The 58,189-nt window shown below is 53.3% G+C and overlaps 5 protein-coding genes across 16 annotated transcripts; 3 read left to right on the top strand and 2 right to left on the bottom strand.

The window, feature by feature from the left end:
- Window positions 1-245: 245 nt before the first annotated feature.
- Window positions 246-14,893, bottom strand: FKBP8 (FKBP prolyl isomerase 8). Of its 8 annotated transcripts, XM_036240038.1 has the most exons (10): window positions 8,879-8,914; window positions 7,617-7,681; window positions 7,183-7,493; window positions 5,230-5,399; window positions 4,996-5,084; window positions 4,548-4,768; window positions 3,864-4,036; window positions 1,714-1,791; window positions 1,183-1,314; window positions 578-770 (listed from the first exon to the last, which is right to left on the bottom strand). In XM_036240038.1, exons 2-10 carry the CDS (start codon window positions 7,673-7,675, stop codon window positions 684-686), a joined length of 1,320 nt encoding a protein of 439 aa, XP_036095931.1. In that variant the 5' UTR covers window positions 7,676-7,681; window positions 8,879-8,914; the 3' UTR covers window positions 578-683. The 8 variants fall into 8 exon arrangements, with proteins under 8 accessions (XP_036095929.1, XP_036095931.1, XP_036095933.1 ...); XM_036240040.1 differs by lacking the exons at window positions 7,617-7,681; window positions 8,879-8,914 and adding an exon at window positions 14,776-14,893; XM_036240039.1 differs by lacking the exon at window positions 7,617-7,681 and having other exon boundaries at window positions 8,879-8,956.
- Window positions 14,894-14,970: 77 nt separating this feature from the next.
- On the top strand, window positions 14,971-26,578 carry KXD1 (KxDL motif containing 1). Of its 3 annotated transcripts, none has more exons than XM_036281987.1 (9): window positions 17,652-17,767; window positions 18,755-18,907; window positions 19,724-19,770; window positions 20,992-21,067; window positions 22,855-23,180; window positions 24,018-24,140; window positions 24,323-24,409; window positions 26,209-26,311; window positions 26,395-26,578. In XM_036281987.1, exons 1-9 carry the CDS (start codon window positions 17,667-17,669, stop codon window positions 26,486-26,488), a joined length of 1,110 nt encoding a protein of 369 aa, XP_036137880.1. In that variant the 5' UTR covers window positions 17,652-17,666; the 3' UTR covers window positions 26,489-26,578. The 3 variants fall into 3 exon arrangements, with proteins under 3 accessions (XP_036137881.1, XP_036137880.1, XP_036137879.1); XM_036281986.1 differs by having other exon boundaries at window positions 22,855-23,198; XM_036281988.1 differs by lacking the exons at window positions 22,855-23,180; window positions 24,018-24,140; window positions 24,323-24,409; window positions 26,209-26,311; window positions 26,395-26,578 and adding an exon at window positions 14,971-15,067 and having other exon boundaries at window positions 17,646-17,767; window positions 20,556-21,106.
- Window positions 26,579-27,630: 1,052 nt separating this feature from the next.
- REX1BD (required for excision 1-B domain containing) lies at window positions 27,631-30,233 on the top strand. Its single transcript, XM_036281989.1, has 5 exons — window positions 27,631-27,798; window positions 27,891-27,973; window positions 28,319-28,523; window positions 29,378-29,457; window positions 30,046-30,233. The coding sequence occupies exons 1-5, from the start codon at window positions 27,697-27,699 to the stop codon at window positions 30,116-30,118; spliced, it is 543 nt and encodes a 180-aa protein (XP_036137882.1). The 5' UTR covers window positions 27,631-27,696; the 3' UTR covers window positions 30,119-30,233.
- Window positions 30,234-30,499: 266 nt separating this feature from the next.
- On the bottom strand, window positions 30,500-40,589 carry CRLF1 (cytokine receptor like factor 1). Its single transcript, XM_036281984.1, has 9 exons — window positions 40,313-40,589; window positions 35,653-35,934; window positions 35,197-35,326; window positions 34,857-35,026; window positions 33,747-33,904; window positions 33,495-33,663; window positions 31,518-31,705; window positions 31,378-31,420; window positions 30,500-30,836 (listed from the first exon to the last, which is right to left on the bottom strand). Exons 1-9 carry the CDS (start codon window positions 40,422-40,424, stop codon window positions 30,823-30,825), a joined length of 1,266 nt encoding a protein of 421 aa, XP_036137877.1. The 5' UTR covers window positions 40,425-40,589; the 3' UTR covers window positions 30,500-30,822.
- Window positions 40,590-46,430: 5,841 nt separating this feature from the next.
- On the top strand, window positions 46,431-51,614 carry TMEM59L (transmembrane protein 59 like). Of its 3 annotated transcripts, none has more exons than XM_036240980.1 (8): window positions 46,431-46,652; window positions 47,538-47,688; window positions 47,770-47,873; window positions 49,241-49,393; window positions 49,963-50,065; window positions 50,415-50,523; window positions 50,612-50,729; window positions 50,991-51,614. In XM_036240980.1, the coding sequence occupies exons 1-8, from the start codon at window positions 46,491-46,493 to the stop codon at window positions 51,117-51,119; spliced, it is 1,029 nt and encodes a 342-aa protein (XP_036096873.1). In that variant the 5' UTR covers window positions 46,431-46,490; the 3' UTR covers window positions 51,120-51,614. The 3 variants fall into 3 exon arrangements, with proteins under 3 accessions (XP_036096873.1, XP_036096872.1, XP_036096874.1); XM_036240979.1 differs by having other exon boundaries at window positions 47,535-47,688; XM_036240981.1 differs by lacking the exon at window positions 49,241-49,393 and having other exon boundaries at window positions 47,535-47,688.
- The last annotated feature ends 6,575 nt before the right edge of the window (window positions 51,615-58,189 follow it).

Below are 58,189 nucleotides of genomic sequence, written 5' to 3'. Positions count from 1 at the left end.
GCTACAGACCTCTGTAATTGTTGGTCTCAGAGAAGTCCCCAGTTAGGTCCCATCAGGGTCCCCATTTTCAGTTAACAGAAACAAGACAGGATGGGGTAAGAGGCACAGGGGGTGTGAAAGAGTTCACTGCTGGGCCCTCTAGGCACATTACCCCAGTAACACAGGTCTGCTGTGGCCCAAGAGGAGACCATCCCCCTGCTCTGACCCAGCCCTAGGTGGCAGTGAAAGCAGGCTCAAGCCAGCAGAACGCGGGATGGGAGGCTTTATTTCACTTGGGGGTAGTGGGGAGGGAGTCTGGACAGAGGGCAGCTAGGTAGGAGGGGCTGACAATTGGACAGGGACTGGATGAGGGAAGGGCTGCCCTCAGGCCTTGGAAAGGAGAAACAGAGGCAGGCCCCAGTTGAGACCTAACCCAAGGGGAGTAGGGGGTAGGAATTGGGTCTGGAGGAATAAGGGCCCCCCCCTTCCCAGCTGGACATGGGGCCTGGGGCCTGCTTCATTTTTCTCCTATAGGGCCTCAGTCCCTCCTGCTCATTGGGCCACAGGACCCTCAAACCTCACTGTCCCTGCCCCAGAGAAGGAGACTGGGTCAGAAAGGGTAGTGGACAGGGAGGAGCTTGGGAGATTAGGGAGCTTGGGGTGGGGTCCACGGTGCTTAGAAGGGGTAGCGGCCACCTGGGCAGTCAGTTCCTGGCAGCGATGACCACAGAGAGAGCCACGCCCCCCAGGGCAACAGCAGTTGCTCCAAACAGCCACTTCCATGGGATGGACTGTAGATAAAGGGGAGGGAGGAGGCTGGAGGGCAGTCAAGACTGGTATCTTGGGCCTCAGGTACCAACACAGCCCACACGGGCCTTGTAGCAAGCCACTGGCTAAGCATGCATTTCCTGCTTCCTGACAAACTCCTACACGTGCATCAAAACTTAAGCCAAATCTCCCCTCCTCTGGGATACCTCCCCTTCCCCTCTGGAACAGCCATCACTCCCCACCCTAAACACTACAGATGATGTTCTGCCTTCTGCTTTGACCCTGGTCACACAGGGCTAGGGCCTGTGTCCCCAGCATGGTCCAGCACAGGCCAAGGGACAAGGACATCAGTGTTTACAAAATGAAGACACTGCCTTTACATAGCCTACCCTACTCCTCTGAAAAGAGCCTCCCTGCCCACTGACCCCAGCTCACCCAGGCACCCTTGCCAGGACACTTGGCAGGCAGCCGGGTAGGGTTGCCTAGCATTTTCCGGTACAGGGCAGTCTCCGTGCTCCGCTGGGCCGCGTGCTTTTTCACTAGCTTCGAGAGCTCCGCGTGGATCGTCTGGGAGAAGTGGGTGGCAGTTGGGCTAAGAACATGCTGAGGCAGCAGCCAACATGACCACCATCACTGGTGCTCTGCCTTTCTGGTGCCCTGGATCACTCTGGGACTGGGACCACTGGAACATGAGGGTTCCATCTGCCCTTCTTTGGGCATCATCAAAGTGGGGACTGTCATCTCCATGCCTCTAGGGAGCCCATGAATGGAGCAGAGCACAAGGTTCTGGAAGGAAAGCTCAGGACATTGGCACTGGCTAAGCTGGCTGGGGCCCTTCAGCCACCTACCCCTGCCCAAGTAGAAACACAACAGGGAAAGCCACAGCAAGGACAAAGGGCAGATGATAGGAGGGACTTCTCAGACAAGCCGTAGGGTAAGTCCCCAAAGCACCTCCATTCTGCTCACCTTGTTGGACGGTTCCAGCTTCAGGGCCGCCCTCAGGATAGGGATGGCCTCGCTGTACTCCCCTTGCTGGGCCAGCACCTGTGAGAGGAAGTAGGTGACATCACTCTGGACCCACACTAGGCCATGCTTTCTTTCATGAAACCCAGCCCACCAGGCACCTAGCCACTGAGACAAGTCTCAAATCTATCCTTAAGGAAACAGTCATCCCATGCTGCTCCCCTGAGCCCTCAGACTGTAAGAGTGTCCCACTGTATTCAGTGTTGTTCCCCCAACCTCTCCTTCCCTAAGTGTCTGTCTCGGTCTATATAAGAGACCTGTTCACCCTCTTCATCTACTCCTCCCTCACCACCTTAACTGGACATTTCCAAAGTGAATGATTCAGAACCAGCATGTGACTCAAGCCAGCTAATGAGATCCAGCCTAAAATATGCTGATGCCATTGGGAAGCCAGTTAACTAGCAAGGATGTAAGCCTGGAGCTTTTGGGGGGCAGGAGGGAGCATCTTGGTTACTCCCAAGAGAAGAGCCTGCCTGAGGGGAACTCACAGCAGACAGACAGCATTCCCACAACATTGCTATTGCCTAGATCCAGCCCTGCCTGAACCCAGCCACCCCAGACTTGGCAGTGTTATAAACCATCAATTCCTCCTTTTGCTCAAATCTGTTTGAGTGGGTTCCTGTCACCTCCAACCAGCAAATCCAAACGTGTGAGCTACACAAGCACAGTCCTATGCCCCACAAGAGGATTATAAACCCTTGAAAAATAGGAATAACATTGTCTTCCTCTCCACATTTCTGGGCAGAACTCTACACACAGCAAGTGCTTAAAAAATGCTACTTAGAGAGAGGACCTGCTCAGGTCTCTCACAAACACACTAGGTGACCCAGTGCTTGTTTGAACCTCAGTTTTCTCAGTTTACTGCTAAAAGGCGCTGAAAAATCTCCCTGTTATTCCCCATCCAGGGTTGCTGTCAGGATGAACAGATGGAGACAAAAACAATTAAGGTCAAGTCCACGCTGGCCAAATTCTCTCCTATATTCCACCAGCACCTACAATGTGCCCGACCCTCTTTGCACAGTTAGGGATTTGTCAGTGAGTGAGACGAAATCCCCACCTCCTAGCAGAGGATATGGACAAGAGTTCTGACACCTTCAAGTGCAACATGAGAAATATGAAGATGGGAGGGAGTTGGCGGGGGGCGGGGAAGCAGCAGGGAGGGCTGCCCAAAGAGATAACATGAGAGCAAAGATCTTAAGAAGGCAAGGAAAAGCCCAGCTGGTGCGGCTTAGTGGATTGAGCATTGTCCTATGGACTGAGAGGTCCCGGATCAATTCCCAGTCAAGGCACATGCCCCGGTTGCAGGCTTGAGTCCCAGTAGGGAACATGCAGGAGGAAGCCAATCAATGTTTCAATCTCTCTCTCTTTAAAAAATCAATAAAAAACATATTAAAAAAAAAAAAGCCCTGGCCAGTTTGGTTCAGCGGTTAGAGCGTCAGCCTGCGGTCCGAAGAGACCCGGGTTCGGTTCCCGCTAAGGGCACATACCTTGGTTGCAGTTTGTCCCCGGCCCTGGTTGGGTCGTGCAGGTGGCAACCACTCAATGTGTCCCTTTCACGTTGATGTTTCTCTCTCTCTCTCTCCCTCCCACTCTATCTGAACAAAATATCAACAACAACAACAAAAAAAAGGCAAGGAAAGAACCCATGGGGGTACCTAGGGTATGAATGTCTCAGGCAGAGGGAAATGCCTATGCAAAAGCATTGGGGGTAAGGAGGCTGAACAGGATGGAGAGAAGCAAGATGTGGGGTGTAAGGTGATGACTCAGATGGCTCAAAGTTGCAAGGACTGCAATGAAAACTTGGCTTTTATTCTGGAGATGGGAGCCATGGAGGTCTGTATATAATGGGCAGTCACCATTGGGCAACAGGGAGCCTAAGGCTTGGGTTCATGTCTGGCTTAGTCAATGAATTGCTCATTCAGTCACACCTCTGCACCTGTCTGGGCCTTAGTTTCTCTATCTGTACCCCAGAGAGCTTAGCTGAATAAGGCGTATGCTCTTTTCAAAACCTGGATTCAGGACCAGTCCCACTGCTCTGGGCTGGGAAAGCCAGCCTGCCACCTGTGCCTGTGGCCCACCCACCCATGGCCCACCTTGCCCTTGCGGAAGAGTGCCTTGATGTTGTCAGGTTGGTGCTCAAGCACGAGGCTACAGGAGCGCAGTGCAGCCCGGTAGTGGTCTAGCTTCAGCTGCGAGGCTGCCAGGTTGTTCAGACACTTCACCTTCAGCTGCAGGAGCTGCTCCTCCTCCTCAAATGTCATGTCCACTGTGGGAGGACAGTGTTCAACCATGGCAGCCGTTACCACCTACAAGCCCCACAATCACCTGCCCACCACACGACCTGGGCCAAGGCCCAGCCCTCTGCACCTGGTGGAAGAGGAGACTAGGGAAGGGTCCCAGTCATGAGAAGCTGTTCCTCAGGGGACCTGAGGCCTCCTCCCTGGCTTCAGTCTCCCCATCTCTAACACAGGCCAAGACTGCTCCGTCCTCACGGAACTGCCAAGGAGTCTACAAAACGGAGCCTAAGTGAAGCAGAGGCTTAACCACAGGCACGTGGAGTGACACCATCTGCAGTCACCCACACCCCCACATATACCTGTGTCTTGTGACATCCCACAGGGCTGGAATGGGCCCTAGCCTAAAGGTTAGGAACAGCATCTACCCATATTCTGGAATATTCTACAATACTCTGGGTCTCAGGCCCTCTGTGACTTGAGGTTTCTGGCACTAGTAGACACCTTTACAGGGAGGGTGGGGGTATTTCACCAGGTGATCACCTTTGGCGCTGGAGGTGATGGCCTTGATGGCAAGGTCATAGGAGTTGGCAGCCAACACGAAGTCAGCCCGCTGGTAGTGAGCATTGCCGCACTCCCGCTTCCGGTTGGCCAGTGCCACACGTTCCTGTCCTGTGAGCATCTCCAGGTCAGGTCCATCAACAGCTGTCTTCAGGGTTACCTCCAGGCACAGGGCTGCATGAGGGGGGATGTATGGGCTCCTGCTGGGGGGAGCGGGGGCAGTACTCAGACCTGGCAGCCACCATGATGGCATCCCAGATACATTGGGCAAGCTTAGGAGCAGGCAGGAAAGGACTCAAGTCCTGGAGCTGGCCCTACTCAGTAAAACACAAGGCAAGTTACTCTTGCCACCCTTGAGCTATGACTTGGTGAGTCCCTTACCTACTTCCTCCCTACCCAAATAGGGACTCCTGCAGTGGCAGGTTCTCACCTGCCCTGGGGGCCATAGCAGTACTTGGAATCAGCAGTGACCATGGCCGTCTCCCCCACATCCATGAGTGGGACGCTGAGATCCAGGGCCTGGGTGTGCAAAGGTTTGAGAGTCAGCTGGGTCTAGATGTAGCCTGCCCCCCACCCACCCAGCCCTCAACACCTCCACCTCTATCACTTCCTCCATTCCACCTCTGCCCCACCCCACCCTGCCCGGACCCTAACCCACTCCCACCTGGATGACATCACAGTCACCCAGGGTGAACACCAGTTCTGGTTCCTCCTGCACTCGTGTGCCATTCTCCAGTGACGTCTGCAGTTGCACTGTGACCACCTGGCCCTTGGCTGGACGGCTTGAGCCAGGTGGGCCTGGGACCAGCGTCTTCTTCCTCAACAGCCCATTCCCTGCCAGGGACCAGGGACAAGCAGCCTGTCACCAGGTGGCTCAGATGGGCACCTCTCTCCAAGCCCCTTTCCCCCCAACCCTCATCAGCTCCACCCATCCTGGGAATGGCCCAGCACAAGGCATTAGCTGAGCTTCGAGAGGCTACTCTGCCACTTATTGGGCAGGTGACCCCACACCTCTGGGCTTCAATGTCCCAGTAGTCTGTAATATATCATTAGTCTGAAATATACTATAAGTCTGAGTAGATCCTAGTCTAAAGATTAGGGACGGGGAAATATCTATTCATATTCTGGAATATTCTCTAATGTCCCAAATTTGTGTGCTGCTCCCCAACTTGCACATCTGGCCTAAGAACCACTGATCTAGTAGATCTTAGGGAAGTCGGTGTCTTTTAAGTTTTCAGAGTACTAATGGTGGATGTGCTGACAGTGTCACAATAAAGCACTGCATCTCATTGGGGGAACTTTGGGCAAATCACATCCCCTCTCAAGGCCTTAGTTTCTTTGTCTAGAAGCCTGAATTCTAACCTCAGAACGAAGCTGATTGTGAATATAAATGAACAGAGCCAGCCTCCTGCTCAGAGGAGGAGTAGTGCAGCTCCTAGTATCAGTAGAGAGAAGCTTCCCAGACGCTAATGTAGCCAAGGAGGTTGTGTAACCTTGGGAAAGTACCCTCACCTGAGCCTCGGTTTCCCCATCTGTAAAATGTGGGAATGGTAAAAATTACATCACAGAGTTGTTGTGAGGATAAAGTAAGATGTTGCACTGGCACAGAACCAGTGGGCAGTCAGTATTACCTGGTATTATTTTTAGAAGTAGTAACGTTTTTATCAGCAGTAAAAGTAACATTAATAACAAAGCTGTTCTATCAGTATTATTATTTTTTTAATCTTCAGATAGAGTGGGAGGGTGAGAGAGAGAGAGAGAAAGAGAAATATCAATGTGAGAGAGACACATCACTTGGTTGCCTCCCGCACACCCAGACCAGGGCCAGGGAACGACCTGCAACCAAGGTATGTGCCTTTGACCAGAATCAAACCTGCAACTCTTTGGTCTGCTGGCCGATGCTCTAACTGGCTGAGCCACACCGGCCAGAGCAGTATTAGTATTGTTTTACACTATTGTTTTGGTATCAATATAAATGATAGTAGTAACAATAATGTTTTACTATTATTTGTGTGGTACTGGCATTATTTAATATATCGAATAGCAATACTAGTAGCAATACATTTCTCTGGCTTCCAGAGTTGCTGTGATGGGGTCCATGGTGGGAACAGGATTCCCCAAGTCCTTTCTTGTAGGACTTCTCTAAGCAATTAGAACATTAATTAATACCATGAACCAGAAAGAGGAATAAACAACAAACTGGGATGTTCCCAAAGTCTATGTGATCTCGGGACACATGTTCCAGGGAATGGGCACTTGTCAGACAAATGCCAAGAAAAGAAGCAGTGGAGATTGGGAGCTGCTGGCGCCTGGCATGCTGGCTGTGTGGCTCCTGAACGAGTGATTCAGCCTCTCTGAACTGGGGTGTGTGTGTGTGTGTGTGTGTGTGTGTGTGAAAGAGAGAGAAAATATGAAAGAGCTTCATAGGTATGAAACATTTCAAGCAGTTGCCTGTGTCTGGCAATCACCGTGGTTACCACATGTTTTACTTCCAACCTACTTCATGGCAGAGGTGGGGAAATGAGGCTCAGGGGAGGAGAAGGCTTGGGCCAAGGTCATTCCTGAACTGTAGCTGTCTGTACCCTGTGGGTCAACCCAAGCCACCCCTGCACCTTACCCAGGATATCCAGCCACTCGTCCGGGACAGGAACAGGCTCGGGCTCAGGCTCCATGGCAGCCAGGAACTCTCGGGCCAGAGCCCCTGGCTGTTCGGTTTCCTCCAGTGGGGGTTGTCCTATGTCCTCTAGTGGTCGCACCTCGCTCAGGTTCTCCTCCTCTTCCTCCTCGCCCTCTGCATCTTCCACCCCATCCAGCACTTCGAAGTCCTCAAGCGGTGGGATCCCAGCAAGTGGTGGGGCCGCGGGCTCAGGGCCCATGGCAGAGGGCTCAGCACAGGATGCCATGCTGCTGGGGGGATGGGAACTGGCCCTGGTGGGGGGAATAAATGGGGATAAGAATCCCACCCAGCCCCTCAAATCCTCCTGTACATCCATTCTCCACACTGTGGGTCACTTGCTACGTGATTCAGGGGCTCCAGGCCAGTTTCCTCACCTGTACAGGGGGTAGAGCAACAACCCTGGCTTGTCCAGAGACTTTAAGGACCCAAGCATCAAGCCCTGAGCATCAGGTTGAAATAGTTTGCTATTATTAGAGCTAAACAATATTTAATACTTATGAACACCCCAAAAAGTACAAAACATCCCCCACATTTTGCAGAAAAGGAAATTGAAGCCCAAAGAAGCAGAGCTATTTACCCAAGGTCACAGAGCAAGCCAACTGCAGGGACAGGTTTTGAACCTGGGGCTTTATCTGATTAAATGCCCAGAGGAGATGATGGGTGGTTTTTAGGTGGACAATCCCTGAGATCTTGGGGAGACTATTTTTAAAGCCCAGGAGGAGAACTGAATCTTTACCAGGACTCCCCATCTCCAGCTGCACCTTCTCCTAAGTGGAGCCCTTGCTAAATTCCCACCACCCAGAAACCCCAAGCCTTTTTCTTCCATACACTGAACCTAAACCATACCAGAGGCCCCGGCTGAAACTCTTCCTGGGAGCTGTTTCTCCTCTCCTGAGACTTCCTGACTACCCTCCCAAAGTAGCCTTCTTCACAGGAGTGGTGCTCCCCACCGAACTCCACAACCTCTTCCTTAGGCCATCAAGGACTGCTCCCCTCCTCCAGGCCCCAAGCTTGGAGGTGGTAAGCCGTCATTCTAACCCACAGCATCCTTTATCCCTCCCCAACCCTGACCTGCCTGCTTCGTCCGTGCATGGGCCCCCCTTTTCTGAGACCCTTCCAGCCCCTACCCCCACAATCCACTATGCTCGCACAGATCTCTAACCCTACCCCAACCACCGCTTCCAGCCCGGGCCACCTGCCCCAACAGCCGTCCTATCATCCCGCAAACATCCTGATGTTCCCAGATGCATCCCCTCCTGATCCCATAACACCCTACGCCCTCCAAACGCCCCCCGCCCGGGCCTGGCCCTCCGTCAGCCCCTCACCCAGGCCCCCAACGCCCCACGCTTGTTTGACGCCACCAGGCTGAGTCCTCGACCCCCCGAACCCCTCAAGTGCTCCGGGCCCTGCATGTCTCTGCCAGCAGAGCCCCCCTCGCACTCTACGGACCTTCTGGGCCCCCACCACCGCTGCCCCCGCCTGGCCGCGCCCCCTCGGGCACTCCGACCCCCAGCACACCCCGGCTCGCCTCCCCCGCGGCCCTTCGCCCCGCCCATCGGCTGCAGCCCCCGCTGTGCCGGTCCCGACTGGCCTGGGCCCGGCCAGCGAGGCCCTGCCAGCACCCCGGGACACGTGCCTCCGGCTCCGGGACCCCCGCTTGGGGTCCTGCGCCCCCCTCCCCGCCCCCAGCCGCGGCCGCCTCGCCTCGGGAACTAGGCTCCGGCGCCCGGCCCCGCCCCTACCGCGCCTATTGGCCACCGTTGCCGAGACTACAGCGCCCATTGGCCCAAGCGCACGTCCGTCTCGCTTGCAGACACCGCCCCCTTCCTGCTTGTATCTACGAAGCGTTCTTAAAGGGGCAGAGGCCACTGCGCGACCGGGCGGGGGCGGAGGCACCTGGCTCTAAACTAGTCCATTCGCGGGTCAGCGCCGTGTGCTGCTTGCGCGATTCACTGCTCGGGTCTGAGCTTCATACCGTCCAACTGCGAAATGGGGATGAATACCCTAATCCATGTACTTTCACCTTGGGGGCTGTTGGGAGGACAACATTAAATGGCATTTCCTTAAGGAGTTCTGGAAAACACACCCTTAAGTCCTCGTTACGGATGTAGACACGAAGTCCCGACGGGGAGAGACGTGCCCAAGGGTACAGAGAACCTGCACTACCCTGCGTGATCTAATACCCGGAAGGCTGCCTGGTGCATACCCGAGTTGCTCAGAAATGTCTAGGTGAGCGACTGAGTGAACAGGACACCTAGGGGTAGTTCCTCCTCCCTGCACCCTCTGCCATTTGGTGATAAGGTGCCCACTGCCCCGGTAGAAGGTGGCTGCCTCGATTAGAAGGGTTTTTATGGATCTTGTTTTGAAAGGAGGGGCACTTACTCCTCCTTCCTCTATTTTTTTTTCCTTTCCTTACCCCCTTTCAGAATGACCTTGTTTGTTCTTTTGTTTCTGACCCCCTCACCCATATCTGCTCCTTCCTGTAAAGAATTTTGCTTATTTGGTCCCAATCTCCTTTAAAAATGACTAGCACCGTTAACGAATAATTAAATAAATGAGACACTGGCTTTGGGTGGTAATAAACTTGTTAGATCAGAGCTTGGAGGTCACCTCCTACAGGAAACCCTCCCAGACCTCCCAAAGACAAGGCCAGATGCCGCAACTGGCTGTTCTTCTAGCATGCTGAACCTCCACTTTATAACTGACTTCTGTGTGTGCCATCATTTGGCCTTAGGACCTTTGCCTCACCACTAGTTGGATGACCCCCAAAGTCTGGGAAGGGCCTGTGGTTTCTCATTTTTTTAGTCCTGAGACCTACACAGTGCCTGATACAAAAGGTTGGGGGTGAGGGGACTTAGGGAAAAATCACTGTGGAAGGAAAGAAGCAGGCTGGACAGCCAGAAGAGGTGGGAGGGCAGCAGGGATATGTGAGAAACTGCCTGGAAAGAATATAAAATAAACACTGGGCCAGTCACAGCCCTGTCCATCTCTGAACCTCAATGTTTTTATCTGTAAGGTGGAATCACCCATCCAGCCCCACCTCTGTCACAGGGACTGGAGGAACTGTAGCAAACAATACTAATACATGAACAACTAAAATAAATACAAACTAATAACACCAACTATTATAATAATGACTGACACTCAGGTATCACGGGTGTATGCAAACACTCAACATGTATTTAATCCTCATATTAGCCTTATGAAACAAATACTCTGATATTTGGAATCCACGTCATTGGCTGCACGGAGTTGCAATCTTCATATTTTTTTTCTTTATTAGTTTTTAGAGAGAGAGGAAGGGAGAGGGAGAGAGAAAAACATCAATGAGAGAGAGCATCAATTGGCCGCCTCCTGCATACCCCCCACTGGGGATTGGGCCCACAACCTGGGCATGTTCCCTGACTGGGAATCAAACCAGTGACCTCCTGGTGCATAGGTCAATGCTCAACCACACCAGCCGGGTGCAATTTCTTATTTTCCTGGTGAAAATAACTTGTGATTATTGTGATGTGTCCTTGCTAACTCCATGTTTCTTGCCTTTGAGTGGATTTTGTCTGATATTAAGATTGTACACCTGGCCCTGGCCAGTTTGGCTCAGCGGTTAGAGCATCAGCCTGTGGTCCAGAGAGACCCGGGTTCGGTTCCCGCTAAGGACACGTACCTCAGTTGCAGTTTGTCCCTGGCCCTGGTTGGGTTGTACGGGTGGCAACCATTCAACGTGTCCCTTTCACATCGATGTTTCTCTCTCTCTCTCTCTCCCCCTCCCACTCTATCTGAACAAAATAATGGAAAAATGTCTTCGGGTGAGGATAAAAAAAAAAAAGATTGCACACCTGTTCTCTTGGTTCATGTTTTAAATGCTCCATCCTTTTCTACCTCTTCCATTTTTCTGTATCCTTATGTTGTGCATGTGTATTTTGTAAGCAGTATAGCACCAGGTTTTGTTCTTTAATCCAGTCTGCCCATCTTTATCTTTCAATTGGGGTATTTGGTCTCTTTACATTTAATATAGTTACGGACGTATTTGGACTTAATCTGCCTTCTCATGTGCTTCTTCTCTGTCACACCTTTTTTTCTTTTCCTACTTTATTGATTTTAGAAAGAGAAGGGAGAAGGAGAGAGAGAAACATCTGAGAGAGAACATACATTGGCAGCCTCCTGCATACCCCCCACTGGGGATTTGGCTCACAACCTGGGTATGTGCCCTGACCAGGAATCAAACCAGCGACCTCTTGGTGCATGGGTCGACGCTCAACCACTGAGCCACACCGGCCGGGCAGTCATACTTTCTTTATGCTCCTTTTCTTTCTCTTGCCTTCTTCAGGATTGGGTACATGTATTTTGGTAAGACTCATTATTCTCATTCTACAAGTGGAGAAACTAAGGCACAGAGAACTTAATTACTTTTCAAGATAACAGTAATGAAGAGCACAATGGGCCAAGTCTCTTCCCCGACTGGCTTTCTATTCCAGCCAGAGAGCTGAATACTGCACAAGCAATAGTGTAAATAAATATCTCACTTCAGCGGTGATGAGTGCTACATAGGAAATAAAACTGAAAAAAGTGGCCAAGAAAGGCTTCTAGTACCCAGACTTAGGCCTTCCCACCACCAATGTCCCCATCACTGGGCTGTTTCATTCACTTCCCACCTTCTCCCTCAAATGCACAAAGAAGGAAAATATTTTTGTTCCCATTCCACTGTTCACAAAACATTTGGGACTGGCCAACTCCCCTTTGGCTTCAATGTACAGTCCCATCCCCTTCCAGGACCCTCATAAATGTTTCCTGGCCTCTAACAGAGACCAACAGACCCAATGAAAAGCTTGATGTATCCAGTGGGTCTCTTCTGTTATAGCCTGCTCTCACTGGCTGCTGACTGGCTCACTAAGTTCCACAAATCTTACAAAGATCAAGTCCTTTGTGCTTTCCCACCATGGTGCCCTTTGCTCCTGTGATTCCCTTGGCCCTGAATGAATGTCAGCACCTAGAAAATTCCTAATCCTATCTCAAAATCCCATCCAGATATACTTGCTTCCTTGTATCCAAAATGGACCCCACTCTTCTGATTCCTCCAACCTTGAGTCTCTCCTCCCTCTAGCCCAGAACTGTGGCATTCAGGAATGGGAGTCTGTGTCAGACTCTGTCTCCCTTTGTCCTCCAGGGCTAGGCAAGGACTGAGTGAGTACTCTGGATCTCCAGAATATGGGCCACATGGAGAGGGGGTGGCTAGCAGGTTCACTGAACAATTTTTAAAACAGTTTGTTAAACTAAATATGTAAGAGTCCTGGTCATCATTAACTTTTCAGTGAATGAAGGCAGCAGAGTGTGGGGGTAATAATATTGTTTACAGAGGGCTTACAGTGAGTGGGCCAAGCTCGTTGTAAGGAACTTATGTGCATGATTTCATAAGGTTAAGCCACCTGCCCAAGGCCATCCAACTAAGATGTGACAGAATTGGAAATCAGATCTCAGATATATCTAATTCCAGGCTCTTAAAGAGTCACCTATGTCACCTATGTGTCTATCTCCAAAGCTTTCAACAACCTTAAGAGGCAGATGCTATAATCACCCAGTTCACAGTTAACAAACTGAGAATGAGAAACATTATAACATACACACATTGTAAGTCCTCAGTTAATGATAACGAATTGGGTTTGTTGGTTTTTTTTTTGTTTTTTTTTGCAAGTTTCAGCAAATGCTTATGTAACAAGCAACTTCTTTTTTAATCCTCACCCGAGGACATTTTTCGATATTTTGTTCAGATAGAGTGGGAGGGAGAGAGAGAAAGAAAGGGCACATCAAGTGGTTGCCAGCCACACAACCCAACCAGGGCTAGGGACAAACTGCAACCGAGGTACGTGCCCTTAGCGGGAACCGAACCAGGGTCTCTGCAGACCACAGGCCAACACTCTAACCGCTGAGCCAAACCAGCCAGGGCTGATAACGAATTGTTAACATTTATTGAACAATTACTATTTGCCCCATCTTGCTCATGATTGTCAGTATATATACAAGGGAACAGATATAGTAGTAAATGCCGCAGTAGATATACAAATCTAACTGACAGCTGAGAGGGTCTCTCTAAGCAGTGAGCACACCCAGCACTCAGGGCTTGGTTTCTAAATACCAGTCTCCAAGAAAAAGAACTAGGTTGTCCTGACTGGTTTGGTTCAGCAGTTAGAGAGTCGGCCCAATAACCAGAGTCCTGGGTCATGTCAAGGACACGTACCTCAATTGCAGTTCGGTCCCCGGCCCCGATCGGGGGTCCTGTGGGAGGCAATCAATCGATATGTCTCTCTCACATCGATGTTTGTCTCTCTCCCTCCCAGTCTGTCTGAAAATAAATGGAAAAATATCCTCGGGTGAGGATTTAAAAAAAGAAAAAAGGAACCGGGGTCCTTAGAGAAATGGCTGATTCCAAGGATATTCCAAAGCAAGCAAGGAAGAAGTAAGAAAGTGCTCAGAGAAAGATGGACATATTAAAAGGACATAGGAGCTAACTTAAAGGAGCAGCAAAATAAATAATGTAGAAATTAATTATAACATGTAGAATAAAAAACATTCATTAGTTCATAGTGATATAAATATGTGACTAAATACATAACTGGGGAATGGACAGCTCTTATTTACAATAAAATTCAAATTAAAAAAAAAAAAACAGAAAAATCACCATTACACAAACATCATAGTAATAATAGTTGCCAGCAAGAGCCACGGACAGATGCTATAACTAGTAGGTGAAAAATGTCTTATAAAATGTTTTTTTAAAAAGCAATCTAGGGGCCCAGCTGATGTGGCTAGTGGGTTGAGCACCATCCGGTGGACTGAGAGGTCCCAGATGGACTGAGAGGTCCCGGTTCCATTCCCAGTCAGGGCACATGTCCAGGTTGTGGGCTCCATCTCCAGTAAGGAGCATGCAGGAGGCACCCATCTCTCTCACATTGATGTTTCTCTCTCTCTTGACTTCCACTCTCTAAAAAAATCAATAAAAATATATTAAAACTAAATAAATAAAATAAAAAAGCAACCTAGGGTATTTGCATGATCTCTTAGTATCTCTCTATAAGATACTTACTAATTGCAAAGGCTAAAACAGTAACTTGAGAGTTGAGAAACTGTCAAGGCACTGCAAGTAATCAGTCAAAATGCCGTACCTCCTGACATGATGTATCCAGGACACAACGTCACTTGTATGAGATCCTGCCCAAACTCCTTAACTTCAGTCTAATCCTGAGGAAACAATGGATAAACCTATATTGATAGGTACTCTACAAAAACCTCTTCAGAAGTATTAAGGTCATGAAAGATAAGGAAAGACTGAGGAACTGGCAGAGTGGAGGAGTATAAAAAGATGTAACTAAATGGGATCCTGGACCAGAAAAATGTCAGCAAAAGCAAAGCAGAGATTTTTGAACCCAGATGAGTCTGGTTCCCAGCCTGGAAAGCAGGATACCTAGGTCTGGGTCGACCACAAGCCACTTGAACATTGTGACCTTGAGGGATTGCCTGCCGCTCCCAGATCTGTCTTACCATCTATAAAATGCAATGTCTTCCAGGCTCCTCCACCCCCTTCCGCTCTGCCTTGGAGCTCGGGCTTGGAAGCTACTTCAGGGTGGTAAGGACTGCTTGATTGGCTATGCGTTGTGACGCACAAGCTAACAGGAGCTGCGTATAGGCCACACCCCTTCCTGCCGCGCCTCCACGTACGCAAGTCGGTCCGGGGCTTGTCACCGCCTTGCGAGCTCGTACGCATGGTGCGTGGTGACGTCACGAAGACGCGGGCGCCATCCCGGAAGCGCGAGCAAGGCCGCCAGATGTGCAGGTGCCGCTGCCACCGACGCCGGGGCCGAGTTCGGGGTGGGGCCGGGGCCGCCGGGACCGCTGGGGAGCCAGGCCAGGTTGGGCGCGGCCCCTGGGCAGTCGCGGGGTGGGGCGTGCCATTGGACACATCTAGGCACCCCTCCTGTACACAGGCCTCAGTTTCTCTGTCTGTTCAATGGTTCCGGGTCCGGGGTGCGGGAGCTGGGGCCGCCTGTGTTCAGACTGTGCAGTGTCACCCGGAATCGGGCGTTGCCCTGCCTGGGCCTCAGTTTCCCCGCTTTGCAGGGGTGGGGCGCGAGGGGATATGCGGTCCTCGCCCCCACTCCGGGGTTTTGCTAAGCATGGGCTGCCAACTTATTTTGTTAAATGGCCTGGGTGCAATTAGGGCACCTCTACTTCTGGCCTTTGACCTTGGGCGACGGAGCCCTCTCCTGTGAGCCTTAGCTGCCCTCGGGGAGGAATGATAGTGTCTGTCTTGTAGGGGTAATTGGGGTTAAGTTTACTAAAAATTTTGGAAGCACTGGGGAGGCCCTCCTCAAAATCGTAATTCCCACACCCGTCCTAGGACTTCTTTACACTCCCCTTGAAGAAACAGCCTGCTCAGAGTTCAGCTTATCAATGTTGGTTTCCGCCCCCAGAGACAGCACTGGGAGATTCTGATTCTTTGTTATTACCGTTTTCTGGATAAGAAAACTGATTCAGGGAGGTTAGTTCACACTCCCAAGATCACACAGTCTCCCTCTCTGCATGTTTTCCTCATAAATATATTTGGAGCAGGGCCCAGGGCCCTTGTTGGGTTATTTCTACCCTTATGGGGCCCAGACTAACTGTTAGTCAGGGAAGCCTTCCTGAGAGAGGCAGCTGGGAATGGAAGGGTATGCCTTGAATCCCTCACATCTGGGAGCCAGAGACAGGAAAGAACCCTACTTTGAAGCAGAACCATTTCCTGTAGGTCCAAATCCTGTGCCTGCCAGACTTTAGCTATGGACTTCCCACTACATGGCTTTGCCCTTTGAGCCCAACTATCTTCTTCATACATGATCATGTTTTTGAAATGTGGAAATTGTGGATGCCTATACCTGGCACATAGTGGGAGCTCAATAAACAATGATTATTGGCAGGGAGGCAGGATTTCACCAGGTGTGGTAGCTTATTTCCAGAGGCAGGTAAGGGCTGCAACCTGCTAGCCAGATTCAAGGCACAGATACTCTTGGCCTCCATGGAATTGGGGGGGGGGCGGGTATTATTTGATAAGATTTGTAATTCACAAGGGGGAGATCCCTATTTCCATTTTTTTTTCCTGGAAAAAATCAGAAGTCTGGCAGGAAGCAGCTGCTGTAAGAAGCCGCTATGCTGTCATGAGTAGATACTGAACACCTGCGCAGTTTTATGCCTTTGTAGATCCTTTGGACTGTGAGCATCTGAGTTGTGACTCAGGTTCACTGGCTGTGTGACAATGGCCGAGTGCCTTAATCTCTGAGCTTCAGCTTTCTCACATATAAATAAGGGTAACAGCTCCCATGTGTAAAGTTGGTACCTTGTTTTGCTTAAAGTTAGTGCTCAGTAAAGAAGAAGATGGAGTAAGTGGGATCTGAAAGCCCTCCCTGATCCTGTGTGTGAATTTTTACCAATAGCAAGTGGACCTTTCTGTTGGCCATTAAATGTGTGGGCCCCAGAACCAAGCTATTTCATGATTCTGGGTTCTTCCTGAAGCTCCCCCACCAGGAGAATCAGTGTTAAAGCTGTGGCCTTTTCTGCCCTGGCCTGATCCAGGAAGCCCCCACCCACTCATATAGTTATCTGTGTGCCAGGGAAGCTGAAAGCCACAAAGCCATCTGGGTTTCTGGGGCCCACAGCCTGGCTGCAAGTGCCGGAAATTCTTGGCTTTAATTTGCTGTTAAAATTCTAGCGTCAGAACAGTTTGAAAGGTCTCATTTGCCTCTGCTAGATGAAGTTCTGGTGATCCCTTGCTGTGAGCCAGGTTCTAGCTGCACTCTGGAGAGAGACATGCCTTGACTCTCTTGGAGCTGATATCACTGTGGGATGACAGGCAAACAGGTCAGCTAACTAAAATAATTTCAGGCAGAGATGAACCAGTGAAGCAATAGAAACAAACTGAAGTGATGAGAGTGACCAGAGTAGGGGTAGTTATAAAGGACTTCCTGGGAGAGAAGATCCTGGAGGTGTAATGATATGAGGGGGCAGCCATGCATGTTCTGCCAGTAGGGACAGCAGAAGCAAAGGCCCTGAAGTGAAAATAGGCAAAGGTGGGGAAGGGCAGCGGAATTTGGTGGTAGGAGGCGGGCAGATCTTTGCAGATGGAAGGTGCCAGTGGCCTTGGGCACATCAAGAGTGGGTTCTGGAGAGTGGAGATGGGATTCTGATGTACTTGCATGCAAGTTATAAATATGATCTCCTGGAGTTCTCAAAAACCCCAAATTCCCAGGATGACAACGCTAAGGCTCAGGTGGCATGGCCAACTCACTTTCAAGCAGCATGTGGAGTTTCCAGCCCCTTCTCACTGTCCCATCTTCCCCAGTGCCTGGTGCAGACTGAAGACTTTCTTCTGCCTGTTTTAGACAGCGGAGGAGGAGGAAGAGATGGACGCCCCGGACTCGGCCTCGAGGGTTTTCTGCAGCCGCATCCTGAGCATGGTGAACGTGGATGACGTCAATGCCATCATCCTGGCCCAGAAGAACATGTGAGTGGTGGTCAAGAGCCCTGGGTCCAGGCATGGGAAAGAATCTACTTTGCAGGCCAGCATTCTTGCCCTGCCCACCACTACCCCCACCCCCACTGGTGACAAAGTGAAGGAAATGAGCAAATCTGCTGGCTGACTCCAAAGTAAATTTTTTCATGACTTGGAGGTAAGGCCTTGGCACAGGAAACGGGTTTGGATGGTTTTGTAGCTGCTGGTGGCTTGGCAGCTCCTGTAGCAGCTCCTGTCCCAAGGCCTGGGGTGGGAAGAGTTGGGAGGATAGGAAGGGGCTGCTGGGGGATATAAGGGAGCTGGTGGGCTGACTTCCTGTTGGGAGCCTGGTGTCTCAGAGCTAAGGCTGTCTACAGAGCACCTGGGGTCCCTTGGAGGGGCATGAATGCCCTTTTGCTCTCGGGGCTTGGCACCATGGCCACTACAGCCCCATTCTAATTCTCATCTGACCTGTGAAGGGCTGACACAATCTGGGGTGAAAGCAAAGCCTCCTGGGGCTTCATTTTTGTGTTTTTAAGCCAAAGGTTTTTCCTGCCATTTATGAAACAACATGGACCTGACACCCTTATCTTCTTGCCCTGTGACAGGGTATATCTGGGTATCAGCAATACTCATCTTTCAAGTAGTTCTTTATGTCAGATTCAGACCTGGCCCTAGGGAATTCCTAGCATGAGGAGAGACAAAACCAGACACAAATCTTCCTGGCCCCGTGGTGTCAGGGCTAGGCCAGAGAAACAACCTGGGGCTAGGGAAGTCAGGGGTCTGAGAGGGAGGGTGAAGGCTACATGAGAAGGGCACACTTGAGTAGGGTTTTGAAGGTTGAAGACTAGTTTGCTAGGTGATTCAATCATGAAGTAGAGCTTTGTAGGATAAGGAAACGGCACATGCAAAGATCATGGAACAGGAAAGGGGTTAGCATGCTCAGTTGCAGAGCCCTGGAGGCTGACCAGAGGCGTTGGCACCTCTCTCTGCCACCAGGCTGGACCGCTTTGAGAAGACCAATGAGATGCTGGTGAACTTCAACAACCTATCAAGCACCCGCCTGCAGCAGATGAGCGAGCGCTTCCTGCACCACACGAGGACCCTGATGGAGATGAAGCGGGACCTGGACAGCATCTTCCGCAGGATCAGGTAGGTACTCAGGCCAACTGGCCTCTGCCTCTCTCTCCAAGCCTCAGGTCCTCCCTTCTTTACTTTTTTTTTCCTTTATTGATTTTGGGAAGAGGGAGAGAGAGAGATAGAAACATTGATGAGAGAGAACATCAATTGGCCGCCTCCTGCATGCCCCCCACTGGGGATTTGGCCCACAACCTGGGCATGTGCCCTGACCAGGCAATCTCTTGGTGCATGGGTCGACACTCAACCAGTGAGCCACACCAGCCAGGCAGGTCTTGCCCTCTTTAATAGGGCTCCCAGCTCCACATAACAGACTATCGGGGAGATCCAGCTCACTTGTTTTATAAGGCTTCATCACGCACTTAGCATCCAGGAAACTCTGGGATAAAAATCCTGAAGTTACTGTATTTAAATTTTATTTATCTTTTGAAAAATGCAACATAGCACTAGACACATAATGCAAAGAGCCAACAGTGAAATGCCAGCTTCCTGCCCACCCCTACCCTGGCCCAGGTCTTCCTTCAAGAGGCAAAACAGATTGCTGGGTTTTAGGGTGTGGGTAGCCAGTACTTTCCATCTCCCCCAACCTGCTCACTGGGCCTCATTCTGGCCCCCACACAGACTCACAGAGGGTGCCCACACCAAAGGTAGGGTTTCTATAGGGCTGAGTGCCTGGGTCTCCCTCCAGCCTGGGAACACAGTATGACAAGCAGTGAAGGGGTGGTTCCCACCACCAACTACCCAGAGCTGACAGCAAGGGTTGCTAGCCTGCATGGTGCCCAGCCTATCTATTCAAAGAGTTCAGCCTATGTGCCTTCCCTTCCCCCGCAGGACGCTGAAAGGGAAGCTGGCCAGGCAGTACCCAGAGGCCTTCAACCGTAAGTGTTACCCAGGGTTACTGTACTCCTCTGGTCTCTGCAACCCTTGGATGCCACCATCTTCAGCCCTGGGCTGGCTTTCAGAAGGTCACCTTAGGGGCTGGTGGGCAGTGGGCCCAGAGAGACCTAGGGTAGGGGTGAGGGTGCTAAACTGGCCTTCTCAGCAGCCTTTGGAGTGGTGCTGGGAGCAGGGTCCCCTCTCTTGGGGGAGGTCACAGGATGGAAAATGGACAAGAACAATATCAATCCGTGTCTCAGTGAGTGCCACATACACTTATGACCAGGCTGTTACCCATAACCACCTGTGAAGTGGGGACTGTGAGTATCCCCATTGCATACAGTGAAACTGAAGCCCCGAAGGGCACCGACTTATCCGAGGAAGCACAATGTTCCCTTACATGTTCAGTTTACCCCATGTGCTGAATGGGCCAATAGTTCCCCACCCTGTGGCTTCTGAAAAGCAGAGGTACAGGCAGTGCCACTGTCATCAGCCCCAGTTATTGAGCAAGGAGCTGAGGCAAGGGCAAGTGAAGGGCCTGGCTCAGGTGACAGTTGAGGGCAGAGCCAGGCTCAGGCTTGCCCCCAGGATCCATGTCAGCCTGACTCAGAAAAGCTGAGTGCCTACCTCACCTCATTTTGAAGGGAGGTCTCTCACCTGCCTGGGCCTCAGTTGCCTCTTCTGTAAAATGAGTGAAGTCATGCCCCATGGGGGTGTTGCTAGTAGAAGATCACAGTTAATCCCTCATCATAGTGACTAAGCCAACTCCTGGACCACCTTCCCCCAGATGTCCCAGAGGCATCCCTCCTAGAGGATGACGATGAAGACCCCATCCCACCCAGCATCACGACCACCATTGCCACCTCGGAACAGAGCACAGGCTCCTGTGACACCAGCCCAGACACCATCTCGCCCTCCCTCAGCCCTGGCTTCGAGGACCTGTCCCATGTCCGGCCCGACTCCCCTGCCATCAATGGCCACAGCCAGACAGATGAAAAGGAGATGCTGAGCCAGTAGCCCTCTTTCTGGGTCCTCTGAGGGCTCACAGGGCTCTCCAGGTGTCTGAGGTGGCAGTGGATAACCCTGCCTAGAGACATTTAGCTTTGCCAACTTATTCTGTCATCCAGGGCACCCTGGGGGACAAGGCTCCTTCCCAGGGTTGTGGAATTCGGGAAATCTATCATTCTCACTCCTTCCTCACTGAAAGTATCTCTCTCCTGAAGACCCTCTGTCAGGCCAGGAGACGAGCTGCCAGCTGGAGTTCTTGGACTGGGCACAAGGAATCTTTTCCAGAGCCAGGTCTGATGTCTACTCTGAACACTTAAAGGTTTCTAAAGACAAAAGCCAGATGTCTCCTGTCTTAGCACCCCAGTCAGGACCTCCTCAAGGTGGATAAGCATTATCATGTCTGAGTTCACCCCACCCCACCCTACTCCTGCAACTACTAATTCTGGTCTCCCTGTCCCTTTCTCCAATGAAAGTATTAAATACTTTCTCCAATCAGTATCTGAAGGAGGTTTCTGAAACAGCTGTAGAAAGCTCAAGACCATCCACTCAGCCCCAAGTGTGATGAGGCCCACATTTCTCTGACCAGAGGTGTGAACCCTGAGGGCCCTGCAGACTTCTCCTAGGGCCTCCATGAAACCGAGCCACCTTGGAAAACAGAATTTAACAGAATATTTTTGTATCCGATGTTTACAGATGCTGTTGGGAAGTTATCAATAAAAAGACTAAAAAGAAAAGGGTGTACCCGGCAGTAGCTTCTTTGCATCCTTGGGTCCATCAGCTCAGGATGGAGATAAGTTGGGATAGGATAGGATGCAGACAGCCAGGCACCACTGAGCTCAGCTGGAAGAAAGATGTGGCTGCCCTTTTTGGGAGCCTCGGATGGTGGCAGCCCTAAATAACCCAAGATCCTAGAACCACTGCTCACAACACTGTTCCTTTTTTTTTTTTATCCTCACCTGAGGACATTTTTGCATTTATCTTTAGATAGAGCAGGAGGAAGAGAGAGAGAAACATCGACTGGTTGCCACCTGCACGACCCCAACAGGGGCCAGGGACCAACCACCAACTGAGGTACGTGCCCTTAGCAGGAACCAAAACTGGAACTCTCAGTCTGCGGATGGACGCGCTAACTGCTGAGCCAAACCAGTCAGGGCACAACACTGTTCCTTTACCTCAGCAATTTTTAACCTTTTTTCATCTCATGATACAAACTAATTACTAAAATTCTGTGGCACGACAAAAAATAGGTATAATTTTGACTCATTTAACGGGGTGGCTATTGTCATTTTTTAATTTGACAGTCTAAGGGAAATGAGGTCAGTGCCCCTGATTAAACAATCAGGAATTGCATGTTTTAAAAATTCTTGCAGGTTGAAAATCACTGCCTTACCTCCTTGAATAACTCCTTCTCCAGATCTCAGGCAAGGGTAGGCTCCTCAGGGAAATGGGCTGGGTCCCCTTCCCCATTAAAAACTCACAGAGTCCCTTAATCTTTGAAGCACTTACAAATTATGTTATTAAATGCATCTTCCCAGACCTTAAAAGTGTCTACTTTTGTCTGGTCCATAGGCGCACTGGAAATAGAGAGGAACACTGGCAAACCCACAAGTAACTTCTAGGTCCTCACCTTTCACGCGCCCGTCACTTTTTAGCTATCCAGGAGTCTCCTGGGTCCCACCCCACTTTCTTTCATATATATATATATGATATATATAAACATAACCTTTTAAAAATTGATTTTAGAGAGACAAGGAGAGAGGGAGAAACATCAATCGGTTGCCTCCCTACAGGCCCTTACCAGATTGAAGGGGTGACTTCCTTGCACAGCACAGTGCTCAATCAATTGAGCCACACCGGCATTTTCCTTAGTGGATGCACCAGTCCCACCTGTTCTCCCTGCTCCCCTGCACACCTTCCCGAAATCCATTAGCGCACAGGCGCCAGGAAGTTTTAGAATAACTGCCTCTGGGTGTTAGGTACCTAGGTGGCTCCCAGGGGTCCTGCTCCTCCTTTTACTTTCCCTGCCACACCCCCTCTTCCTGGACCCGCAGACTCTCTGCTTAATGCCTTTGATTTAGCACAAAGAGTACTCCATCCAATAATTATTCAAGCGCCGGCAAGATCCAGTCTTCAGCCGACCCTGAGACGGTGGGTGGAAACACCTGGTCAAGTGTGACAGTCTATTCAAGTGACCCGGGGGCGGAAGCACACTCCCGGAAGCAGGGGAGCGTCGCTTGCCCTCAGACGCCGGGGCTTCGTTCGCCAGCACGCAACATGGCGGCAGGGCGGGGCATGATGCGCTGCACGAATTGTGACGCGTGCGTGCAGCGTGCTCGGTGCGCAGGCGCTCTCGGCGGTTTCCGGTTCCGACGACCTCTTTCTTTTCAACGAGGCAGCAGAGCAGGTCGGTGGTGGCGTCTGTGTGAGTTCGTGTCGGGTGGGGGTCGAGCAGGAGGCAGCGGAGGGGGTGGCTCGAATCTGTTAGTGCAGGCCAGGCTATACGGGTCGGCGTAGCAGGGTGTATTGGGCTGAGATTCTAGACATCGACTAGGCCCTGAGAAGCGAACCGGCCTTTGGAGAATGGCTTGCCCGCGCCGCCGGCCTCAGCTATCCGACGGGGCCTCGGGGTGGGGATGGGACCTTAGGGGCAGATCCGAGTTAATGGGTGGGATATTAAGCATGTGACTTTTCTCCGTGCTAGGCACTGTGTGTACATTCAAAGTGTTAAATCTTTCCCACCCTCCCGGTCAAGGTCTTCACCTATTACTTCCGATTTCTACATGTGTAAGGAGAGGCTAGTAGTGTCTATCTTGTAGATTTTTGTTTGTTTTTGTTTGTTTTTGCTTTTAATGAAAAAGAAAAGTCTGAATAAGTTTGTGGCACGCGGTTGGCAGATATGGGTTGGAGCAGAGGCAAGAGGTGTGGTCTGAAAAATTTTGGGGTAACTGAGAAGGAAGTCACAGTCTGAGCTTGGACTTGGAGAGGAGAACTGTCTGGGGTTGGCTACTAAGATGGGATTCCCACCCAAGCGGCAGGAAGGGTACTTTGTGCAAGTGTGGCTAAGGGCTGGTGAAGGGGAGGGAGGGAGGATGTATTGATGGGACCTCCAGATCACACTTGGGGGAAATGTGTCTGGCAAGTGGTGCCCTGGTCCTGTACTTCTCATTGTATCTGCAGGCTTGGAGGGATGGAAGGAAACAGACACTGGGGTGGGCCTGCATTACTCACTACTTTGTTCCAGCCTCCCCAGCAGACGCAGAGATGCAGATCTTTGTGAAGACCCTGACTGGCAAGACCATCACCCTTGAGGTTGAGCCCAGTGACACCATTGAGAATGTCAAGGCTAAAATCCAAGACAAGGAGGGTAAGTTGGAGTAGGTTTGGGTGCTGAGGCCTTGCCAGTGTTTCCTGTGCATAATTTCAGGAAGGCATCTTATTATCTCTACCTGGGCTTCCCTTTCAACAGATTGTGGTTAATGGTGGGAAAGGCCTGTAGGGGAAGGGCTGCTTACCAGAGCCTCAATAACTGAGTTTCTCAATCCCCAGGCATCCCGCCTGACCAACAGCGTCTGATTTTTGCGGGCAAACAGCTAGAGGATGGCCGTACTCTCTCAGACTACAATATTCAGAAAGGTATTGAGTGTGTGTTGGCTGAACAGGACCCCATGGAGCCTGAGACCTTAGATGGGGCATCCATGGCCTCATTGGCACCTTGAGGGTGGGGTTTTTGTTGTTTTGTTAATCCTCACCTGAGGGTATTTTTCCCATTGATTTTTTTTTTTTTTTTTTTTTTAAGAGAGAGTGGAGGAGGGGAGGGAGGGCATCAGTGTGAGAGAAACACATTGATTGGTTGCCTGTACACACTCCCAAAGGAGGCTGGGGACCAAACCTTCAGAATGAACCTGCAACCCAGGTATCAGGAATTGAACCCGATACCCTTCGATCCAATGAGAATTTCTGCTGGCCAGGGTTTGTTTTGTTTTTCTGATCCTCACCTGATGACATGCTTATTGGTTTTATTTTTAAATATAGTCTTAAGTTGATTTGAGAGAAACAATGATTGGCCGCCTCTCGAATGCCCCCTACTGGGGATTGAGCCCACAACCCAGGCATGTGCCCTGACCTAGAAACCAACTGAGTCACACTGGCCAGGCACTTAATGATTTTAGAGAGAGGGAAAGGGGGGAGAGAGAAACATTGAATGGTTGTCTTCACATACACCCCAATTGGGAATCAAACCCATAGCCTTTTGGTGTACGGGATGGTGCTCCAACCAATTGAGCCGCACCAGTCAGGGCAGAGAAGGGTGGTTCTTAAGGTGAGGAACAGAGTAGGTGGGGGAAACTTGCTTTACAAGATACTATTTAAGACATATTTTGTGCCCCAGCCGGTTTTTCTCAGTGGTTAGAGCATCAGCCTGTGGTCCAGAGAGACCTGGGTTTGGTTCCCGTTAGGGGCACGTACCTCGGTTGCAGATTGTCCCCAGCCCTGGTTGGTCGTGCGGGTGGCGGCCACTCGATGTGTCCCTTTCGCATCGATGTTTCTCTCTCTCCCTCCCACTCAGTCTGAATAAAAAATGGAAAAGTGTCCTCAGGTGAGGATTAAAAAAAAGACACATTTTGTTTAAAAATGTAACTACTGCCCTGGCCAGTTTGGCTCAGCGGTTAGAGCGTCGGCCTGTGGTCTGGAGAGACCCGGGTTCGGTTCCCGCTAAGGGCACGTACTTCAGTTGCAGTTTGTCCCCGGCCCTGGTTGGTCGTGCGGGTGGCAGCCACTCGATGTGTCCCTTCACGTCGATGTTTCTGTCTCTCTCTCCCTTCCTCTCTCTCCCTCCTACTCTATAAAAATAAATAAATAAATAAATAAATAAATAAATAAAATAAAAAATAAAAATGTAACTACTGCCCTGGCCGGTTTGGCTCAGCGGTTGGTTGGTTGGAGCGTCGTCCTGCGGTACAGAGAGACCCGGGTTCGGTTCCCGCTAAGGGCACGTACCTCGGTTGCAGTTTGTCCCCGGCCCTGGTTGGTCATGCAGATGGCAGCCACTCGATGTGTCCCTTCACATCGATGTTTCTCTCTCTCTTCCTCTCTCTCCCTCCCAATCTATCTGAACAGAAAATGGAAAAATGTCCTCGGGTGAGGATAAAAAAATAAATAAAAATGTAACTACTGTAAGGGAAATCGGTGTCACTCTTCGCAGCAACAAGCTTTAACTGTCCTGCCAAGCAAAAATAAAAGGTCAGCTTCACACTACTTAGAAATCACCTTAACTGTTGGGAAGCCAGTTGGATACCACTGTTTGTATTTATTAGCCTTAGACTCCCCAGAGGTTGATGTGGTCATCACCCAGAGGCTTTACCTTCATCTGTGGACCAAGTGGTAGGCCCAGGATGAGTCACTGTCTCTCCCCAACCTTTATTTTTTATATATAGAGTCCACCCTGCACTTGGTGCTTCGTCTGAGGGGTGGCATCATTGAGCCCTCCCTCCGCCAGCTCGCCCAGAAGTACAACTGCGACAAGATGATCTGCCGCAAGTAAGTATGGTTGGGGGTGGGGCGGGCTGACCCTTATAGGGAAGGGTCAGGTGCCCTGACCAGTCCCTCCTGTCTATGCCCAGGTGTTATGCCCGCCTGCACCCCCGTGCTGTCAACTGCCGCAAGAAGAAGTGCGGCCACACCAACAACCTTCGCCCCAAGAAGAAGGTTAAATAAGACTCCTCCAACTCCTCAGGCCCACAGGGCAGCCTTCTGCCTGAACCCTGCGACTGGGACCTCAATAAAGTTTCTGTTTTGTTGACTGGAGCAGTAACTGGTGTCCATGTGGCTGATCTGTCCAGTGGGGAAGGTGGCCCATTACATGACTTCAGAGCCTTTGGTGGTGCTGTCCTTTTGGGTTCCTCATCTGTTAAATGGACTAATCCTGACCCTCTGCCACAGAGCCTAGGGAGCCTGCCTATCTTGGTTTTGTCATCTATAACAAGGGATTGAAGGCCCCAGGCCAGGGACTGGTGGAACTGTGGTTTGGCTGGGCCCTTGTAAAACTGTTCTCAATTTTGAATCTTAGAAACACATGGGCCCCTCCTGAGACCAGTGATTTTGAAAAGGTAGGTCTTTGTGGTTTAAGACTTTGATGCTTCTGCAAATCAGGTGAGGGTTATGCATAGGATGCCCTGCGAAGGCTATGCTTGCTTGGGACAAGTGGGGCCTGGAAAATGTCTAAGAATAGCTGACACCTGTAGTGCCAGCTAAAGGCTAGAATCTGCCGCTCCAAACCAAATCCCTGTCAAACTACACCCCCTCCTCCCTAGACCAGGCCACCACCATTTAACAATCTTCCCCATTTCCAGCTCAGGAGAAGGAAGCTGCTCAGCTCAAACTAAGTGGTGAATTTCCAGCAGAAAGCTTAGAAGCCACCTCAGGTTTATATGAGGCCCTATTTGGCCTCACCCCTGCTCCCAGGCTCCTCCCTTCAGATCATTTATGAGGTGTTGACACAGCCAGAGTCTGCTAGTCACCTGGAACAACTTGAGTCTATTGTCAAACTGCGTTAAAATCCCACTCTTGTCACAGCCTTGTGGCACTATGTGACGCATATCGGTTTCCTTGTGAGGACGTTACATGGATGGAAGAAGTCCGTGTTGACATAAGCACATAAACCTATAAACCGAGGGATAACCTTGCTATACTCGGAGATGTACACTAAAATTAAAATGAAAGAAGAAAGGTGCTGGGCGAGAGCTAGTAGAAGGGTGGGGTTGGTAGTTGTCAGGGCTGAGAAGCCCCTAGTCTCCCCTCCCTATTCTGGGTCTCCAGGTTTCCCGTTTGGCCAGTCACCAGCCGGGGCCCCGAGGCCTCCGGGCCTACAGGGGGCGCATACCGCAGCAGAGCAACCCCCCGGGTGTGGCCAGGACTGCGCAGTCATGATCACTGCTGAGACCGTGGATGAGTCTGCCGTCCCCACCGTGTCCGAAGCTGCGGCAGCCAGAGGAGACCCAGAGCTCGAGGAACCGACGTGGCCTTGGGTGAGCCCAGAACCGAGTAGGACCAGTCGCCGGGGGGGGGGGGGGGGGGGGTGATACAGAATTCATGCCCAGCCTTGTTTTCTGCTCCGTAGAAAGATGCCCCGATCCGGGCGCTGGTGCAGCGCATCCACCAGTTGCAGGCTGAACGTGCGCAGGCCTTCCGCCGCCTGGAAGAGTAAGTGCCAGCACAGAGGACCAGCAGGGGTCTCAGGTTTCAGTCCCCTGCCTGCTCCGGAGGTGGGTGTGCTGGGGGCAGAGCTGTCTTCTGGTGTAGCAGCATTGGCCGAGGCTGGGCGTTTACGAGAGGACCCAGAGTACCTTCCCACTTCCAGACGTCCCACTCTGCGGGATGTCTCTCTCTTCCCCAAGCACAGCAGAGGGGCTGTCTCTGGTTCTTCTGCAGGAATCAGCGTCCTCCACACCGGTCCAGGGACGCTTAATGGGGAGGGGCGGGGGCTTTCAGGTGGCCGATGTGGGTGCAGAGCCTGAGAGTGTAGCCTCAGGGCGCCCCCTGCCGCAGAGGCCACCGCCAGTACCTGCGCAGCGGCCCGCCATACGACTTCCCGCGCTACCAGATCACAGTGCACGAGGTGACCCAGGCCTTCGACGCCACCTCGCGGGAGGTGCTGGCGGTGGAGGCTGAGTTGGCTGGCCCCAGAGCACAACCGCTGCTCGCGAACCACGTGCGCAGCCTACAGCAGCTGGAGCAGACACGCCTGGCAACGGTGAGGCCCTGCCCCCTACTCCAAACCTAGACTCTCTTTCGGTGGCCTGCTGGGTCTACTCCGCACCACGTGGGTGAAGGGCCAGAAGATTCCAGTCCCCCAAAACCTCGCTCCCAGAACCCCAGACCCCACCACTTTCTACCCCACTTCAATCTTCCATTAAGGCTTCATTTGTGATTCTTCGGCCTCCTGGTCTCTACCTGTCCACCAGGTTTCATTCCAGGCTTTTAGTCCCCAAACTTGTCTAGTCCATCCATCCTAGTCCCTGCCCCCAGTGTATCGTGTCCTGCTCCCACCTCTGTCCCCACAACGGTGCCTCCCCTCAGGCTCTTCTTAATGCTTCAGGTCCTGTCCTCAACTCCTTGCTTCTGGAAGGGGAGGGGTTCAGTCGGGTCCCCTAGCCTCAGTTCTGGACCTATTCCTTCCCTAAAGTTACAAGACTCCACATACTCTGCCTCTACAGCCAGTCCTGGCTGAGATACACCATTCCCAGGCTTAGTCCATGCGAAGCCATACCCATATCACATTCTAGACTGGGATTTCCAAGCCACCCACACTTCCTATATCCCAATCTAGGTTTTTGGCCTACTACTACCCTAGAATTATAGCGTCCTGTCTCCCCCCCCCCCCCCCCCCGAGACTGTGAGGCCCCACCTACTGTGCCCCTGCAGCCTATACCTGGCTGCTATTCCCCCGCAAAGCAGCACCCTGCCTACTCCCCACCATGGACCCACCCCTTGGCTGCCTTTCTGGTTGTCTCTAACTGGTGTGTGTTTTGGGGTGGGGCAGAGAGTGGCCTCTGCTTGCTTTGATATCCTACCTGCTGTCCCCCATTCCCCACCCCTCTGCACTAGGTGGCCCTACTGCAACTGATGGGGGCGCCAGAGCTCACAGGGCAGGAAGACACGCTACAGTTGTCCCAGCTGAAGATGAAGTGAGTGCCTCTTCCCAGTGGGCTGGCCATGTTAGATTTGCACACGGGCCAGGCACACACTCCTAGCCAGGTATGCCTTCGGCTGGCACTGTCAGACCCTCTGGACCTGCACACAACGCTAAGGATATGCACAACAGAGTCCACACCTCATGACTCCCAGACACACAACTCAGTGCACACACCCTCCATTTATTTCCACACCAGACTTGCTACTCATTTCTGGGACAGCTGCACATCTTGGACACAGTCACCCAGGCCCCACCAAGCACCTGCACATTCCTGCCCTAACTCCCCCAAGCACACACACATGCACACCCCCTTGACATCACCACAGTCACACTGTATACCCTGCTGATGGCATACACCCACCCAAGATGGTCTTTTCTCTCTGCCCACTGTGACCTATAGGAGCTACAGGACCACCTCTGCTGCCAGGCACTCAAATGGTCCTCCTGGCCACTGATGTTGCCTGAAAGCTTGGTGGCGGGCTGGAGGGCCCAGGGCTTGCCACAGCCCTCTCAGAGCTGTGCAGTGGAGACTAATTTGCCCTATCTGGGTTTTATTTATAGTTCCCATCCGCTCCTATAGGGTAATTAAAACCATGGAAGCCATCAACGAGGTTCTCCAGGACTTCAGGTTTGATGCAGAATCTGCTGAGTGATGGAGACTTCCCAGGGACCCGCTGAGGGAGATGGGAAATAGGTTGGGTGGCACCCAGCTCTGACTGCTAGCTGGATGAGGTCAAGCCACACCTCCCACAATAAAGAACCCTTCATCTGCAGCTGTTCTACTGTCTCTGCATCCTGGGGTGTGTATACCTGTAGAGGGGTCCCACGGGGGCAGGGATGGAGGGTGAAAGACTCCCTCCCCCCATACACTGATGAAACTCTGGTGTTTTGAATCACACTCTACAAGAAGTTTAGAACCAGATAGTTCCAATTCTGGGGAGAGTCTGAAATTCTGGGAGGCAAGGATTTCAATTGCAAAGGATCATTAGAAGCCCTTATGCCCCACCCCAGGCCTCTACAGCCCCAAACTCATGTTCACAGTCAGGGAACCTAAGTAGCTCGTTTATTTAAAAAGATTCTTTGGAGGGATCCTGGGTGAGGGAAGTAATGACTCTTATTCACCCTCAGCCCTGGCAGGGGTTCTGGGCAGCTTGGCCAACCCTCACACACACCCAATGGCACCCAAGGGTTGGCCTCACATGGATGCCAGAGATGTGATCCTTGGAACTCAGAGTGCCACTCCAGCTCCTGCCAAGGGTGCTCAGGCACCATGAGGTGAGGGTACAGAGGTGGCCTCAGTCTGGTTGCAGCCCTGGGTCTTCATGAAGCAGGGATGGTGGCCCCCAGCCCCTAGAGCTTATCTGGCAGGACCTGCAGGCAGAGATGAAGCCAGGCTAAGCAGGGAGCCTACAAGAGGCCACTACAGAGCAATTAAGGAACCCCCTTATCCCCCCACCCCTCCCCTCCTGTTCAGATCCTTGCCCCACCACTTTCAGCTGGGTGACCTTGGGCAGGGTACTGCCTCTCCCTGGGCCTTGGTTCTAAGAAGTAAGTATCTATCCATCCCAGGGTGTGTTCTGCAGGTAAAGCCTTTGGCAAAGGCCCAGCATGCAGTAGGCACTCAAACATGCTAACTTGGACTAGCATGTTTATTCATTCCAAATGTTCCACTTCGGATATTTTTAAGGAGTTGGGTGCTCTTACTAGATTAAAAGTCACAGGACCAGGTGCACAATTGGTGCTAAGTAAATGCTGATAAACTGAAGGATGAGAGTGAGGGGCCAGTCCTGGCCAGTTTGGCTCAGCGGTTAGAGCATTGGCCTGTGGTCCAGAGAGTGAGGGGCCCACTGGCCTATTGGCCACCGGGAAGGCCCTTATCTCACCATTACCCACCCACCTGGGCCCCCCTTACCTCTCGACGTGCTTCGTCTGCCCGAGGGCAAGATCCCCTCGTCCTGTGCTTAGAAGGAAGGTGGTGGTGTGGGGGGGGGGCTAGGAACCCACCTCCTCGCCCCACCCCTCATCCTTCGCCCACGGGTCCCTCCTTCCTACCTGATTTCGGGTCTTGTGCGACTTCTGCATCCAAGCACGCCACTGGTCATAGAGGCGGAAACTGAGGTTCGAGCAGTATGCGTGCTTCTTGAGCCAGCCCAGGAACTGCTTGAGCTCGCGCCGCACGGGCCCCGAGCTCGGCTCTCCGCCCCTCGGCTCGCAGGCCCCGCCGCCCGGGCCCGGACGCTCTGAGGGCGAAGCGGCAGCGTTAGGGCGCGCCCGACAGAGGGCGCGCGCGGGCAGCGGAGGGAGGGTCCCGGTGCGACAGACCTCGGGCACCTCCCCCCATTTCTCCAAGACCGCGTCCTCCCCACCGCCCAGCCCAGCAGCTGAGCTGCGCCCCTGAGGAGGTGGGGAGTAGGGGAAGGAAGGGGCTCCTCCTCCACATCTCCAGGAACCCGATTCCTGTGGCCTGAGCCAGGTGTGAGTGTTAGGAGATGGGGGAGAAGGTGAGAGGCCAAGCCCGGAGGGATGAGACTCAGAGACAGAGCAGGGAGCAGAGAGGGAGAGAGATACAGAGGCAGAGACGGAGATGTAGGGGGGCCAAAGCCATGGGGGTCAGCCAAGGAGATTCAGAGGGGGGAGGAGGGGTGGAGAAAGTGGGGGAACAGAGCCTGGGCATGTAGGGACACAAACCAAGAAAGAGAGACAGAAGGAAAGAGAGTGACAGAATTGAAAGGAGGTAGCCCGTGGGAGCAGGAGTCCCTGGGACTAGAAGCGGATGGGAGATCCAGGTGGGAGGCCTGCCTTCGGGTCCAGCTGCTGGACTCAGCCAGCCCTGGACAGGCCCACGGATAAGGACATCGGCCTCACGTCATAAATAACACAGGGGACCCGCTGACAGGCCCTGGCACAGCACAGGCCCCTGCTGGCCTCCCCTAGCCTCCCCAGCCTCCTCTGCAGACACAGCCGCCTGCTGGCTCCCGTGCAAGAATCGCAGGTGCTGGGCACGAGCAGGGGCCAAGGCTCAGCCCCTCCTGGTCTCTAGCTCCCGCCCACCCCAGAACCTGGAGGGCCCCACAGTGAGAGCTGGGAAGCTAGCTGGAGCTAGGTTCTGCCCCTCCCTGGTTCTGAGACCCTCTCTGGGCCATGGTTTCCCCATTATCCCAGGAGCAAGTGTGGGCTGGACTTCCAGCAAATTGAGCTCAGATCTGTGTGTGACCTTGGGGGCTGGCTAAACCTCCGGAGGCCAAAGTGTCTTCACCTGAGAAAAGGGGGCCTACTTTGGGGTGGAACCATGGGGGGAGTAGGGGAAGGGAGCCTTATGTGATGCTCATTATGAGGGCACTTTCCATGGGTTATGGCATCTCACCTGCACAATAGCCTGAGACAGGAGTCATTATCATCCCCACTTTCCAGAAGGGTAAGCTGAAGCCAGATATTTCAAGTAACAGATTTCATATCATTTCACAAAGGAGAGAAAGGAAGTCCATGGGCTCAGAGGAACCCCAGATATCAAGGGGAGCCAGACCTAGGCCCCTGATCATCCCTAGTCCCCTACCTGGGTCAGAAAGGGAAGCTGAGGCCCATTAGAGGGAGAGTTGACAGCCCATCAGCCTAGGAAGCAAGGGTCTCAAACTCATTTGCCCTTAGGGGTTAGGGAGGGGGTAAAGGTCGGTGAAATGGGCCAGTTGGAAATGAGGCAACTGGAGAGAGAAGACCCAGCATGAAGGGGCAGCCTTTGCTGATGGAGCAATGCTGGCTGAGTCCTGTTACATTTTCTACACAATTTTTGTAGGGAATCTAGGATATTTGTGTTAAAACTTCTGTTTTTAAATGTCTGCAAGTAGATCAAATGGGGGGGGGGGATGTTTGTTTTTTCAAAGGATAGATCCAGGGACCAAATTTCACCTAGGGGCCACCAGTCTGAGACCTCTGCTGTCCTGGAAAAACAAAAACAAAACAAGAAAACAAAAGCCCAAGCCCAGGCTGGTTTAAGGCTGGTCCCATACCCACCCAGCCGTGTTGAGTGCTCACCACTACGGGGGGTGGAGGCAGCCGTGGGGTGGCTCCACTCGCTCCAGATCCCTGCCTTTTTGGAGCCATAGATGCCAAAGGGGTTGCAGCGCACTTGCACGAAGTAGACGGTGCCTGGCTTCAGGCCTGCCAGGCGGCAGGAGGTCTGGTTGCTCACGTCGTCCACCACCTGGGCGGCAAGGGCAGGGTCAGAGGCCAGGGCGTGGCCAGGGCGTGGCCAGGAGTGGGGCGGGGGCGGGGGGGGGTGGACACCTTCCAATCCACACTGTCCTCCACACGGTAGCGGATCTGGTACTTGGCTTGGAAGAGGAAGTCCTTGAGGGCGGGCGGGGAAACCCAGCGCACGCTCAGCTGGTCCTCCAGGCCCCCGACTCGGCTCACGTGAACATCGGGCGGGGGATCGGTGGTCACTGCCGGACGGAGTGGGACGGGGCTTTGCCACTGGCTCCTGGGACCTGGCTGGCCCCTGTCTGGGTTCAAATCCCGGAGCAGGTGGCTTAGGTGGCACCTGCTTCCGTTCTCCCCCACCCCCCCTACCTCGAGGATGGGTGGATAACATTAGACAATATTCAGGAAACACTCAGCGCCTAGAAGCACTCAATTAATGTTGTTGTTATCACCATTATTATCTGTGACAGGAGAAACATAATCCTATCTTCAGAGAATTCTGTAAAAGCAGACACTGTCTTGCCGATGATGATATTATTATTGTTATTATGATTACTATTCCCAGGGGGCCATCACCACCCACCTCCAACTCCTTTCCACCTTACAAAGGTCCTCAGTATGACAGCCTTGCTGGGTGCAGAGGGACAACTGAAGCTGAGAACATGCCCACCGCAGCTTCAAGACTTAAGGAAGTGAATCGTGAAGCAGGCTGGGGTGGGGGTGGCTCCAAGCCAGGATAGATCTGGGATCCTTCTGGGAGCCCTGTGGGAAGCAGGGAGAGCTGGCTCTCCCCCTGAGGCCTCGATGAGGGACCCGAATGGGTTAAGACACAGGCCTGCTCAGGGCTGAGAAACACCCTAATTAGATTAGGCCCAATTCTGCTGCAGATCATCCATTTCCTGCCTCTTGCCTGCCCCCCACCCCCCACCCCGCAGCTCCAGGCTGTGGTTTCCTGGGGTGCTTCAGACCTGGACACCTCCTCCCACCTGGGGGGGTGAGTGCCCTCCAACACACCTGGGCTTGGAGGAGGAGGGGGCCAGGCCAGGTGTTCTCTGAAGAGTGGACTGATTCTGGCTGATTCAGGGAGCTGGGGACTGATGGGTACTCCCTGCCCCAACCAGCAGGGTTGGACCAGAGATATAGCCATGACTGGGCTGAGGTGGGGATAGGATCTCCCCCTGGGGGGTGCCTCACCCACATCCAGGATGTCCAGTGTGAGCACATCTGAGCGGGCCGAGCCCAGCCTGTTGGTGGCTTCCACCCAGATCTCGTAGGGGGTAAAGAGGGCCAAGTCCTTGGGGATGTGGCAGGAGTGGGGTCCCACCGTGTGGTACTCCTCACACGTGTTGTCCTGCCCATACCACCTGCGGGGGCAGGGGGGGTGAGGACACATGAGGGTTCCTTAAGGGCCTCAAACCTCACTAGGGCAGTCCCAGAGTACAGACAGGACACTGGGCTCTGAGGGCAGGCAGGCAGGCTTGGCAAAAGCCTCACAGCCAGGCTGGGACACATGTCACCGAGGGCCATCACCAACCTCAGCTTGTACTTCAGGGAGTAGTTCGTGTGGAGGAAGGTCTCCCCATGGGCCCCCGGTGTCCAGCGGCATGTCAGGTCCTTCATGTTCTTGGACCAGCAACTGATGTTGAAGGGTTTCTCTGGGGGCACTGGGGAGGAGGTTCAGGGGCTGAGGGTCTGGACCGGCTGTGGACAGGTGGAGGAGCTGCTGGTCTCCAGCCAGCCCCACCTTGGAGTGGAAGGAGGGCGGACAGGGTGGATGTTGGCATGATCCCCTGCATGAGCTCTCTTGGGGACCATGGTGGGGGGGGGGGTCTCCAGGGTTTCATTCCCACCCAGAGGCCCATACCTCTCAATCCGTGCAAGTGTGTATGCCCACCATCCAGTCCTGGGCCAGAGGGCCCATGATTCATGCCCCTCTCCAGAGGGAGATGCTGCTCCCAAAAGCTACCCAAGCGTCCTGGAAGCCACTTACGGCCAACATAGAGGCAGGAGCCTGCTAGGATGCTGCCGTCTGGAGCATGGCACACGAGGTTGTCCCCTGACTGCTGCCTGGATCCGTTGAGGTTGGCCAGGGCGAGGGCCAGGGTGGAGGCATTGAGCATTCGGGAGAGCTCGGGGGGCAGGCGGCGCCCGTTGAGGGTCCAGTAGAGGCCCTCTGCAGTGGGGCCCTGCAGGTCCCCGTGCACTGAGCAGGTGGCCTGAAGGGAGGAGCCGATGAGGAGTGTGGGGTCCTGGGGACTGATCACAGCCGTGTCTGGGGTCAGAGAAGAGGGCCTATCAGGCCTGGGATAGAGCTGCCCTGAATCCCCACCATGCTAGGACCTCCAGGACTCATGACAGTCCTGCAAAGGCGATCTTTACTATTATCCCCATTTTATAGATAAGGAAACGGAGGTTCAGTTAGTTCATCCAAGCCACTTCATCACTGACCTACTCAAGGTTCTGAGTGGTTACAAACCTTAGGCACAAATGCCTACTCACATTCAAGTCACTCTTGCTTTGCATACCGTTCTGAAAAACCCTATACTCTACTTTTTTAAAATTTCATTTTATTTTTGGCAATTAGAAATAAATTATTGTGAGTTTTTGCTCTCATATCTCCAGGGTCTCACACACAGTAGGTGTCTCTGTGGGGAGGATTCCCTATGAAAATCTTGCTCTTTTATGGATTAAAAAAAAAACAAGGCCCTGAGAGATTAAGTCCCCTGCCTAAAATCACTGACTGAGGGAAGGGCACACTATTCAAACCCAGACTTGTCTCTAAAGTCCTGCTCTGTGCTGGAATGGAAGGTGGCTGGGGCAAGCTCTAGGCCCCCAACTACCATTCAAAAGGACTTGACTGCAAAATGGGAACAAGAAAGTTCCTGGTGCCCTGGGCCATTGTGATGATCAGATTCTGGGAAGTGGCTTCCTAAACTTGGTTCTTTAAATTAGGTGCTGAGCACTGGGCCTCAAGGACAAAGTGATTGATGCTTCTCCTCCTGCTGGCCAGTTGGGGGCAGCCCAGGGCTCCCTCTTCTGGAGATCAGAACCTAAGAGGAGATTGTTTTACCCACAGGGAAACCAAGGGCCAGAGAAAGGGGAGAGTACTTACAGTCCACGCCCCTGAGAAGTGAGCATCATGGTGTCAAACACATGCAGTTGTTTGAGAGGAGTAAAAGTATTGTCATCAGGACATCCCTATGGGACTTTAAAGCCAGGCTAACTTCTGTTCGAATGTCCCCAGCTCACTGTGGAAGTTTGGTCCAGGCCCTTTACTTCTCTGAGTCTCTGGGAAGGAGCCTCTCCCTCCACCAAGAGCAGTTGTGGGGATTCATTCACTCACTTGTTCAATCCTTCCTTCACTGATCACCTACAGTGTGCCAGGAGCTGGAGGCACTGTGGTGACCAAGATACCCAAGATTCCTGCCCTTGTGGGCCTTGAATCCAAGAGAGCAGCAGCAAAAAGAACAAAATATCTGAGAGGATAAATAGGGAGAAAGTAAAGCATGAGTCAGTAGTGCAGCTCAATGGCCCAGGAGGCCTGTCTAGGGAGGTGGCATTTGAGCTGAGATGTGAATAAAGTGAAAGAAGTAGTCATGAAAATATGTAGGAGAGAGTATCCAGGCAGCGGGAGCCACAAGTACAAAAGTTCTGGGGCAAAAATAGTAGGAAATGAGGTCTAGGAGATCAACAGGGGCCTGACTGGCAGGGAGTATTCCAGAGTTCTGAACAGGGGAGGGATTTACATTTTTAAAGGATTCCCAGGCAACATTAAGGGACTACAGAGGGGCAGAGGGGCAGAGGGGAGGGCAGCCCAGCTTCCTTGAGATGGCAGCCAAGGACAGGATCATCCTGGCCCCCTGGGATGCCCCCCCCCCCAAAGCCAGCGGCTGTCTTTCACTGCCTCAGATGGAAGAGGTCGGGTGGACACGGTTCCAGGGGCCAGCCCTGACAATTTTGGGGGGCAATTTTGAGGGCCATGTCTTGCTGGAGCCTAGGATCACAGTTGCGTTTGAGGCTTGGCCCAGGGCTCTCCGGAGGTCTCAGCGTCCGTGCGAAGGAGCCGGCTGAGCGGGCCAGAGCCTAGGAGGCGGGGGTGGGGGCGGGGCGCGGCAGGGAGAGGGGGCCGCCCCGGAGGTCCCAGGCAGCCAGCCGCTAGCTAATTCGGAATTCCTCCGGCATGAACTCGGGCGTGCCAGCATCTCTGCCCCGGCCCACCCACCACTTCCTGCCTGCCCCCACCCCCAGCAGGGACCCCAAGTCCACTCCCAGTCCTGGGGGATGGGTCACATCCCTCCTACCCCCCCATATTCATATCCTGGTCAGGAAAGGACTTTCTGGGGGGTCCTGCTGAGGGGGGGCACTGCCCCTCTGCCACACCCGCCTGGCCTGAACTAAAATTGCCCGCCTGCCAGCAGCTGCAGCTGCCCTCCAAGGATTGGGTGGGGGACTGGGCGAGAGGGCAAGGCCAGGCGGGCCTGGACAGGCCAGCCCCCCACCCCTCCAAGCTCCACAGGAAAGGTCAGAGTGAGGCCTTCTTCTCCTGGGTTGTGGGTGCCAATCCCAGCTGGAGTACCTGGGCAATTGGCTTTCCCTCTCCTGTTCTCAGTTTCCTCTTCCATAAAATGGGAGGAAAATATATTCTACCTGCTGGGGAGATTAATAACATGAGATCACAAGGTCCAGAGTGCCTAAGAACTATTAGGATTAAAGCCCTTTCCAGCTCTGGGGTCCAAGCTGGCTCTGCACTCCCCAAATAATGGGCCAAGGCACTCAGGACCAGGATGCACACATTCCACAAATAACAGCCCACTGAGGTTGGGGAGCCTTTGGCTTGATTTGGGGGTCTCCTAGAAGGCTCCCAAAAGCAGATCCCTGGGCTAGTCTTTTGGACAGCCCTCCCACCCTACATCCCTGCCTCCACACCGTTCCTGCAGAACTGAGGCCTTTAAAAGTTTTTTCCTTCCCTACTTCCCAATCTGGAGCCACTGCTGTTATTAAAAAGGAACACCATGTGTTTTAAAAGGGAAAAGTGTGAGATTCTCTGCAAGCAATACAGGAGGGTGGCCTCCATCCCTGGGTTCCTACAGGGGTCCCCATCTCTCATTCCACTGGTACCTACAGACACTTTACGACCCACCCGCTTGCTGGTCAGGTGCTAAGACACACCGTAAGTAGAAACATATTGCCGAGGTGTGAGAATCTTTTATTTAATTTCTTCCCCCTTAAAGGAAAAAACACATGCACAACAAGAACACCACCACCACCACCACCACCACCACCTTCCCTGTTGCTCTACCGGCTGGGAAACAAAGCCTGACACAAACACTGCCACTCACAGGTCGTCAGAGACCTGGGAAGGGCCTGGGGCAGCCCCCTCACCTGCCCAGGCACCCTGGGCTGCTGGGTTTTCAGCAAGTGCCCCTAGGGGGTGTCTGGAGCCTGCCCTCTCTGGAGGGGCACCGCAGTGAGCCTGCAAATAGCTCTTTGCAGTGTGGGGCAACCTGGGCAGCAGTGTGTGTCCACCCGGGGCAACCGGTGTGTCTGAATGGGTGTGGAGTGACTGTGAGTGTCCCAGGCAGCTGTGCCTCTGTGTGTGCTCCTGTGTTATATCCCCTGAGCAATGAGTGTGTGACCACGAAAGTGTGTGTGCCTGGGATGGAATGTGTGTGTGCCCTGATGGTGTGCGAATGTGCATCTGGGATGCAGTGTGTGCTTCTGAGGGCGAGAGTGATGGGCCACAAGCCAGTGTGTCTTTGTGTGTCTCTGGGTGTGTCCCAAAGCTGGTCTGGATGTAGAGACTGTGTCCTGGAGGGGGTGTGCATGGGTTGAGGGGGCAGAGAGTGCCGGGGCCAGGAGCTCCCGACGGGGCGGGGGGCCGTGGCCGGCCCGGCTGTTGGTTTCCGGGGCCCCCCTATCCAAAGCTGGGCCCACGGTGCCCTGACTCGCTGACTCCCGGTTCCTCTCCCTCTCACCCACAGGCTCACAAAGATTTCTCTCTCTGGAGGCTCCTAGCCCGGCGCAGCCCGGCCAGGAACGGTTCCGAGCGGCCCCGGTGGATGAAACTCCGCGGACCCCCGCGCACAGTGTCCCGCCGGGGGAGGGCGGCGGCGCCGGCCCGCGGAGAGGCGCGTCCCCGGGGACCCCGGGCCGCGCGCCAGGCGGCCAGAGCCGCCCCCCTCCCGCCCCGCCTTCCCCGCGGGGCTCATCCCTCCACGGGGGGGGGGGGGGCGGTGCTCGGGGCCGGCACCCAGAGCGCCTTCCGCGTGCGCCCCCGCCCAGGATCGGTGCCCAGCGGTCTCCGCGGCTCGGAATCCGCGGACGCTGTTGCGTGCGTCCGCCGAGTCCCGGCATGCAGAGGGTCCCAGCACACGGGCCCCCCAAACTCCGGGGGCGGGCCGGGCGTCCTCGGCCCCGCGGCCCAGGTAAGGCCTCGGGCGCGGAAGCCGGACCCTCGGGCCAGTCGACTGCTGCGCTGTGCGCCCCGCAGGTGAGGGCGCCCCGAGGGCCGTGCCGGGGGCGCCTTCCTTTGTTCCCGGGCCGTCCAGGTGGCGCCTGCGCTCCCTCCCCCCCCGCCCCCCCGTGGCTGCCCCCAGGGCGCAAGCTCTCCGCCCAGGCGGGAAGGGAGGAGCAGGGCTCCCGGTACTCACGGGCTCCTGATCCGTCTCGCGGCGCCCCGAGGACGCAGAGAAGCAGTAGGGGCAGCAGCGGCGGCGGCCGCCGCGCGGATTGGGCGGCGGGGCCCAGGCGGCCGGCGGGCATCGGGCTGGCGCTGCCGGGGGTGCGCGGCGGACAGCGGCAGCGGCGGCGCGGGACGGGAGTGAGTGCGGACTGGGCAGCCCGCACGTCGCTGGGCGCGGGCGCGGAGGCCGGAGCAAGTCTGAGCAGCCGAATTGACAAGGCGCTAATGCGCCGCTGGCCCCGCCCGGCCCCGCCCCCGGCCCGGGGGTGGGGGGAGCGGCGGGCCCCGCACCGGCTTCTCCGCAGCCCGCCTGCCCGCGGGCACCGCGCGCCCCACCCGTCCGGCCTCCGCCCCTCCGCACACCGCGCACTCCCTGTCCCGAGGCCCAGAAACCCCTTCCCAACCCCTACCGGCCCGAGACCTTCCATTCGAACCCAGCCAGTTCCAGGCTCCCCGCCCCCAATGAAGGACCTGGCGTCCCCAACTCCGTTTCCATATTCCCGCCCACTTCCCTGCACCCTGCTCTCGGCCGGGTGCCCCTTCAGTGTCCCCTGTGACCCTCAGTCCAGGCCCGTGTCTACCCCCGAAATCGTCTGTTTCAACCCGCACCCCAGTTGTGGTCCCGCCACCCCACTGAGTGGTCCACCTCCTTCTATCTTCAGCCTTCCTTCATTCCCAGGGGCCTGAAAGTCGCTCCCTACTCGCTCCACACCATCGGCGCTCGGGTCCCATTAGCCTCGGGCCGGAGGCCCCCCTCTCACTGCATTCCGCCTCTCTGTCCGCCGCAGGCAACCTCGGGCCCAGGCTTTGCTGGAGGGAAGACGGAGAAAAAGCTGGAAGTACGGAGTTTCTGGCACTCACTCTGGCTCAGTAGTACCACTCGCGCGGGATGAGGTTACTCTGGGCACCTTGGGGGGGGGCCTCAGGAGGGAGGTCCCGTGTGGGCGGGGGTGCCAATGGGCCCTCGTGTGAGCGGGGACGGGGCCCTGTGCGGGTCCCGCCCGCGGGCAGGAGCGATGCCCAGGAGGAGAGCAGTAAGTAGCTCCCCCCGGTCTCATTGACACCCCCCACGGAAAAATCCGCTCAGCGGCCCGCGGGTGGGGTGCGCCACGCTGTGAGTAATCGCTCCGGCGGCCACCGCCCGCCTACTCCAGGTAACGCCGGCTGCCGGGAGCGATGCTAGTTTGTCTTACTATTTTTTTGCGCAGGAATTCTTCTCCGTGTTATTATTTTTGGCCATTGCTTGGGTTTCGGGACCCCCTTCCAGCCCGGACGTCTCATCCTCCTCCTCTCCGTCCGTAGTCTATCTGTGCGCCCAGAATAAAAGGGTTCTTGAACTCCAAGGCCAAGGTGGGGGAGGTGGCGCCTGAAATGAGAGTTTAGCCCGGGCCGGGGGTTTGGATCGAAGCCCCGCCCCTAGCCGCTTGTCCTGAGTGGGGGTCTCTAACTATCTCTTCACCGGGTTCCCTTGGAGGCCTGGATGCTTCACCCATGTCCCTAACTAGCCAAGGGGGTAAAAATGTCTTGAGGGGGGTTTAGGAATCTCCATCTCGTTTGCTCAAGACTGCCCTCCACCCCTGCTAACTGGGTCTCCAACTTAGACCCCCAGATTGTTAGAAAAGAGAATTGGAGGTTGAGGTCCTTGGGGGCTCTGCGCAATCCCCCCCCCCCATCTGGACTTCGTATAAGTTTGGGTGAGACTAAAGCCTTTTCCTGGGACCAGCCAGGCCTCTGCCTCAGTTTCCCCCTCTGCACAGTGGATGACTCCTAGCCAGCCTAAGGGTTTCTGTGGGAAGATGCAGTGCAGCAGAGGGCCCCACAATCTATGTGTTTAACTTATCACTGAGCACTGGGGGACATGTGCTTTTGGAGCAGAGGTGGTCCCCAGGCCTCAGTTTGTCATCTCTGAAAAATGGGGCCATAATCTCACCTGCCAGGTAGGTGTTCCAGAGGATGAAATGGAGTTGCTAGTTCTTGGATGGAATTGTATTCAGGATATGTGCCACCCCTCCTGCCCCTTCAACATTTAACTCCCTTCTTGGAAGACTTCAGGCATATGGAGGAAAATCTTGATATTTCCCCCCAATCTCTGCTCTTCCCTAAGTCATCCCTGGGTCTTGAAAAAAGGCTCCCCATCCATCCAGGTGCTCAGGCCAGAGACCTGGAGGCGTGCGTGACAACTCTCTCCTTTGTGCATCCCCCATGTCCCATCCATCAGCAAATCCTGTTGGCTCTGATTCCAAAATACATCCCCTTCCTGAGACTCTGACCCCCGTCTCCCCACCCCATTAGGGTCCAGGCCCCACCATCTCCCTCTGGGATGTCGCCTGGCCTCCTCCTGTGTTTCCCTATAACTTTCCTGTTCCCATCTGCACAGCAGGCAGAAGGAGAGAACTTTTAAAAGAAGTGAAGCAAGTCTTCTCTTCTCTGCCACACTCCTCCCCTCCCCTCCCTTCCTCTTCTCCACCCTCCTTTTTCCCTTCCTCTCCCTCACTGTTCTCTAGCCTCTCCAGCCATTTCTCCAAATACATCAGGCAGGGCCTTTGTATGTATGTTTGCTGTTCCTTCTGCAGGGGTGCAGTTCCCCCAGATCTTCCCCCAGTTAGTGCTTTCTCTTCCATCAGATCACAGGTCAAGTGTCCCCATCTCAGAAAAACCTCTCACCGTCCCAAGCACTCTTTATCCCTTGCCCCTTTTTAAATGGTCTTTGTAACACGGCTCTTCAAACATCTCCTTTCTCTGGTGACTTATTTCCTTTAGGTTGTGAGCACCCTGAAAGCCATTAGGACCACCATCTTGGGTCCAGGATAGGAGAAGAGCTCAGTGGACATTTGCAAAATGAAAAGATAGAGAATTCTCAGTCCCTCCAAGCTACAAGAAAACTCAGTCTCAGTGAATCGTGTTGCCTGGGGTCCCAGCCAGGCCTAAGCCCCTAACTTGCTGTGTGACCCAAGCCAGTAGCCACCTTTCTCTGGTCCTTACCTATAGAAGGGTATGGATCCTTTGGATTTCCCAATCCTGCCCAGCCCTGTCCTGGAGTGTGTGCCTTCTGCCCTCTGGGTGACCTTGACCCCCTAGCTTTGACTTTAAGGAAAGATTTGACCTCTAGGTGCATCTTTGCTTACCCTTGGTGCCCCTGTGGCTTAACCCCTTCTTCCCTGTTGCACCACCTCTTTGCATAGGAAGAGGAACCAGCATTGATGGAACTTCTAGCAAATATTGACCCAAGTCCTTGAAGGTGGCTGGGAATGTAATGAGGGGGCAGATGGAGGAAGGGCCCCACATGGGCTAGGGGAGGGGCTCCTTTTTAGTCTTTCAGGCTCTGCACCTAATGATTAGGTTGGGGGAGTCCCTGTAGCCCTAGCTCCTTGAGGCACTGAGGTGCCACTGGGAGGAGGCCATGGTTACAGCACCTTTAGGGTCCCATAGGGACCCAGAGACAGTGGGAATGAGGAGGGCACAGAGCTGCCTGTCTCAGGAGACCGTCTCCACTTCCCTACACCCCTATTGAGGCTGAGCATGAGATTAGCTACTTTGTTTCAGGCCATTGTTCCCAGGAAGTGGTGATAGTGAGGTTCTGGACCTGGACAGGGGTGGGGGTGGGGGGTGTTGGGGCAGCAGACTCAGGTTCAGGACCTGTGTGCATAAGACTACAGGACTGTATAATTTCCACCTAGGAGGCTGAGCCTGGGGAGCTGGGATGCTTGGGTTACAGACATTGGAGGTGGGAGTCCCAGGGCTGCCTAGGCCCAGGTCAGGGCCAGTGCTCTGAGCCATGGAGGCCTGGGTTCCCTACCCCTCTTGCACCTTGAAGAACCTAGGATGTCTGGGGTCCAGGAGGCACTGGCAGTTGGGGGGAGACATTGTGCCCCTTTCCCTTGCCTCCCCACTGTCAGCAATTGCTGGCGCCAAGAGGCCGTGCCTTCTCCCCAGCCTGTACCCGACTTGGGGCTGGGGGTCAGCAGGGTCATGGTGAGGGCAGCAAGGGACAAAGGGTGCTTGTCCGATGCCCGCTCTGACCGTGGCCGCTGCTTCCCGAACGCCGGGCCACAGCTGATTCCCACCCAGGCTGGCGGCAGCGCCCCCCGCCTGCCGCCCCCACCGGGCCGCCCCAGGGGGTAGGAAGTGGGGGGGGAGGGGCGGCGCCGAGTCAACTTTCCCTCTTAAGCCCCGAAGGAATGTCGGCGGATTTCCTGAAATCCGACCCTGGCCGCCCGCCGGCCCTCCCGCCCCTCACCTGGACCTGCTCCCTCTGGAACAGCAGGAGGGGCGAGGGGGCTCACCTGGGGGGCCGAGGTCAAGTCCTCCTTCCGCTCCGGCCCCCAGCGGCCTAGTGGAGCAGAAAGGGGGGTGGGTGGGCGGCAATCAAACCTTTTCACTCCTCTCGGGAGACCTAGGCCATCGGTCCAACCCCTCCTGCCTCAGTTTCCCTCTCCGCAGCCTTCTGGCCCAGGGTGGTCTTACTTTCTTTTGAGCTCTAAGCAATGCCTCTTATGCCCAACGTGACCCTCCACACACACCCAGCCTTGCCCATCTTTTTGTTTCTCTTGCTTGTCACCTGGACCGATACCCTTGGCCACCCTGAGCCTCAGTTTCCTCATCTGCAAATTGGGAACTGCTATTAGTATTTTCTTATAGAGTTGTTACAAGAAAATGCATAGTAAATGTTTTGTTTGAGATAAATGCAGGACCGTAATTGTGGAAGGCTTAAGCGCGTGGGGCTCTGGAACTGACATGTGTGGGCTTGAATCCTAACTCTCTGCGGAGGGGTCCTGGGACCTAGGCTTCCCACCAGTGAAATGGGGATGTTTCCTGAGGCGCGGGACTGGCGCGCGATGGCCTAGACGCGGGGTTTCTCCACACTCGCGCAAACTGCGGCTGAAGGCCCTAGCCGCCGGGTCGCTGTGGCCTAGCCCCGGAGGGGAGGGGGAAGGGCGCGCCGGGATCCAGATGTTCGGGGTTCACCAAGCACAGCCGCGCCTGATTAAGCCACGTGGGGGCCGGTCGAGGCCGCGGACTTGAAAGCCGGGCGGCCGGCTGGGGAGAAAGCGTGCGCCATCCCACCCCCCATCTTGGTTCCTTCCTCCTGGGCCAGAACCTGCGGCGCCCTCTGACCCGTGGACCCCGCATGGCTGCTACCCCGTCTGCGGGGGCGGAGCATAGAAGAAGGGCAGGCGGCCTCTCGGTTTTGGCGGGCACCTGTGAGGGACACGCCAGCGAGAAGGGTCACCTTTACAGGGCATCCAGGTTTAGAGGGGCGCCCCCACTTCCTTGCCTGATAAAGAGGAAGCTAGGGTGACCTTCTAACGCTAGATTCACGGGGCTACAATCTGTCACCTTGGAGTGCGGCTTTTATGAAAACCAGAAGTGTCCGTTTGCCCAAGTTTTCCCAAGACAATTAGAAATTTTAGCAGCACTCCCACATCCCTATCTGCACTTCTGTACCCCATTCCACCTAGTCCGGGGCCTAGGGGCCCCCAGTCTGGGGGAGCAGGGGCCAGATCCCTCAGATCTGTGGATCAGGGCTGGTCCAGAGGAAGGCGAGGCTGGGGGAACCCTGGAGGGGCTGAGAGGGCTTCCCAAAGGAGGTAAACTGTGCACAAGTTACCATCCCCCGAATTGGGTATCAAAAGAGAAAATGTCAGGGAGCCTTCCCAAGGCCTTGGCTGACCCAGCCCTGCGACCCCCAGGATGCTCCATCTCCACTTATTGGCTGGGTTGCAGCTCCACCACCCTCCTCTCCTAACAAGCTCCTTCCTTCTTCAGGTTCCTCGCAGTTCCTTCTGCATGAATCGCCAAGTTTGGCCAGTTCAAAAGCATCCTCTTACAGGAGGCCCTCCCTGATATTCTGGCGAGTAAACGCCACTATCTCATCATCCTATTTGTTTCATTTTGATCTCTAGCTCAAGCTGAGATTCCCCTCTCCAGTGGATGCGACAGATAGACCAGATGACCGAGGCCGCGATCCACCTGCCTGCATCCCTGAGGTGCAGCAGCACTGCAGCCCCGCCCGTTCGCCGCATCCTCTGCCCCCCCCTTCCCCGGCTGCCTCGCTCGGGTGACGTCAACGACCGGGACCCCGCCGCCTCCGCATCCTCCGTGTCTGCGGGAGCCAGCGGCCCCAGCCCCTAGCGCCTGGCCTGGCCATGGCTCGGGTGGCGCAGCTGCTACTCCTGCTGCTGCTGTTGCAACCTCTGCCCGCCACGCTCGCGCCGCCCGCCCAGGACCCCTTCGCCCCGCAGCTCGGGGACACGCAGAGCTGCCAGCTGCGGTGCCGGGATCACTACCCTAGTCCGCAGCCCTCTCAGGTGACGCGCATGCGGCACCAGCTATAGGACCCGCGATTTCCCGATGTGGGGAGGGGTTGGGAATGGGGGGTCTCTCGGTTGGGAGCGCGAGACGGGTTCCTAGAAGGGTTAAAGGGTCGGAAATGGGGGTGTCTCTCCCATGGGGTTAGGTCCCTCTGGTGGGGAAAGGGCTGGGGTCCCTTGAATGGAAACAAGCCCAGGCACCCCGGTCCCCCGATGGGACGGAGGTGTTCCTGCCTTGGGAAGGTCTGAGGGGGCGTGTCCCTGCGATAGGGAAGATTTTGGGATGCGGATCCCTCCGATGAATGCGGGGTTGGGGGAGCTGTCCCTCCAAGCAGGGGTGGGGGGGGAGGACTGAGGATCCTAATGCCACCTGGAGGGCTCTGGTTACACTCTGATGGGCAAGGACCATGGGGCACCCAACCCCCACTTCCCTCAGGCCAGACAGTCCCCTCCTCCTTGCCCACACAAGCAGCTCTCATATATTCCTTCTTCCACCCACTCAGAGCTACCAGACCCCACTTGTACCATCACCACCCTGCAAAGCTGGATCCCAGTTTTCCCAGGCTTGAAAGGTGAAAAACCTCTGAGTGATCCCCCTTCTCAAAACTGAGAATCCTCTTCAATCCCACCTCCTCCCTGGAGTCTTTAGGGGGCCCATTTTCCTCCATCTTCCCAATTTTCTAACCTTTGCTGGAACCAGAGCCCTCCATTGTTCATCTTCCTGATTAGAGCCCCCACTAATATTCTTAGCCTCATCCTAATTTCCCTAGATTTGAGGAAGGGGAACCAAATCTTATACCTCCTCCTCTGAGTGCTTCCAGCGCCCATCTCCTCCTGCCTATCCCTCTGGCCTGAGCCCTGTGTTCCCCCTCTCAAAAGAAGCTGGAGCAGGAGGACCCCTCCAAGTCCTGGAATGAATATGACAGGGCCGTCTTCATCAGTGCTTGTGAGCGAGGCTGCCGCCTCTTTTCCATCTGCCAGTTCGTGGCCAGGAGCTCCAAACCCAATGCTACCCAAGCTGAGTGTGAAGCAGGTGAGGGCTGGCTGGGTGGGCCAGGGTGGGGAGAAGTGGCCTGGGAAGAGTGCCCCCAGTCACCCCTTCCTGCTCTTGCAGCCTGTGTGGAGGCCTACGTGAAGGAGATAGAGCAGCAGGCCTGCAGCAAGGGCTGCTGGAGCCAGAACCCTGAGCTGGAGCCTGAGCCAGAGTCCAAGCAGAAGGTGGGCACCCTCCCACCCATCACCCTGGACTTATACCTCCTTCTTTCTACCCCTCACCCCCTAGATCCACACTCATGCCCAGAGTTTCCCAGGCTCTCTGATCCAGTCTGGGCCTATTGGGTATCCTTAATCAAACATGTTAGGTCTCAAACCTCAGTTTTCATCTATGTGACATGGGAAGTACCCCCTTCTTCCCCTCACCCCTGCAACATTGCAGGAAGTAAATAACAGAAAATAGCCACCATTTATCAAGCATTTGTCCTGGTTCAGGCCTAACCTCCTGCTGCCCAGAGGTACCGGAGACAATGTCATGCCCAAGGTCACACAGTTAGAGCTGTGCAGAGATGACATCTACCAGTGCCACCAGGGCTTATAACCATCACTCAACTAGCTCATCTTCAGTGCCACCAGAGCTCACTTTATCGAGTACCTACTGTATGTCAGTTGCTGACCTAAGCACTTTTCTCATGGTGAACAGGTGACCACTGTCATCTAGGGGGCTCAGAAATGAGGTGCAGAGAAAAGCAATTTTCCAAGCACACACACACTGCCCTCCCCCACCACCCTGGGGAGAAATAATAACTGCTCACCTGTTAATAACTGCTTACTCATAGACATGAATGAGTCTAGGCAATGTGGCATCAGTGGAAACAGAGGCACAGGAAATTATTCATTATAGCCAGAGACCCATGGGCTGGGATTCCACAGATATTCCTTTCCCTCCTTTTTCCTCCACCCCATCCAGCCTCCACTGTTCATAAAAGCACAGGGCACTGTTATTCCTTCCTATTCTGAGTTCTCTCCTGATACCACCAAAAGAAAAATGATGATGGCAAAATTTTTACTAATAGCTATTATATATTAGGCACTTGTGCCATTGTCCAGTTAAAATCTTTTTTTTTTTTTTCTAGAAAGTTTTTTTCTTTATTTATGTTAGAGAAAGAGGAAAGGAGAGAGAGATAGAAACATCGATGAGAGAGAACATCGATTGGCTGCCTCCTACTTGCCCCCACTGGGGATCAGGCCCACAACATGGGCATATGCCCTGACTGGGAATTGAACTAGTGACCTCTTGGTGCATGAGTGGATGCTCAACCACTGAACCACACTGGCTGGACTCTAATTGAAATCTTGTAGTAACTTCATGAGGGAAGAGAATTATTCCCATTCTAGGACTCAAAGAGGGCAATCCATTTCCCAAAGGGCACCCAGCCAGCCAATGCAGCAGAGGTCTGTGTTTCTCCTATGAAGCTCTGTTGCCCCAAACCACTAAATGAATTCCATCACAGTGGACTGACACAGCTCCCTTCCTATTGGTCAATGCCCTACCTTAGTCACATTCCTTGCCTTGGGCTTCCCCTTGGCAGAGAAAGGTCCTGCAAGCTCCAAGCGGGGCTTTTTCGCTCCTGGACTTGTTTTCCACCCTCTGCAATGATCTTGTCAACTCGGCCCAGGGCTTCGTCTCCTCCACCTGGACATATTATCTACAGACTGACAATGGGAAAGTGGTGGTGTTCCAGGTGAGAGATCTGGCAGGAACCACACCAAAGTGATGGGTGGGTGCTTAGGGTAAGAAGGTGGAATACATTTGTTCTTGGCTCATGAGAGGCAAAGTCTATAGTTGATGCTTCAGGCACAGCTGGATCCAGGGGTTCAGGGTCTCACTTTACCACTTCATTCTGCTTTCCTTTATGGTGGCTTTATTCCCAGGCAAGCACTTTACTCCTGATAGCAGGATGGATACTTAAGGCTCTAAATTACAACTTCTCTGGAGTTTTAACCATGCAGGGATTTATTCTGATTATGTGACCACCTCTCAGCCAATCCCTGTGATTCTATTAGCTTGACCTGGATCATGTTCTTCAGGAGCTGAAGGCTGGATTCGAGACAAATTGGAGGCCCACAATAGCAGGGAACAACATCCCTGACATCATAGTCTCATGGAAAACTGTTGTTTCTACAACCAATGGGACTAGGTACCAGCTGGGCATGGGACAGTTAGCCCATGTGGAGCACAGGGAGGTGCTACCAAGAACGAAGGTAGTGCCTTTCTAAAGGCCTTCTCTGTGCTCTCTTGTTCTTGGTCCAGACCCAACCCATGGTAGAGAGTGTAGGGCATGAGAGGGCCCGTCTGCAGCGAGTGAAGGTGACCTGGCGAGGATCCCATCCTGAGGCCTTGGAGGTGCATGTAGGTAAGGTCTGAGGCTGGACCAGTGTTCTTTCCTTGGGTAGCTCCACTGCCATAAGGAGTCCTTCTGGCAAATGAACCCTCTAGGACTGATTTCTATCTCAACTCCTGGAGTTCCATGGTCTGTCTCCTAGGGTTCCATTGTCCATCTCCCAGGGTTTCCTGGTCTTTTTCCTAGGGTTTCATGGCCTGTCTCCCAGAGTTTTGTGGTTCATCTCCCAGGGTTCTGTTCCAGGATTCCATGACCAATTACCTCAGGTCCTGGCCTCCTTTCTCCTCTCAATGGCTGCTGTGGCCTCTAGGGGGAAGGCCTGGCAGCCACTGAAGAACAACCTGTCTCTCAAACCCTTTAGGCCCCTTGGACAAGGTGAGGAAGGCCAAGATCCGAGTCAAGACCAGCAGTAAGGCCAAGGTGGAGCCTGATGAGCTGCAGGACAATGACTTCCTCAGTTGCATGTCCCGGTGGGTGGCAGGACCCTAGGGGTGGGGCAGGAGGGGACAGTTCCCAGACCCCACTAGAGTCACTGAGTTTACCTGCCATGGTGAGCAGGCGCTCGGGGCTTCCTCGCTGGATCCTGGCCTGCTGCCTCTTCCTCTCTGTGCTGGTGATGCTGTGGCTCAGCTGCTCTACCCTGGTGACTGCTCCTGGCCAGCACCTCAAGTTCCAGGTGGGTGGGGCCAGTGGGCGGGCCTGAAGGAGGGGTGAGGGAGAGCTGCTCCCTAGTTCTGTGTGGGGCTACCTCTTCTCCATGGAGGCAGGGCCCCCTGACTTGCCCCCTGTATGATGTCAGGCAAATTTCTTCACTCACTTGTGAAATGGAGGGAAGAACACACCCCTGCCTATAGTCAAAGTGACCTGAGATCAGGGCTGGGAAGGAGCCTTGCAGGGTGAGGCTCAGTAGCATGCCCTTCTTCCTTCTTCTTTACAGCCTCTGACTTTGGAACAACACAAGGGCTTCATGGTAGAGCCAGACTGGCCTCTGTATCCTCCCCCTTCGCACGCCTTTGGGAACAGTCCCCCACCCTACAAGCTGAAGCTGGACCTGACCAAGCTGTAGGCCTCCCTTGATCCACACACTGCAAGAGGCAGGGGCTTCTCTGTCTTCATTGCCCTGTGCCTAGGGGTCCAGGCCAGGGTTGGGCTTCTGCACCCCCAAGTCCTCTCTCCCTGGTCCCATTCCTCACCCCTCTAAGTCCTGGGGTCACAATGCCACCACTTGGGGGTGGGTGGGATCTGGTCTTTGTTCCTCCTTGGGCCTCCTTTTGCTGGGGCATGCCACTTCTTGTTTTTTATTGTGTAGCTTCATGACTATTTGAACCCAAGTTCTGTGCTACCTTTCTCCTTCCTCCTTTCTCCCCAGTATGGGGTGAGATTCTGAGGCCTCGGGGGAACAAACTGTCTTGTGCTAGGGCTCCCCACCTTTTCCCCACCTCATCTCCAGAGATCCAGCCCCATGGGAGGAGGCCCTCTTGGGAGGAGGCTGTGGGCAGCTCCATGCTGGGAGAATGGGTGGCTGAGGCTGGATTTGCAGCCTCATAGGGATCAGGAGAAATAAACCATGTACATAAAAGATATCTTGGACCAAGCCTGCTTCTGTTTGTCTTGGAAGAGTGGCCTGAGCTTGGCCATGACCTCTGCCCACCAGGCTCTTTCTGAGTTGGGGGAAGCCCTGGGAACTCCCTGTGGCTTGTGTGCCCCTGGAGGTTGATCCACTTGGGCTCTCTGCCTTCCACTAGAGTCAGCCATAGTGGTGGGAAGAAATAGGAGTGAGAAGTTGGTGTTTCTTTCCGCATGTCTCTCCCTGCATCCACCAACCCAAGGCCATAACTCCACCAAGTGAGCCTTCAGTCTGGTCATGGTAACAGCTCCCCACTGCTGCTTGTCCTGCACACTGCACCACCTATGTCATTTACCCAACCTTGCCCACACTTTTGCAAAGGCTCCCTTCATTACAACACTCCTGAATCCTCCATTCTTAGTAACTACTGCTGCTGCCAGGACCTCCCTGATACCATGAGCATCAAAATTCAACATAAAGGCAATTTAGGCTCCCATGTGTCATTCTGGGCCTGGTTTGTGGTTTCAGGGTCACCCCTGGGAATGTTGCCAGGAAATGAGACCTGGACAGAGATGACAAGTGGAGGTATGCCAGCCTTGCCCAGCAGAACTTTCTGCAATGACAGAAATGTTCTGCCTGCATCACCCCCAGCCACATAGTGTTACAGAGCCCTTGCAATGTAGCTAGGTGACTGAAGAACTGTATTTTTTTTTTTTATCCTCATCCGAGGACATTTTTCCATTTTTTGTTCAGATAGAGTGGGAGGGGGGAGAGAGAGAAACATCGACATGAAAGGGACACATCGAGTGGTTGCCACCCACATGACCCAACCAGGGCCGGGGACAAACTGCAACCGAGGTACGTGCCCTTAGCGGGAACTGAACCTGGGTCTCTCTGGACCACAGGCCGACGCTCCAACCGCTAAGCCAAACCAGCCAGGGCTAGTGTATTGAAAAAAAATTTTTTTCTTTATTGATTTTTTAGAGAGAGAGGAAGGAAGAGGGAGAGCTAGAAACATCGATGAGAGAGAACATTGATTGGCCGCCTCCTGCATGCTCCCCACTGAGGATCGGGCCCACAACCTGGGCATGTGTGCCCTGACTGGGAATTGAACTGGTGACCTCTTGATGCATGGGTCGACAACCGCTGTGCCACACTGGCCAGACATTCTTCATTGCTTTGCTTTTTAAAAGAGAGAGGAGGGGACAGAGAGATAGAAACATCGATGTAAGAAACACTGATCAGCTGCCTCCTGCACGCCCGCAACTGGGGATCAAACCTGCAACCCAGGTATGTGCCCTGACTGGGAACTGAACTGGAACCTGTCAGTCCATGGGAGGACACTCAGTCGACTAAACCACATCAGCCAGGCAAATGTATTAATTCTTAAAGTCCCAATGACCAGCCCAGGGCTGCGCCAAGAGTGAATGCCTCATAGATGTGAAATGAATAATGCTAGGTGGTGAGGGTAGAAACCATGAGTTCTCTGGGTATGTGGAGAGGGGAGAGGAGTCCCTTCCAAGAAAGTAATGAGTGATGGTTGCCTAAAAGAGGTGGCAGCTAACTTGGGCTTTGAGGGGTAGATAGAATATAGAGAGGAGGGAGAGTGTCCCAAGTGCACGCGTGTGTGTTGGAAGTGTGTGTGTGTATTCTAAGAAAAGTAATCCTTGCTCACATCACCTATCCTTCTGAGGGCTTCACGGGGGAGGGGCCTGAGTGCCATGAAAAAGGCTTCTGGAGTCACAGGAGAGAGAGGGCCTTTGCTTCCATCTGGGGTTTCTTTCAGGGGTGAGGGCCAGCAGAGGTGATCTTGTTGAGGAGCCCTGACTCAACACAGCACTCTAAGCCTATGTTTTATTTTCTGTTCTCCCAGGTCTTCCAGGCATCTTAGCCCTCCTTCCACTTCCTCCTGCACCTGATGCAGACCTGGTGGATGGTAGGTTGTGGCTAGCATCATGGCAAGAAGCAGGAGTGCCCATGTGCCCTCATAGCAAAGGGTTGCCATGACAACTGGCTGTCCTATTTTCCTGGCAACAGGCCTGAGTTCTGGGCCCTGGGATTTTATCTGCTGAGGAAGGGAGGGAGGCATTGAGGTGTCCCTGTAATACTCCCTCAGTGCTTGGAGGGAAGAATGGGGACTCCTGTCTTTCCCTTCTGTGTGTGTGTTGGTGGGGAGGGGTGCAGGCTAGGCCCCTGCCTCAGTGCCAGGCATCAACCCAATGGAGAAGCTGAAGCCTCCAGGGTTTCTGTGTCATGTAACTCTGCCCACCACCCAGTTCACACCCAGTCCTGCCAGATTCTGAGAGGCTCCTGACACTCTCCCTCCTCAAGGTCCCCACACAGGCTATTCCCTCTGCCTGGAAGTCTCTGCTTTCTTCCCAGCCAGCCCTTCAGTCTGAATGTCCCTTCCTGCCCTCCTGGCTCAGCCTGGCCCACCTAAATCATTATGCCCCAACTCAAGCCTCTATCATGTTGACAATTATGTTATTGCTTCTTTGCTTGTGTGATGATTGGTTTAATAAATGTTTCCTCTGCCAGATGTGACGCGTGAGCAGTCTCAGTCACAGCTGTGCCCCACACTCCAGGAGGCTGCTCTCAATACATCTTTGTCGACACTCCCCCTCCTTGCTCCAAACCTTGCCCATGTCACCCCAGCCAATGTGGTTTCTTGTCTCTGTCTCCCAGGCTTTTTCTGGCACCAAGTTGGGGGCCTACACATTACTTCCACCTGAAATGTTCTGGAACGTTCTGGGCCCTTCCACAAAAAAATGTTCTGGAATGTCCTGGAACTTCAAAGAATATTCTGTCCCCTGCTTTTATTTTTTAATTAAAAAATTTATTATTATTATTATTACTTTTTTTCCTCACCCAAGGACATTTTTTTTTTGCATTTATCCTCAGAGTGGGAAGGAGAGAGGGAGAGAAACATCAATGTGAGAGAGACACATCGACTGGTTGCCACCCACATGACCCCAACCGGGGAAGGGGGGGACAAATTGCAACCGAGGTACATGCCCTTAGTGGGAACCAAACCCGGGACTCTCTGGTCTGTGGGCCAACACTCTAACCACTGAGCCAAACTGGCCAGGGCTATTTTATTATTGTTTGTTTGTTTGTTTGTTTTTGTTAATCCTCTCCCGAGGATATTTTTCCATTGATTTCTAGAAAGAGTGGAAGGGAGGGAAGGAGGGGTGGAGATTGATATGAAAGAGACACACCAACTGGTTGCCTCCTGCACCACCCTGACCAGGGCTGGGGATCGAACCTGCAACCCAGGTACATGCCCTTGACTAGAATCAAAGGAGGGCCAATATTCTAACCGCTGAGCCAAACCGACCAGGGTTGTCCCCTGCTTTTATTAAAGCTGGACATCACATCCTAAAAGAGGCTGTCCCTAACCTATGGCTAAAGCAGTCCTTCCCCGCTCAATCATTCTCAACCCATTGCCTTTATGGAAATTATCACCATCAGAAAAGGCCTTGGTCATTGATTGGTTTGTATGTCTCAGGTTTGTCTTTCCCATTAGAATATACATTCCAGAATATTCTGTTAATCCCCACATGAGGATATTTTTTATATTGATTTTCAATTAATTAATTAGTTTATTTATTTATTTATTTTTGGTACATGCCCCTAGCCGCTAGGGCCTAGCCGGAACTGAACCCGGGACTCTGGTCCGCAGGCTGATGCTCCAACCATTGAGCCAAACCGGCCAGGGCTTGATTTTTTTTTAGAGAGAGTTGAAGGGAGGGGTGGGGAAGAGAGAGAGAAAAACATCAATGTGAGAGGCACATCGATTGGTTGTCTCCTAAATGCATCCCAACCAGGGCAGGGGAGCAAACCCAAAACCCAAGTACATGCCCTTGACCAGGAATCAAACCCATGACTCTTTGGTCCGTGGGCTGACACTCTAACCACTGAACCAAACCAGCCAGGGCTTTCCAGAATATTCTGGAACATGAGGGCAGGGATCTTGCCTGGCATGCTTACAACCCAGCACCTGGCTTTGGAGGGAGGCAATATGAGGCCTGGAGGTGGTGGTGCACTCCAGGGTAGGACAGCTCTGATATTCTCCTGATGGAGCCTTTGGCAAATTATTTGCTTTGAGCCTCTGGATCTTTCTTTTGAATTTAAGTGTAATTTACAAACAGCAACATACACCCTTTTTTCTTTCTTTTTTATCTTGACCCGAGGAAACTTTTCCATTTTTGTTCAGATAGAGTAGGAGGGAGGGAGAGAGAGAGAGAGAGAGAGAGAGAGAGAGAGAGAGAGAGAGAGAGAGAAACATTGACGTGAAAGGGACACATCAAGCGACTGCCTCCCTCATGACACAACCAGGGCCAGGTACAAACTGCAACCGAGATACGTGCCCTTAGCAGGAACCGAACCCGGGTCTCTCTGGATCTCAGGCCAACGCTCTAACTGCTGAGCTAAACCGGCCAGGACACATACATCCATTTTTACCGTACAGAACCATGAATGTTTACACTCCTGTGACCCAAGTATAGAGCACCCTCAGCCCCTGGGGTCTCCGTCTTGCCCCTTTTCAGTTAGTTACCCACACCCCAAGGCAATCTCAGGTTTCTATCACCTTGGTTCCATCTTGTCTATTTTATTTTTGTTTTTGTAAAGAATAAATCAGCTTTAATGAGGTAAAATTCACATTCAATAATGCAACCATTTTACATGATCAATGAGTTTTGACAGAAGTAACCCCTTGCCCCTGTTGCCCCATGATAAAGAAATACAACATTTTCATCACTTCAAGTTCCCGAGCCCTTTTTGGTCAGTGTCTTCCCTCCCTGATGATCCACACCAGTTGGTCCCTGTCCCAACATGTTAACATAGATTAGAGTGGCTTGTCAGTGAACTTCACATAAATGGAATCATACAAGTATGTCCTCTTTTTTTTTTTTTTTTTTTTTTTTATCCTCACCCGAGGACATTTTTCGATATTTTGTTCAGATAGAGTGAGAGGGAGAGAGAGAGAGAGAAACATCGATGTGAAAGCGACACATCGAGTGGTTGCCACCCACACGACCCAACCAGGGCTGGGGACAAACTGCAACCAAGGTACGTGCCCTTAGCGGGAACCGAACCCGGGTCTCTCCAGACCACAGGCCGATGCTCTAACCGCTGAGCCAAACCGGCCAGGGCCAAGTATGTCCTCTTCACGCCTGCTTTCACTCAGTGTCAGTGAGATCTACCTGTGAGATGCATGTAGCACTGGTTTGTTCTTGTTCCTTGATGCGTAGTATTCCACGGTGTGAATATGTCACTGTCTGTTTATCCATCAACTTGTTGGTGGACTCTTTGGATGTTTCCAGTGTAGGGCTATTATGACCATTTGTGTTCACATCTTTGGTGAAACCATGTCTTCCTTTCTGTTGGATAAAGACCTGTAGTGGGTTGAGTGGTGTTTCTAACCTCGTTTTATGTCCACATGGAACCTCAGAATGTGACCTTATTTGGAAATAGGATCTTTGCAGTTCCTGCTTTCACTTTTCTCGGGCACATACCTCAGAGTGGAATGGCTGGGTCAAAGGGTAGCTCCATAAGCAATGTTTGGAGGAACTGTCATCCATTTCATTTTCTTGCTCACCATCTGAACTACCCCCTTGAAATTTCAACTTCCCAAGGCGCAGGAACTCTGTTTTCTTCCTGGCTCAGAGCCCTGGGCCAGCACCTGACACATTATGTAATTATATAGTGCAGGAAGGAATCATTGTGATTTTTGGCTAAGCATAACTCTTAGATTCTCTGGATCTCATTTTCCATGTCTGTGAAATGGGAATGAACTCAATCCTTCCTTTTTTTCAAAAAGACTCTGAACCAGATACTCAAATGTCCATAGAATATGCACCATTGGCCAATAATTTTCCCTGAGACAAGAATCACTAGTTCTACATTCCTTCCTGGATGGTGAGGGCTTCGGGCTCTGGGCTTTTAGGGAATGGAGTATGTGGGAGGCTGCATCAGAGGCAGCTTTTAGGGACCCCTACCTCAGTTGGGGTGCTGGGGGAAGACAAGAGTCCATAGACAGGCAGGGCCAGGATTGCTGCTTAGAGGTGAGCCAACCCTGGGAGGACCTCATGCAAGGTGTGCAAAGCAGTTCCCAGTGATTTACCAGGGAGAGTGGGCTTTGAGTGAGGGGAAGAGTCCCAGAAACCCCCACTACACTATTAATAATGCAATAGCTGCCCTGGCCGGTTTGGCTCAGTGTCGCCCCAAGGACCAAAGAGTCTCAGGCTCGATTCTGGTCAAGGGCACGGTTGCAGTTTGTTCCTGACCTTGGTCGGGATCATGCGGGAGGCAACACACCAGTTAATGTGTGTGTGTGTGTGTGTGTGTGTGTGTGTGTGTGTCTTTCTCTCCTTTTTTCTCCCTCTCTCCCTCCCACTCTATTTGAGGATAAATGAAAAAATATCCTCGGGTGAGGATTTAAAAAAAAAAAGCAATGGCTGATATGGACCAAGTACTGCAATAAGGCCTTCAGGGCCTCCAAGGTCTCTTCCTCTGAGCCAGGGGACCTGGTTGCTCCCTAGGTCCAAGGTCACACGTATTTGGAA

This window comes from Molossus molossus, unplaced genomic scaffold, assembly GCF_014108415.1.
Source record: "Molossus molossus isolate mMolMol1 unplaced genomic scaffold, mMolMol1.p scaffold_m16_p_4, whole genome shotgun sequence".
Classification (NCBI taxonomy): domain Eukaryota; kingdom Metazoa; phylum Chordata; class Mammalia; order Chiroptera; family Molossidae; genus Molossus; species Molossus molossus.
Note: the sequence above shows the minus strand (reverse complement) of the source record. Positions and strands in the feature narration are given on the sequence as shown.

Coding starts and splice junctions, on each gene's coding strand:
- FKBP8 (XM_036240038.1), bottom strand. CDS start 7,675: ATGCTTGGGTCCTTAAAGTCTCTGGACAAGCCAGGGTTGTTGCTCTAC. Junction 7,494..7,616: donor TTGCTCTACCCCCTGTACAG/GTGAGGAAACTG, acceptor TCCCCCCACCAG/GGCCAGTTCCCATCCCCCCA. Junction 771..1,182: donor GTCCTGGCAAGGGTGCCTGG/GTGAGCTGGGGT, acceptor CTTTATCTACAG/TCCATCCCATGGAAGTGGCT.
- KXD1 (XM_036281986.1), top strand. CDS start 17,667: ATGGACGCCCCGGACTCGGCCTCGAGGGTTTTCTGCAGCCGCATCCTG. Junction 17,768..18,754: donor ATCCTGGCCCAGAAGAACAT/GTGAGTGGTGGT, acceptor CTCTGCCACCAG/GCTGGACCGCTTTGAGAAGA. Junction 21,068..22,854: donor GGAATCTTTTCCAGAGCCAG/GTCTGATGTCTA, acceptor CCTTTGATTTAG/CACAAAGAGTACTCCATCCA.
- REX1BD (XM_036281989.1), top strand. CDS start 27,697: ATGATCACTGCTGAGACCGTGGATGAGTCTGCCGTCCCCACCGTGTCC. Junction 27,799..27,890: donor AGGAACCGACGTGGCCTTGG/GTGAGCCCAGAA, acceptor TCTGCTCCGTAG/AAAGATGCCCCGATCCGGGC. Junction 28,524..29,377: donor AGCAGACACGCCTGGCAACG/GTGAGGCCCTGC, acceptor CCTCTGCACTAG/GTGGCCCTACTGCAACTGAT.
- CRLF1 (XM_036281984.1), bottom strand. CDS start 40,424: ATGCCCGCCGGCCGCCTGGGCCCCGCCGCCCAATCCGCGCGGCGGCCG. Junction 35,327..35,652: donor CTCCTGCCTCTATGTTGGCC/GTAAGTGGCTTC, acceptor CCTCCTCCCCAG/TGCCCCCAGAGAAACCCTTC. Junction 33,905..34,856: donor ACTGGACATCCTGGATGTGG/GTGAGGCACCCC, acceptor TCCGTCCGGCAG/TGACCACCGATCCCCCGCCC.
- TMEM59L (XM_036240979.1), top strand. CDS start 46,491: ATGGCTCGGGTGGCGCAGCTGCTACTCCTGCTGCTGCTGTTGCAACCT. Junction 47,874..49,240: donor AGCCAGAGTCCAAGCAGAAG/GTGGGCACCCTC, acceptor TCCCCTTGGCAG/AGAAAGGTCCTGCAAGCTCC. Junction 50,066..50,414: donor GGCCTTGGAGGTGCATGTAG/GTAAGGTCTGAG, acceptor CAAACCCTTTAG/GCCCCTTGGACAAGGTGAGG.